Source organism: Salvia hispanica, chromosome 1, assembly GCF_029641045.1.
Source record: "Salvia hispanica isolate PSC_SH4W2 chromosome 1, Shi_PSC_v1, whole genome shotgun sequence".
In the NCBI taxonomy this organism is placed as follows: domain Eukaryota; kingdom Viridiplantae; phylum Streptophyta; class Magnoliopsida; order Lamiales; family Lamiaceae; genus Salvia; species Salvia hispanica.
Genome location: NC_142692.1, coordinates 9,669,549 through 9,741,637, shown reverse-complemented (window position 1 = coordinate 9,741,637; position 72,089 = coordinate 9,669,549). Strand labels below are relative to the sequence as shown.

The following is a 72,089-nucleotide window of genomic DNA, read 5'->3' as shown; positions in this document are numbered from 1 at the left end:
CTTGATCATTAATTAATTTCATCTTCATATGTGATTGCTTAGCTTAATAAACTCGTGTGTCCCTTGAGTTAGCCTTCACTAGAGTAATTAAATATAATACTCATAGGTATACTCAAACTTACGATTAAAGCTATTATGAAGATATTCCTAAGGTAAACACATATTCAGAGGATAACTTACTCGATCACTGATTAGTAATAAAACTAAGACAGTGTAACCTCAAGGACATCACATGAATGACTGGTAAACTAGAATATAGTTACTAGTCTTTCTCAAGCACTAGGGTATATTCATTACCTCAATCAAAATCCTTTGCCATGGTTATTATGATATATACTTGCTATGCAAAAGCACAACTAATATCAAACTTAGTACACACTATAGCATACATGAGACAACTATCTCCGAAACTAGTCTCATAATTCTTGATCTCACTAAGCGTCAAATGACACTTGACTAGAGACAAGACAATTCCACCTTGAAAGGTATAAACCTTTTCATGGAATTTCTAATGCTAAAATGTTCCAAGCAATGTGTAGATATATGATTCATAAGAAAATCTCAACATTCTTTCTAGCAATCGTAAAAGGACTTAAATGCTAAGAATGTAATTAGTTTCTCTTAAATCATTTATCTTAAACTGGGTAGACAACCAGTTTGCTACGCCAGATGCCAATCTTAGTTGTTTGAAACTTTTGTAGATTTCATCATCGTAGAGTACCAATAATACCATATTTAATGCACTTTCAACTTCCTTGTGCTTACAGCACTGCTATGGGCAAAAGTCAAATTCCAAATATTTGACAATTTTGATAAAACACATATACTCTGATTTAGATGCTTGCCTAAGACCACGAAGGTCTATATAAGCTTCCAATCATGCATTTCTTGCCCTTAATTACATATCTATTAGGACGTTCTAGTGGATGATTTCCTCAAGACTTCTATTTATAGAAGGCTGTCTTGACAATCATGATATATACATTCTAATTTATGTAAGTTCTAATAGACAATAGGATCAAACAAAACCTGGAACAACGACCGCGAGAAGATTGTTCTCTTTGGGCATAACCCATTGTCATTGTCTAGCCTTTTTGAGATCCACATTTACACTTGCAATGATACTTGCTCCCACTGACTGACACAACCTATAGGTAGTATTGCAAGTCTTGTAAAACATGTTGTCTATCTTAGATTGTAATATGGAATCTATCACCTGGTCAAAGATGATTATCCAAATTAACCAATACTACATTGTAGTTAAAGGGATTATGTTCAAGTTAATCTAAGACCGAGTCTTACGACACTCTTAGACCCAAGAACTTGTTGTGTTCCAGTGGAACGCTCGGTTCTTACAATCTTAGGTACTGAAGTTGATTTTATTAGTGCAAAAGTTTCTAATGGTATGACTTCTTGGTAATGTGGAAAATCCGATATCTCTCTCTTTATTTTGAGAGTTATCACGCTGTTAGGCTTGTAGTTCATCTCTTGATCTTCATACAAGAATTATATCTTTGAAGATTACAGAACTTATAACCTTACATCATTTGGGACAAACCTTAAAACATGCCTCAGTACTCAACTCCAATTTCTTGGACACGTTTCCAACACGTGTTGGAACAACATTACACCTTGAGATGTGCTAGACTAGAGACGCTCTAGTCCACAACTCGTGTTTTGTAGAAGGTACTGATGTTGGTAGTTTCTTTAATGTTTATCCCACCAATGATAAGATTTTAATGAGTACAACTTATCACTTAATCAAACTTGTCTTAGAAAGACTTCAATTCCTTCTTACATAACTATCCCATTCATTAGATGAATGCTTGGATTCGTTAATGGAGATTAGACTCCCACTACTGATCATAACCCTTTGCTCGTCTTCTTATGGTGTAAACCATTAAGACTCGCTAGTCTTTCTATATTGCACTTCTATAAGTATTCTGAATCTCTTGAAAAATCAAATGATTGTAACTCATAGTGCATCAAATAGACTTTCTCAACTCTCAAGCTATTTAACGAAATGTTAAAATCTTGATAGTCTAGATCAGTTCGAACAATTTCTAAGTATTTTCTTGGCCTTAAGGCTAAGAACCATAAATACTTTATCATTCAATGATTAAGAAGTTGATGTGTTGTTGAATACTCAACCTTGTCGCACTTATATTATTTTAATACTATGATGTCTTAAGCATCAACTATAAAACAATAGTTGAACATTAATAGCTCCCATTGCAACAAAAATCTAACTGGATCAAGATCTCTTACTTAGAAGTTGCATTGTCATGTAAGTCATTGTCCTTCTATAATATAGGTCAATCCAACTCACAAAGCATATTTTCTCGCTTTAAACAAACTTTGATGACAATTCAGGCTCTCCCATTTCCATATCTAGTCTTTTGTTCAAATGAACTGAGACTTAAGAAAAATGCAGCCTTTATGAATTTGTCATATATCATGTTACTTTTCTCTAACAGTAATATAACGACTATTATTCTGAAGATTTTCAACTTCTCAGTTAAACCTTCTTGTAGTCATTTCTTATTACTTTAGGCGATGACTTGTGTCAGAAACTATTTGAGTGATCAAAAAAATCCTCAAAACATTCTATCACTCTAGGATATTCCAATCGAATCATCTTGACAGATTCTATTGATATCCATCTTTCATCGTCATTAACCAAGATTTGTCGAGCTACTTAAAGGAAAATAGCTTGACCTTATTCCTCAAAGAACTTGTCAAGTACATGCATAATGCATTCTCGAACATTCTTCGTGGAATTATGTCGAGGAAATGGAGGACATGAATCATTGAGTATAAACTCCAAGCTTTCAGCGATGAGAATCTTATCCATTTTCGTTTCCGGTCTACATAATTTAGGCATTCGAGTTGTCTTTCTTTAAGGATCGCAGACAAATATTAAATGACATAATGAAGATTTGGCAAAGAAACTTATTATCACATACTCATGCTCAATACATAATCACAAATAACCACAAAACAATTATGTATCTTACAACTGCAAAATTAATAAATTGTATCCTCCTCTGGAGGTTAATACGCATTAAAATTTTGACAATTTTACTAGTCACAACACCGACGCATCAATTGCTTCCTCCTCTGGAGGTTGATACGCCTAATGTTGCCTAAGCACGACCATCAAATTTAGCATTACAGAATTTTATTTCTACAACACACTCCCATAACAATGTTCATGTGCTGACAACAAAACCAAGCTATCTCATAAATTCTGATTGAACCCTGAAACTCACAGTTCCTTAGGATTATTGTCCCCACTCTGCAGGTGGCAATTATGTGAGAAGTCCGCCCTTATGAACTTGCTGTTTTCGTAGGATTATTGTTCCTACTCTGTAGGTGGCGATAATATTAGAAAATCAGCTTCACAAAATTTGGCAGACCAACCGATGGAGACCGTATACAATGCACTTGTTGTAATCATCACTTAGACATTCTGTATGGTTTTTGCATAATTATCACATAAGCAGATAAAACAGATAATCCACTTAAAATAGATAAACACCAAATAAACAGGTAAATCTATTTAATGCATGACATTTTAAACACTCAGGATAATTAACGACAATTATTTAATCTAGTCAAGGGAGAATCAATTAAATAATTAAGTTTTATATTGGATAATAATTATCCAAATTTATTTAGGATTTATCAAGATAGAGTTGACTATCTAAACCCATTTAGGATTATTCTAGATTTTATTTCGATAAAATCAAATCCTACAATTCAAGATAACGTTGATCTATGATTATCATTATTTAAATCGTAATAGGATATTACTAGATAGAAACAATTCCACCATTATCCATAAGATAAAAATAAAATCCAATCAATAAAGATTTGTACAAATCTTAATTCTATTTAGAATAGACATCAAGAATATATCAAACATTTCTTAGGATTTCTTAGATAAATAAATTTATCTAAATCCAATTAAATAAGGATTTCTTATATATCATCTTTATCCTAATCTATCTAGGATATAAATCCATAAGATAAGGATAAATTGGATTAATACTTATTTTAATCCATCTAAGATTTGTCTTAATAGAATTAAATCTATTCAAATCTATAGGAATAAATAAATTAATATAAATGTTTATCCTAATTCATCTAGGATTTATCTTGGAATAAATCCATATAAATCCATAGAATTGGATAATATTATATTATCATTATTCAAATCTATCCAAGATTTATCTAGGAATAAATCCATATAAATCTATAAGATGAGAATAAAATATTATATTATCACTATCCAAATCCATCTAGAATTTATCTATAAATAAATTCATATAAACTCATAGGATAAGAATAAAATAATATTATCATTATCTAAATCCAACTAGGATTTGTCTAGGATAAATCCATATTAATCCATAGGATATAGATAAAAATTAGATTATTATTTTCCAAATATAACTAGGATTCATCTAGGAATAAAATCCATATAATTCCATTTAAATAAGGAAAGAATCTAATTAATGCATGATTTAATTCATAATTAAATCTCATATAATATATAAAATCACAAAAGATATATTCAAATCTTATTTCTAAATTTAATCTTGAATTATCTCCAAAATTAATTTCAAGGGTTAGGAAACCCTAATTCAATTTTGGAAAGCGAAATTGCGAGACGAGGCGCGTCGAGCGTCGCGCATAGGGTAAACCCCTAATTCAGTGCCGCTGCACTCCCACTGAGCCCGCAGCCGCTGCTGCTCGTCTCCGCCCATCGCTACTGCTGCCGCGCCGTCAAGACAACGCAACCCGCCATTGCTGCTGCTGCAACCGACAGCCGCTGCATCTCCGCACCCACTGCTGACTCCCGCTGATCTCTCGCTCGAAGGCGAACGGGAACCGCCGCAAACAGGTCGCGAACGCAGCCATGTTCGCCATGTTCAACTTTGGCGCTGCTGCTCGGACTGCCTGGGGAGTTTCTTGGGCGGCTCTTGGTTCCTTTTCCTGCCCCCAAACTGCCCTAGTCCGTAGCGTTTCCAAACGACCCCAAATCGCGAACATATATCATCAATCGAATAGTTCCGAGAAGATGAATTCAAAGAAACCAAATCACGATTGATTAAGACGTAATGGCAATATATAAACAAAAACTCATCCAATGCAAGTAATCATTACATAATTAAATCATGGCTTAATAATTACCTTTATTATGAGAATTAGTTTCCAGCGAATGATCACTAGTCCAGTAAAGGAAAAAATCATACATCGTATTACCATCACGTGACCTGACCTTCTTCGTTGCTTCGTGTTATTCGATTAAAACTAAACACAAAACACGCAGCGAAGAAAACATGCATTCAAGCAATTCACATAACATGAAATTAATCCACATAATCAGAGCAAAAAAATTGGCTCTGATACCAATTGCTGGTTTGGTGCCCCTTGCACAGCGGAAGACTTGTACAAAACAAATAAATCAGATACGAATCTATTTGACCGATTATACGATTAATCAATTCACATGTTAAACAGATAATTGCATGCTAGAATGCAAATAATTCATGCTCAAAGAAAATACATCCTAAACCTGAATTCTACGGTTTAGAGTTACCGATTTGATTCTCCAAAGAATCAACGATTGCTCGCGCCTTCTCCACATGATGATCTTCAATACTAGACCACAGATCTTCTCTCTGGTTCCCGAACTGTATCTCGATATCGGGGTGGACTGATCTTATCAAAATACTAGGACTCGAATAAAGAAGACAGAAGAAATCATTTTGGGAATCGGTGAAGAATTCAAAATCCTCCACAGCGGGAGAGTTCGAAATTTTCAAAAAAATGTGAGAATAAAAATTATGATAATTCTGTCTCCTTTATTCTCCTATTTATATTAAGTTCCTTTTGGGCCCAGACAGATATCTATGGAAGATTTTGGATATGGGCTCCCCCAATTAGCTTTTTACTAATTAAATTGAACCCACAATTTAATACAAGCTTATATTGAAATATTACGAGCAGCCACTACAGAAGTAATATTGAACTCTCCCCATCCAAATCCGAAATTACAAGTAATCCGGGTTTCCACTTTTATTATTTATTTCCCGCGCTTAAGATATAAATGTCCATTAATTAATTAATGTCTGCTATGGACTTAATTAATTAATATCTTATTAATTCTAAAAGTGGACTTAGCAAGAAACATTTATTTATTATTCATAGAGTAATAAAACTCCAACTGGCCAGTTTTCCGAATAATAAAACCTAGTTCGAGCTCCTCTTGAGGACATTATCAAACGAGACTCACCTCGCGCACGTTTCAACATAATAGCAATCCTAGCACTGCTAGATATTAATCACCACTACCCAATATATCAGGATTATTGGGTTGCGAAAAACCCGCACCATTTGATAAGTCAAAGTAGTGCATAATCAATACCGTATGCTCAATGCTAACATATATTGATTAAGAAATAGTATTTTATCAAGACCTAGTCTTTCAGTAGATAGCATAAAGACACGTCTTGCTGTTAGCTCCGTTCAGTGCTATACCACACCAATGTCATCTTATTTCAGTAAGGCTTAGAAATATGCGGACTGACATTGCAACCTTTCACGATAGGTAGCCAAAGCCTATCTAGGTTGTGAAATTCTTCTTTTTCTTTTGCAAAGCATTGCATAGATCTGACCGTGTTACCTTAAAGTGGACGACGCCCACAACCGGTCTACTAAGCAAAAGACTTAGACTTTGTTTGCTTCTTATACATTTAAATGTTTATAAAACATCTTATAAATGCACAAGCAAACACAATGTAAAAATAATAGTGATTCTATTCGTGCGAGACTGCTCGAATAATACTGAACCGGGTTAAAAGTGGATTGTAGAATTTTACGTATACAAGCAAGATTCTATTCGCGCAAAACTTGCTCGAAACATGCTTTTCAGTATACCAAACCTAACAATTGGTTGATGGCACCTATGGAGTTGTTTGGAGAAGTCAGCAGCGCGTTTGCAACCTTTATTTAGTAGATTTCCAGATTTGTTGTCCCATTGGCGCTGAATCCGCACTGCCAATCTTTATCCCTCCCGTCGAAATAAGTCTCCATATGCCGCATGAAGTAGACCCCCGTCTCCATAGAGGGGTCGTTTTTCCTCCAAGGCATTGTCACCACATGTGTCTTACATTTTCGGACCTGGGCTGCCTTTTGTTGAGCCTTCAACTTCACAAGTGCGTCAGCGAAAAACTTTTTCTACACCAAATACCAAAAAAGATGCGTGAGAACTCTAAATAATGCACAGGTTACTTAATGTAATGCATTGTAACTGAATACCCTTAAACACGTACCAGAAGGGAGAGTGTTTTCCCATACTTTGCGTTGAACGAGTTGTGGGACTCAGCCAAGGTGTGGTCGATGATGTTCATGTTGCCATCCGGCAGATCAAAACACACCACGTACTGATGGGTAGAACCCCAAACCGGGAAGAAGAACTGTACAATTGAAAGTACATTACATTACACATTGATGTGTATGTTGTTCATGTAAATTAGATACGTTAGCTTAATAACACTTACCATGTCATATGTATCCCATTTAAAGATTCCCGTTCCAAGTACATCATCGAACATCCGAGTCCAGAACGCCTCCCTCAACTGTTCCTCTGACCATTCCGCAGGGGTCTCGATCACGATGTGTCTCTACATTGTATTGTGGTAAACTAGTTAATAATTTGTAATTGCAATACTAAATATCAACCAAGTACATAAGGTTTTTCACTAACGCATGGTTTTGTCGAGAAGAAGACCCTAGAAACTGTCTCCAGAGCCTTGAGCTTCTCCATGTTATTCCAGTAAGTGCTCCAAGTGTCTACAATGGCTGGGCTCACTTACTTGAACGGCGCTAGCGACGCGAACTCAAGCTGCACAGTTTTGATACAGTTGTCTTCGTAGACAACTGTATCCCTGTCCAATAATAAACACTAAATCATAAGTAACCTTTTTTCCAGCACAGAGGCGAGCAACAATACAAAACTTACTTATATCTTTCCGTTGTGCTTAGTACCCAATAGTATATCTCCTTTTCCGGATGGTTTGGCTTCACTGTTAGTCTAACAGCCCGCTCATTGAATGGAGAACGGTCAGCCAGACTGGCTTTCTTGAAATGAGATGTTGCTTGTTTCGCAGCAGCCTGCACGAATGGAAGATACAGTTAAAACAAGTCAGCTACAACCATATATGTTAAATATGACAGACCACATGTCCAGCCATTTCTTGTTCGATCTCTTTGCATTTGCCCTCCCCTTCAAAATCTTCATCTGGAATATCCAAGCCTTTTCCCCTCCCACCCTTTCCAGCAACACCTTCAGATTGGTTTGGTGTTTTCACAACACCAATCTCAATACCCTTCTCACTAGTTGGAGCAGTTTTCTGCTTGGACAAAAGTAACGTTCCAACAGATGCTTGTAATGCATAATAAGTAATATATAATTCACACAAATAACTAAATAATGCGTATTACCTATTAGTTTTAATGCATAAAACCGAGAAGATTGCAATGCTTAATAATTAGTACTATATAATGCAAGCAATTAAGCACATAATGAACAAGACAACAATTGATTTTATGAATAACACCATAATAGTTTTAATGCATAATAACTTTTATAAAATGCACGCAACTTGGCAAATAATGAACAAGATAACATTAGATTTTAACCATAATAATTATTATATAATGCAAACAATTAAGCAAATAATAAAATTACTTTTGTAACGGCAGCCCGTTTTCCCTTCCCCTCCTTAGAAGCTACCTCCTTCATTGGCTTGTTTGTTTTATTAGCTGGAATCTCACCGCGTTCCACCTTGCTTGACCCTGTACTATTTTTTTCTGCTTTCTCGGCCTCGCCTTTGATTTTATGTCCGCTTCCACCTCTTATCTCAGACGGCTATACACAATTGCAGCACAGTTAAGTATGTAAAAAATGAATAACATGTACATATTTAACTTGTTATGTTCCTACCCTAGTCTTGATTGGCACACCACCCCCGGATGTCCCAGACGCTGTTCTAGATCCACCAACCGAATTATGAATGTTCGTTAGGTCTTCCGGTGTGGCCCCACCATCCTCGTTTGATCGGTTGTCGGACATCTCATCACCTGCTTGTTCCTGGATTGGGATCTCTCTTGACACAAGTAAATAATGAGGAAATAACGATTTAGTAATGCAACAACCTCTCTATATAATGCATTGTAAAGTTGACAAAATATTGCACCACCTTCTAGCGGGCGCATTGAGATGTTTCCTTGTTGATCATCACCAAGGCCATCATGTCCTGTCTCCTCAACATTATTGTTGTCCTCTCCACGACCACTACCCTCTGCCCGTTGTGGTTCCGGCGTAGCAAAAGGCTCAGGACACTCAAAGCCATCCAAGACGAACGATGGCCTGTCAAAGCCTCTAGTTATTGTCTTCTTTTTGTCGTAGGCCTGCATTATCTTCTCCATCTCAGTAATCTACTTAGGACTATACTCTTCCTCGTCTTCATTCGCTTGTGTTAGTGTTGTCACGATTTCCTCATCTTCCACAGTCTTTTCATCTTCCATACCTAACAACTTCATGCCAATCTGACTCCCTACCCGGAAGCACTCATCATCAAGGAGTTCATCAGGTATTTGCTTAAAATCGTCGACCCACCTCGAAATAGCGTGTCCCATCAACGCACTTGAAGCGACAAAACGATCTTTTATTCACTTCGCTATGTGCCTGCTGGGGGCTCCACCACCTCCCCTATTCACAGCTTCTACCCTCCTCGCTTCCTCGTCGATCAAATACTTTTGTTTGTCAATCCGGTCCTTTAACCTCCCAGTTCCGAACTGGTTAAGCTCCACCTCCTCCCTTTGCTTGAGGGTCTCCGCTGTCCAACCCTTTATAGACGGCCAGGCACGCACGACTCGCCTCGGAATGTGAACCACGCGGTCCACGTACGCACACTGACAATATCCACGCAATGCCAAAGATCAGTAATGCATCGCGACACAAAACTAATGCACAATTAACACTAATGTAATGCAATACATTAGTATTAGTAATTCAGTTAAAGTAATGTATGTACTAGGCCTGTCAAAATGGATATCGGGTATCCAATACCCGATATCCAAACCCAAAAAAGTCGGATAATTGGATATCCGAAACCCGATTTTTTGGATATCGGATTGGGATCGGGTAGTGAGAATTTTGGATGATCGGGTATCGGGTTACCCGATATCCAATCGGGTATACCCGAATTATCCAATTTATTTTCTAAAATTAATAAATTATATTTTTATTATAATTAAATGTAATTTAATTTATTAACTATAATTTAATTAATACTTAATAGTTAGTATATAAGATATGTAATTTAATTTTTTAATTACATTTTAATTTCATTGACTTGTGATATTTATAATTTTGAATTTTTTGATGATATTATTGTTAGATCTTGATTCTTGTGAATTATTGAATTGTGATATTTATAAAGGATGAATGTTTGAACTTATGAATTTTGATGGTTATTGACTTACTGTGGATGAATGAAAGATGTTAATATGTATAACTAATGAATTTTGTATTTTTCAAAGTTTTTAGTTATTTTCTTTTAAATTTGAACTACTACAAGAATTTTGTATTTCTAAAAGTTTGTAGTTATTTTCTCTTAAATTCGAGCTACTATAAGAATTTTGTATTTCTAAAAGTTTCTAGTTGTTTTTACTTGAATATTAGTACTTCAACTTTGTATTAAATTTGAATTAAATAATATGAAATAAATTCTAAAAGTTTGTTGTTAATTTTCAAAAAAATAATAATCAAAATCACAATTGGGACTGGATACCCGAGTCGGGTATTCGGGTACCCGAAATCAAATTCGGGTCGGGTATCGGGTATTGGATTTTGGGAATTTCGGGATCGGGTACCCGAAAATTTTGGATCGGGTATCCGTGGGTATCCAATTTGACAGGCCTAGTATGTACTATAACATATAATGCACTAATAACTTTCCTCACCAAAACAAAGTGGATTGGTCCAGTGAAATATGCACTTTCCCCTCTGTCCCACCTAGGATACGTGGCTTCCAGAACGGATAAGACGTAACTGCACCAATTCATGTTGCCGATCTCATCAACGTCGTCGATGAAATGTAGTATCTTTGGCTTGCAATTGCCGTCTGAAGGAGTCTCTATCAAGGCATTCTCAAGTAAGAACATGAATAGACGCTTGAAATCAGGACATCCATCAGTTTCCTCCTTAATCATTTTTGCAACGTCTGTCGCGTTCAGCTTGTACCGAGAGTTTCCACACCGCGCTGCAACAATATCGTTGAACTCGAAGTTTGTCTGATATTCTTCTTTGCGTGCTATGGGTGTCGGGCCTCTCGGAAAGCCCAACGTCAGGTGGACATCCTCCTCATCTAGTGTTAAGCGCTCACCCCCAGATAATGGAATCTTGCACCAAGCCAGATTAAACGACTTGAGCACCCGGTAAGCTAAGTACCCTGGGATCTCCCTAATGTTGAAGTCTAGGACAGTGCCGAAACCCAGTTCGTTCACGGCTTCCTTCTGCCGTGGAGTCAGACTTTGTATACATGAAATGAACTCGGTGGGGTTCTGTCGACAGTAGAGGTGGTCGGCTTTCTTTCCCCTCGGTTTCTTTTTCTCCGCATCTTCATTGGCTGAACTGGTTTTAACTTTTTCCTCGGCTAACCTTTATCGAAGCTTCTGAGCTAATGCTATTGGAATAACATCGTCAACCGCTTGTTTAAACTCAACCCGACGCTGTCCAGAATAGGAAAAAGATATGTATTAGAACAAATAATCTGTACGTTACAACAATTAATGCACAACATCTATTAACCAATGCACAGAACAAAAGATGTAATGTATAAACCAAATGATGCTAAACAATTACTTCTTATACTGAAACGTACACCACAGAGTGCAAAAAATAGCAATCTCTCGATGAACATAGTGTTCGAATCCAATGAAATAGACAATAATGTACAACAATGATCAAATAATGCATCACCTTCATTCGGTTCTGGTTGGCTTTTGTATGACCGACCTCTTTTAGACATTCTACATCTGTGCGACATATTGACGAAATCAGTGAGGTTGAACCATAAATCAGTGAGGTTTCAACCATAAAATGATGAAAACTGTAAATATTGGTCAGAAATCCACTATACACTTCCATAATGGTTACAACCCTAAATCAAATGCTCACAATTTCATCTTCTCCACAAAAAAGACAACTTTTGTGCATTATTCCAAATCGAGAGTTAATGGATGAAAACCCAAATACAACTCAGAAAATAACTTAATATATCAAGAATGAACATAACCCTTACTCTAATGCTCGCAATTTCATATTTTTCTAAAAAATCGAGCAAAATAATTTTGTGCATTATTTCGAATCGAAACTCAAAGGAAACCAAAAATTGTTAATCAACTACTGTTAGTGTTTGTAAACGTCGCCAATCGAGGTTTAGGAGTGTTTCCAACTAAAAAAAAAAAATACTTCAGAAGCACATCTTTTTTGCTTCCAGGAGATGAATTGACTACCAACGGCACGCGCGAACCAGAAAAGCTGCTTTTGTGAGATTCAATCGTCGACCGACGGCGCTTTCACGGCGGGAATCGTGACTGAAATTGATTTCGAGTGAAAAAGAGCGGCGGCTAGGGTGTCTGGTGGGTTTGGATTAGGGGAGAAATTGTATTGAGCGAATGTTGATGGGATGGAGTGAGATAGAGAGAGCAGATGAAAGGTCGATAAAAATATCGCGTATTTATCGGACCTTCCGTTTTGAAACGCCTTGGTTAGTATGTTATGTTACTGCTTTACCCTTATAATGCACGAAAATAAACTAATAATGCAACACGGGATCAGATATGTCCTTTTAGTCTAGTCCATTCATTCCATCAATCTAATGGTTGATATTATGAAGAGAAAAGATACTAAGGGTGTAATAGGACCCTAATCTATATGCATAGTTTTGGCGTGTAAACATAAAACTACTATATGTACAAAACTATAAGGTGTATATAATTTAAGTATAAAACTATAAATTCCTATATTATGGGAATATATAAGAGTACATATTTTGACTCCTGATTTTGTGGAACTATAGATTTATGCAATGTTTTAAAAATCGGATCGGCCGGCAAACCGACGTCTTCACTGGTTCACTGGTTCAACCGGTTCACTGGTCGAACCATTGGTTGAGCCGGAATACTGTTTATATGTGTATATATATATATAGGGATGTATATATATCCTTTTTCTATATATTGTTCAAACATTCAACTGAATCTCAGCCCCACGATTTTATCATCTAATATATATATATATATAGGGAGATGATCAAAATAAGTATGTGTTTAAATCCAGAAATGCAGCCCAAATCTTGGCCCTAGGATTAGATGATCTAATGGTCAATAATTAACCAAAAATACGGAAGGTCATAATTAAGTAGTTTTAGGTCATATTATAAGATTTGGGTTTATGTCATGTTAAGATCATTTTAGGTCATGCTTTGTTAACATGACCTAAAAATAAACTAACTATGACCTAAAAATGCCCTACGTATGACCGCATTCTGCGTTTCTGTATTTAAATCTGGTCTTCATAGATCAAAACCCTATATATATATATATATAGAGTTGTGATCAATGTCGAACCCTTCTTAAAGACCGAACTAGAGACCAAATCTGGGCCATTAGATCTAGTGTTTTTGATGAGATGTGTTGCTGTGTAAATTTTTTCTGCTTCATTACAAGCCCATTTTACTTCATTGTATAGGTTTATTACTTCATTCCGTACGTAATACCTTGAAACTACAACATGTTTTTATTTGCTTCCAGTAGGTTTTGAAACGATCCACCATATGCTTCATTCAAATTCATTGACTTGGGTTTTTACTTGATTAACATTTTAAAATGCAATTTATTCAAGTGGGTTTTGTACTTCATTCAGAAACATTATTACTTCATTGGATAAGATTTTTACTTCATTCAGTAGGATTTCAAATACTTCTACACATACTTCATTCCAATAATTTATTATATTATTCCATGTGTTTATTAAACCATATCATCGCCGTGGAGGTGGTGATAGATATTGTAGAGAGAAGAATGGCACGCGACGGCGAAACCGCATTTACGTACTGAAATGAAGTAATAATCCTATTGGAATGAAGTAATAATCCTATTGGAATGAAGTAAAAACCTTCAGGAATGAAGTAATATATTCTGGAATGAAGTTAAATCTTCGTAACATGTTAGTATGACTTATTTACCTTCGGATGAATTAAAATAGGCTCGTGATGAAGGCGAAAATAATTTATAAATTTGTGTATCTCATCCATAAAAAATTAGATCTAAAAACCCTAATTTGGTATGGTTCGGTGGTTTGGTCTTTAAGAGTGGATTTGTGGATAATGCAACTCTCTCTCTATATATATAGGGGTGTGTTATATTGCTAACTATTTAAATTGCTAACTCTGCTAACTCAACAATGTTGTGTATTAAAAATGTCAATACGGTAACATTAAAATGTCAACACATAATATCAACACATTATATTGAAGTTCAACAAAATTATGTGTTGACATTTTAATGTCACCGTATTGACATTTTTAATACACAACATTGATGAGTTAGCAAGTTAGCAACTTAAGAAAGTTAGCAATTGATCACACCCCTATATATATATATATATATATATATATATATATATATATAGGGTTTTTGGCTTTTTAACCAAAACCTTTCCCCGAATTCCGGTTTTTTCCATGAACTATGGGATTTGTTTTTAAAACCACGAACTTTCATTTCGTTAGGATTTTCCCAACCCGACCCGAATAGCACATTTCTGACCCGAATAGCATAATTCAAAATGTTAAAGTTGTGTTTTGTTTATTCAAAAGTTGTCATTTGTTATGTAATAATTGTGACTGTGTGTATTATTGTGCCAAATAGTATCCAAGTAATCAATTTAGTGACAAATAGGATTAAAATTGACATGTAGACAACCCGGGTTTCGTCTTTGACCCGCCAGGGGAAAATCCTAACGAAATGAAAGTTCGTGGTTTTAAAAACAAATCTCATAGTTCATGGGAAAAACCAGAATTCGGGGAAAGGTTTTGGTTTAAAAAGCCAAAAACCCATATATATATATATATATATATATATAGGGGTGTATTCAGATGAAAACCATAATGTATATTAAAACATCAAACCATGTAAATAATGTACATTATACACACCAATAATGTACATTTTATTCATGTATAATGTACTGTTCTAAATATTGTACACACTAATAATGTACATTTACATTATATGAATTCTGTACATTATGCTGACAGTACATTATACATGAATAAAATGTACATTATTAGTGTGTATAATGTACATTATTTTACATGGTTTGATGTTTTAATATACATTATGGTTTTAATCTGAATACACCCCTATATATATATATATATATATATATATATATATATATATAGGGGTGCATTATAATGATAACCCCAATTTGTGTGATAACCCTATAACTAAATCTCCACCACACATTTTTAAAATATGTGGTCTAGATTTAATCTAACAAAACTATCATTTTATCAAATAAAACTATCATTTTCGGATATATTAAGGGCAAAATTGTCATTTCAATTTTAAAATTGGTGGGAAAAAAGAAAACGCTCTGAATTCATCTCAGACTCAAACACTCTGAATCGAATTTCAAACCCTACGAATCGAAGGAAACACTCAAACACTCTGAATCGCATTTGAAACCCTACGAATCGAAGGAAAAATCATCACAATTCTGGAATATGTCGAAGGAAATCATAGTTTTTTCATCGAAGAAAGGTTGGATGAAGTTTATTACTTATTTCACTTTTGATTTTGATCGATTTATCATTTTGCTGATGATTTTCTCGATTATTTTTAGATTCTGTAGTTTTTTAGTGTAGATATTTCTTATATTTATACAATATCGTTCATGCATAACAATATATGCTGCTGGTGTGTGTTTTGCTTTGTTTATGTGTGTTTTGCTTTGTGTGTTGCTATGTGTTTGCATGATCTGTTTAAATGTAGATAAAATGATACTTTCTGATAAAATGATAGTTTCAGATTATAAAATGATAGTTTCATGGGATATATGGAATAAAATGATAGTTTCTGAATGAAAAAATGATAGTTTCATGGGATAAAATGATACTTTATGTTTGTTTGTGTGTGTGTCCTGATGCTACTGCTGCTGTGTTTTTGTGTGTGTTGTTGTGTGTGTCTCTGTGTTTTTGTATGTAGAAATTGTGCCTTTGCTTGATAAAATGATACTTTGGGTGCATAAAATGATAGTTTCTGAAAATGATAAAATGATACTTTGTAAATAGTGTTTTGTTCTACTTAAGTGACAAGTTATTCCCTCTCTGCTTTTTTTAACTCATTGAAATATAGAAAATGATAGTTTCAGAAGAAAAAATGATAATTGCCCTTGATAAAATGATAGTTTCAGATTATAAAATGATAGTTTCATGGGATATGGAATAAAATGATAGTTTCATGGGATAAAATGATAGTTTCTGAATGAAATAATGATAGTTTCATGAGATAAAATGATACTTTATGTTTGTTTGTGTGTGTGTTGTTGTGTGTATCTCTGTGTTTTTGTATGTAGAAATTGTGCCTTTGCTTGATAAAATGATACTTTGGGTGCATAAAATGATAGTTTCTGAAAATGATAAAATGATACTTTGTAAATAGTGTTTTGTTCTACTTAAGTGACAAGTTATTCCTTCTCTGCTATTCCCTCTCTGCTTTTTTAAACTCATTGAAATATAGAAAATGATAGTTTCAGAAGATAAAATGATAATACCCTTGATAAAATGATAGTTTCAGATTATAAAATGATACTTGGACTTTATATAATGACATAAACTGTTTAACACACTGAAATCTTTTGTTTATTAGGAAAGAACATTCGTGATGATGATGATGATCAACGTAGAACATTAGCAGAAGAAGTAGAACATATAAGAAATAAGAAGAAAAGAAAGAATGACGATACAACTGATGGTAAGACAGCATCAAAGAAGAGCAAGAAAAAAGTTGTTCAAGATATTACAGTCATTAGGATAGCAACTTTGGCAGGAAGAAGGAATACTGACTTCTTCGTTGACATGCTTGAATCTCTAAACGAGAATCAAAGAAGAGCTGTTAGAGAGATTGGGTTTGGCGCACTCCTAAACTTCAATATAAGAAGTTTCCCAAGAGCATTAGCGTATTATCTAATCAACAACTTTAACAGTAAAACTTCATCAATTGAGTTGAACAGTGGGGAATCACTGTTTTTAGATGATGAAGATGTTCACATAACTCTTGGGTTCCCGATTGGATCTTTACCTATCAATAAAAGCAAATTTCAGAAAAATACCCACATCAAAACTGAAATTGCTAAATTCTGTAAAGGTGGAGAGAAAAAAATGGTGCCAAAGTATGTTGTAGAGCAGATGGAGAGAGACAAAGAAGGTGGTGAGTTCTTTAAATGGACTTTTATGGTTCTCATGGAGTATGCCTTGATTAACACTCCTGCTGATGGAAATTTGAGGCCAAAAATTTTAGATTACATAGCTGATGTTGAGAAGATCAAAGAATACAATTGGTGTGGCTATGTCATATCCAGATTGCATGAAACACAAAAGAGGTGGAAAAAAGACACAGCAAAGATATTTACCGGGCCAGTTATCTTTGTAGTGGTAAGAATATATTTGTTTTCCATTGTCTATGAATCTATTTACAGAAAAACTAATATTTAGTTTTTGTTTAATGTAGGCTTGTTACGTGGACAGGATTCTCTTTGAAAAAAAAATGGTGCCAAGATGTTACCCAACAGTAAAAGGATGGACTGCGGAACTGTTGAAAGATAGACAAAGAGCAGAAATGGAGAATTCAACATTTGGTCTGGGTCATATGTATGACCGATATAAAAAGCAGCCACATGAAGAAAATGATAAAGATGACGAAGAAGATGAATCTCAAGATGTAGAAGTTTTGAAGACAAATGATCATCATGATCATGATGAAGTGGGGACAACCAATGAATGGGAGAATTTCATAAATGAATGGAAGGGAGCTGCAAAGGATGTTAAAGCCTCAATGTTGAAGATGGTTGATGTCCTTGAAGCAGCGCCGGATAAACTCAGGAATCTCAATAGCTTTAAGATAATCTGTGATACAACGAGAAATGCAATGGGATTGAGAGAGGAAGGTGTGAAGCATGTTATAGAAAGTCAGGATACAATGACACAGGCTATAAACAATGATGAAACTGATGATCCTGAATGGATTGATATCATGATTGAGTTAACTAAAGCTGCTGAGAGGACATATATATTGAAAAATAAGAATGAGTTCCCTACCTTCACTCTGATACCTGAATGTGATGACAGTCCTAATGAGAATCAAGAATTTAATCGGGAAAAGGATGTGGAGAAGGAAAAAGATGATGAGGTGGAAAACAAGCAAGAGAAACAGAATGAAAGCGAAAAGGAAAAGGCTAATAAAGCAGCTGTAAAAGAAAAGGAAAAAGTTTCAGAGAAAGAAGTTCAGAATGAAGAATATGAGGTAACTTTTAAAAATGATAGTTTAAGTACATAAAATGATTGTTTATATGTTTAAAATGATATATGTTTGATGATGTTTTTTGGTAGTTCTGTTTTATTTGAAAACTGATACTTTTGAATCATAAAATGATAGTTTAAGCGGATAAAATGATACTTTTGCATGATAAAATGATAAAATGATACTTTTGCCTGATAAAATGATAGAAATTGTGCTTTTGCATGATAAAATGATACTTTTGCCTGAAAAAAATAATAGAAATTGTGCTTTTGCATAATAAAATGATAAAATGATACTTTTGCATCATAAAATAGTATCCCTTCTGTCAATAACAATTTATATTTTTTTTAAATGAAAGCATGACAGAGTTGATAACATAATATCCACTGTCATCAAGGATATAAATGTTGAAAAAGGAGATGATGATGTTTTAAAACAGAGAGAAGAAAATTTGAATAAGGACAAAGGGAAGAAGATGGTTTCTCAAGATCAAGATCCTCCAGTCGAAAAGGAGAAGGAGAAAGTGGTCAGAACAACAAAGAAAATTGTTGAAGCAATGTGCTCTCCCTACAATGTCAGAGCAGTAAATCTGAAAGGAAAGCTGAATAAAGAAGAGAGAGAAATAATGTACTGGTTGATGAAAGATGAAGAAAGTGAACAGTAAGTTTTGAATTACATAATTATATTCTTATTCAGTTCTTTTAACTAACATTAAATATGAATTTGAAATCAGTTATGAGGTAGTTTATGAGAACGACAAGATCACATTGTTCAAGATTGACTTCCACAGCCTTGCTCCACATTCATACGTCAGGATCAACATCATAGATGCATGGGTTGTGTTCCTCAACTACAATGAAAAATTCAAATCAAAGGCATCACCGAGTCGTCTTTTCATCAACACCACACCTACGGTACAGTAAACGAGTAAATAAATAATAGTATTACATTAAAAGTTAAAATATATTTACAAAAATGTAAACATGACAGATTTACAACATTACTGCAAGGAGATCTGGTTGGACTGAAGCAGAGAGTCGAGAAAGATTTTGCTCAAACTTGAATGAATTTGTGTCACAGATTGAAAATTTCAAATGGGAAAATTATGACCTGGTAAGTCATAATTAGATATACATTACAGAACAAGGGTGCGTTATAATGGTAACCCATATTTATGTGATAAGCTAATAACCCTATCATTTTATGGGTCAAAAGTATCATTTTTACTAAAAATGATATTTTTCGTCCATAAAATGATATTCTGTTCTACAAAATGATACTTTTCATCCATAAAATGAGGGTTATTAGGTTATCACAATAAATATGGGTTATGATATGATCACATCCCTTACAGAACAACATACCTATATTTTTGAAAATGATATTTATATATAATGTTTTGAAAATTAGATATTCTTTCCAATCTGGGCGTACGAACATTATTATATCATCTGCTTCAATCTCAAAATGCAAATGATGGATGTGATTGACAATTCTCTGGTTAGTCAAGATTTACTTGAGAAGAAATATGAAGATGCACCAAGTACTCTGGTATGTTTAGTTAAATGCATTCAGTATTTATTAGTTAAAATGCATTGACTATAATTCAGTATGGAACATAATATAATTTTTAATCAACCTCATGTATGTTTTGTGTTATTTGAATAGAGAAATTTCTTCCGAACTTATCTTGGAAATGGACTCAATCCATCAATGGGAGGAACTGTCAAACTTTCAAAAACCAGATACATGCATATGCCATGGCAGAACGATACAAATAAAGTTGACTGTGGAATTTATGTGATGCGCCATTTGGAGACTTACATGGGTGGTCCTGTTCGTAACTGGAATTCGGGTTTAACGAAGAAGGGAACAGAGTCTTTCATAAAACTCCGTGCCAGATATACTGAAGCATTGCTTATTGGAGATACTAACAAGAAGGCTTTTGAGACACTTACAATGATAAAGAAGAAGTTTGAGAATGACAGCAAAAAAGAAGAAATTGATGTTGAAAAGATGATTAGAGAATTTAAACCCCCTGTATACTAACTTCTATGACTTGATAATAGCGTTTTGTAATAGTGGTTTCGAATATAATCACCCAAATTATCATTTTATCTGCTACAAGTATGATTTTGTCATTATATCGTTTTATCAGTCAGAAGTATCATTTTATCATTTTATCTGCTGAAAGTATCATTTTATCAACTGCGAGTATCATTTTATAATTTTATAAGTCAGAAGTATCATTTTATCAGCTTATATATCATTTTGTGAGATTAAAACATCATTTTATCCGTTGATAGTATCATTTTATCAGCTTATATGTCATTTTTTCCAGCTTATACATCATTTTATAAGGTTATTGTCATTTTATTTGCTGCGAGTATCATTTTTTTAGGTTAAAGTATCATTTTATCAGTTTATAAACAAAAGAATGATGTTATCAGCCAAAGTATCATTTTATCAGTTAGAAGTATCATTTTATCATTTTATCTGCTGAAAGTATCATTTTATCAACTGCGAGTATCATTTTATAATTTTATAAGCCAAAAGTATCATTTTATCAGCTTATATATCATTTTTTATGTCATTTTTTCAGGTTAAAGTATCATTTTATCAGTTTATAAACAAAAGAATGATGTTATCAGCTAAAGTATCATTTTATCAGTCAGAAGTATCATTTTATCAACTGCGAGTATCATTTTATCAACTGCGAGTATCATTTTATCAGCTTATATATCATTTTTGATGTCATTTTTTCAGGTTAAAGTATCATTTTATCAGTTTATAAACAAAAGAATGAGTTTATCAGCCAAAATGTCATTTTATACACCTAAAATACCTAAACTATATCAAATGGCTTCAATCTGACTTCTCATTGACTCTACCACAATTTCTTGAATCATGACGACCCATCTCATGACATTTACCACACCGTCGTAGAGGCTTATTTGCTTTCCTTATTGCACTCTGCCTCTTTGCTACTTTGCCACTAGCTGATCCTTTAGTACTAACAACGTCTGGAGGATGTACATCAATTACATCAGGTACTGCCATTCCATAAAAATCCTCAACCATCTTCTTCTTTTCAATGACTGAAGGTGCTGCACAATTTCCAAACATATGCTGTTCCAAATCATCAAGACCAGCACTTAACAAAGACAAATGATCCATACTTCCTTCAGACTTTTGGACTAATCGATAAAAGTTGGAGAACAACTTTTTCTTAACTTCCTGCTTTTCATCCAAATCTGCAAGATAAAAGATAACATTATTACAATAAGTACTATCATTTCTCTGACTGAAAAATAGAATTTTTACAAATAAAGGTTAAAAATGGAACACACGTTCAAATGGTTGTTGTTCCTCAGATGGTAGACCATGTGCTGCCTTTAGTAAAGAGCTCTTCAACCACCTTCGACCAAAATATTTCTCAGGAATGAGATTAGCAGACTTATTCTTCAACAAACAAAATATATGACAACATAACAAACCAATTCTGGAAAACTTCTTGCAACTACAGTCGAATGTGTCTTGCTTACAATCATACATAACATCCAATGTTCTACCATATTGGTCCTTGACCTGATGCTTCTTGATGTTATCCTCAACAGTAGTTATAGAAACAATCTCACATACAATACTTATTTCCTGTTGTACATGTTTGAAAATAGAATCAGTGTAGATTGTAGATGCATGCTTCTCAATAGGCAATTGGGTTGACAAATCAGGAATAGTTGAGTAATCCAAGTAGTTCAATCGTGAATTGGCATTCCTTTGATCTCCCACAGCATAATTAAAGAAATTGATGAACTGTACAAGATTTGCACGTGGCTTTGTGTAGTTTTTAAAAAAGCTATTCTCCGATTCAGACATCGATGTAGTCCTAAGAAGCGACCCCATGGGAAAATCTCGAAAATAAGCAGGAACCCAGAATTCTCTATCTTCAAACATTGATCCAAACCAGTGCACGTCTTCTAATCCATAACGTTCCATTATATCATTCCATATTATATCAAACTCATCAGGCTCTAACAAATCAGACCAAACACATGCATTCAACTCTTTTTTGAAATCTTCATTACCAAGTAAAGATTTGGGCAACTTATCTGACACCTTAACCATGATATGCCACATACACCATCGGTGCCTTGTTTGTAAAAGTACTTGTTGAACAGCAAGTTTGATCCCCCAATCTTGATCAGTGATAATCAATTTGGGTGCTACCCCCATGCATCGAACAAAACAGCCAAACAACCAAGAATAGGATTCTCTACCTTCACTTGATAACAAGCCAGCTCCAAATGTAACTGGTCTAGAATGGTTATCTTTTCCAGTGAATGGAGCAAAAATCATGCAATACCTTCAGAATATAACATAAAAATGAATTATATTTATCAGCTATGAGTATCATTTTATCAGCTATGAGTATCATTTTATCAGCCAGAAGTATCATTTTATCAGCAATGAGTATCATTTTATCAGCCAAAAGTATCATTTTATCAGCAATGAGTATCATTTTATCATTTTATTAGTAAGAAGTATCATTTTATCTACTGCAAGTATCATTTTATCAGCTATGAGTATCATTTTATCAGCCAAAAGTATCATTTTATTAGTAAGAAGTATCATTTTATCAGCAATGAGTATCATTTTATCAGCCAAAAGTATCATTTTATCTGCAATGAGTATCATTTTATCAGCCAAAAGTATCATTTTATCAGCAATGAGTATCATTTTATCAGCTATTGACAGAAGGGATACTATTTTATGATGCAAAAGTATCATTTTATCATTTTATTATGCAAAAGCACAATTTCTATCATTTTATCATGCAAAAGTATCATTTTATTAGTAAGAACTATCATTTTATCTACTGCAAGTATCATTTTATCAGCAATGAGTATCATATTATCAGATATGAGTATCATTTTATCAGATATGAGTATCATTTTATCAGCAAAAAGTATCATTTTATGTCTATTAGCAACAAAAGTAATATACCTGTTAGTGTTGTATGTTGAATCAAATGAAATTACATCTCCAAACATATGATAATTTCGTCTTGAAATAGCATCAGCCCAAAAGAGTCTAGTTAACTTTCCATGAGATCCTATCTCAATTTCATAATAGAAGGCATCAGATGATTCCTTTTGAGAACGCATATAATCAAAAATCATTTGAGCATCTGAACCATCAATATTGGACATAATATCACGATAACCATTTCTAATATCAATAATATCACATCCAACATTTTCAGGTCCACCCATTATCTCCTTCAAAAGTTTGAATGTGAGAGTGGGACCAATATTACACCTGCCACAATCCTCCATAAACCTCCGATGAATAGGATCCAGATTGCGATTGGCCATCATAAAATGCCTATGCTCATCCGCAACCATTAAGTGATTATGATACTCAACAAACTGATAAACCTCATATCCTCTGCTCTTGCCATCTGAATAATATCTCAAATTGAGCTTAGCAAGACATTCACACCTAAATGACCGACACCTACGCTTCTTAAAAGACACTTCAGTTGATTGGGATGCATGACCAGGTATAAAATTCTTAGAGCCTTGTCTGTTGCAAGCCAAATACTGCCACTTAGTAATACCTTGAACTGATTTGTTACCCATTTTACGAATGCCAAAACCAACTGAACGAGCATAATGTTCATAGAAACCAACTGCTTCTACTAATGTATTGAATTTCATACCAATCATTGGCTTCAAAGCATCATCACAAACAGGAATGTACATACCTACAAATCAGTAAAAGTATCATTTTATCATAGTATCATTTTATCATAATATCATTTTATGCACTAAAAGTATCATTTTATGCAGTAAAAATATCATGTTATGCAATAAACCTATCATCACAAACAGGAATGTAAATACCTACAAATCAGTAATAGAATCATTTTATCATAGTATCATTTTATCATAGTATCATTTTATCCGACAAAACTATCATGTTATGCAGTAAACCTATCATCACAAACAGGAATGTACATACCTACAAATCAGTAATAGTATCATTTTATCATAGTATCATTTTATCATAATATCATTTTATCCGACAAAACTATCATGTTATGCAGTAAACCTAACATTTATAAGCCAAAAGTATCATTTTAACACATAATCGACAATACATAATATAATCAAATAAGAATTTCAGTACATCAGAAACATAAACCAATCAACAACTAATATTAATCTAAAATCAAATTCAATACATGAATATGAACACAATCAATAAGCTAAATAATAGATAATGATTGTTACCTTCGTTATTTGCTACAGATTCCATCGAAGCAAATTTTCACAGCAATTGAAGAGGTAATCAATGAAAATAAGAACGCAAAATTGAAAACATCTTCCCGATCACAATTATGGAAACAAAATCTGAAGACTATGGAAAATGAATCAAATCTGGAGCCTATGGAAACAAAATAAGCGAGAAGTATGGAAACAAAATCGCAGAGAAGAGGAGAGAATCAAATTGAGTGATCTGGATCAAAATGGAAACAAAATCACAGAGAAGAGGAGAGAATCGAAAATCGCTGAGAAGAAACCGATGAGAAGAGCGTGAAATCTGGAGTGAATCTGGAGCGAAATTCAAAAATTAAATTAGCGAAATGACATATTTACCCTCTGCGCCTATTTTTATTAAGTAAATCTAAGTTTGAATCTCAACCACAAGATTATAAAATATGTGTGGTCCAGATTTAGTTATAGAGTTATCATGTGATTTGAGGGTTATGATATGATCGCATCTCTATATATATATATATATATATATATATATATATATATATATATATAAACATAAAACAGTTCATACTCCATTAGATTTTGTCATCCAACGGTCCCTTGTTTGACACATGGAATTTAATTAAATACTTAAAAAAATAAAAAAGGGTAGATATGGGAGTTCAATTCATGGACGGTTATTTGCTTCCATGATTCTCTCCTTTAATAGTTGGAAGTTATATTATTTAATTTATTTTCCTTAATTAAATCTACATAACGCAGAATTTGATTCTCTCTTTAACGGAGAACGATTTTTCTTCAATTCACATTATGTTTTTTGTCTAAAGAATTGTATTTGTAGATTCAATATTACCATCAGTTTTCTTGGAAATTAGTGTTAATTTCTTTATATCCTCTGGCGTTGTCAATGATGGAAGAAGGAAATTCATTTTATTTTTAGGATCTGTGAATCGAAATAAATTTCATAGGATTGTTGTGAGTTGAACGTCAGAAAGTTGCAAGTACGCAATGTACGAATTTATGTGTGTAATGTAATTTACGTCATATGTGTAATGCAACAAACAAGTCTTCATATAACAAATTATAGTAATGTACGAAAGGATCTAATCCGAAATGAATTATTTATTACTATCTACTGAAAGAATATATTTCAGAAAGTTTAGTATTTTCGAGTCTATGATATTAATATCAATATTGTTTATTCAATCAAACGCCACTTTGACTTATCAATACGTGAGAGTTTGTACGTAACTCAAGTTCATGATATCTTGGGTGGTAGTAATTGAATAACATGAATGTATTGGAATATTATTTCATAGAATTCGCGTGCCCAGTGTGGTATGATTAAATCCCTAAGGGGTGATCCCCAAGAGGTGTTTGAAAAAGGAATTTATTATTCAGAAAACTGCGCAGTTGGAATTTATTCCACGAATAATAAATAAAGTTTCAAACTAGAAAAACTCTTTGGAGAATTAATTTAATTCTAGTCACATAGCAGACAAAAGAATTAAATTGACGGATCAAGATAATCTTAAAATATTATAAAATAAAATGGACCCAAGTTATTTGTAATTTGGTGATTTAAGTGGGAGTGCAATATTATTCTTTAGTGGAACAAAATAATATTCCATTGATAATATATTAAATCATGTGTCATTTGATTTAATTAGTTAATTATCTAATGGGTGAGCCCAACACTTAAGTCATTCCATGGATCCCCATCCTAGCCCAACAAGTCCATTATAAATAGTGATGAGATATGGAAACCCTAGCACACCATTCATTCACAACACTCCTCCCCTAAACCCTAGTAGCCGTCGCCGGCTCTCTCTCTCTCTCTCTCTGCCTAGGTTTTCGTGCCTTGGCACGTGGGAGAATTAGGGTTTTGTTTTGTTCTTGTTCTATCCTAATTCATAGGATTAGATCAAGACAATATCGAGTTTGTGGTTGGGTTTCCCTAGATCTCTTCAAGACTATTATTGATTATTCAAGATCCGCCCACACGGATGGATGATCAAGGACAAGGGAATAGGTTGGAAGATTCACGGTCGATAAACCAAGGATCTCCGGGTGGTGCAGTTAGCAACTTCGATCCTATGATGGATCAAGATGAGGTAACAATCGAATCTACATCGAATATGCATGATTATGTGTTTATTTGATGTTATATCTATAGATCTATGTTTATTGCATGAAATTGGAGTCGAATGCATAATCACCTAAATAGATCCGTTAAGGACCTGTTTGTTTTCCGTGTCTTCCGTTGCGGTAGTCCCAACAATATTACCAACACATGCATAAAATTTCGATTTCTAATGTGTAGTTTGGATTTTATACAGGAAATAATGTACGAATATAGTCTTATAATGTACATGTCTAACATTATTAATGAGTTTTAGTACATTATTCACTAGGAATGAGTACATTAGTTATGTATTTTATGTACTTCATTCGTTTAGGCAGTGAATGACTACATTATTTACTATTGAATGGTTATATTATTTATGAGTTTTGCGTACATTATTTATAAGTGAATGACTACATTAGTTATGACTTGTATATACCTCTTCCAATTACTCTATTACAATCGTATATTACCATGTCATGGTGCGCTAACATTATTATTCCCTATATGTACATTACCAACATACTTAATAATAATGTACGTTTTACATTAAGTAATGTAATGTTGGAATCCTCTCTGTCCACATTATTGAATCCTAAATGTACATTATTTGATATATTCATGTTACACTATTTAGATGTAAATGTACATTGTTTTCAAAAACTAAGTTACAAAACATCCATCATTTTCTGTTTTCATCATGTTACAACAAACCAAAGAAAAAAAAAAGAAATCCAACACAATCTGACTTCTCACTGTCATCGAATTCGACTCGCGCCCTCTTTGTACCTATTCACAAACAATTACATTGATTAGATAAAATGTTAGTATATTACTGGTTACTACATATTTACATTACCACCAATAACAAATACTCCCCCCGTCCCGCTTAAGATGACACGTTTTCCTTTTTAGTTTGTCCCAACTAAGATGACACATTTCCTTTTTTGGAATATTTCTCTCTCCAATTAATACACCCAACCACTTTTTCTCACTCCTATTAAAATATTCATCTTTCTTTCTCTCTCTATTTTAATACTTATACCCACCTCTTCTCTCTCCAATTAAACACTTTAACTAATAACTCCTAAAATCCCGTGCCGGCTAAGGAATGTGTCATCTTAGCCGGGACGGAGGGAGTAATAATGTAACACATCAGTGCGAAAGAATATAAATATCTGATGTCACAATGTGTAAATATTGGGTAAATAATGTAACATACAATAATGTAGCATATTAGTATGGATTAATGTAACTCAAACTAGCAAAACACATATTAATGTAACAGATAACAATGAATAATTTAATATATGTTGCATCAATGGACTTCTGTAATCCATACCACAATTAAATTTTCAATTTCAGAGGTAAATAATGTACATCCGGGATTATATAATGTATCACTTCTAGCAACACAATGAACACCTATGTTTCATACTGAAATAATGTATTAACAGAACACCTTAATGTAGCATTTTTCAATGTACTAATAGAACCCCTTAATGTAACACTTCTCGGCAACATAAAAAAACCCCTTAATTACTAACAATACTAACAAAACCACCTTAACTGAACAGAAAAAATGTACAATCACAACAGCAATTAATATACAGATTTGGTCTAAAATAATGTACATATATAAATGAATAATGTAATAAAATATGATGTATCATAATCCAATAATGTACTAATCTATCTAAATGGTGTAACAGAAAATGATGTTCTTAAATCCTGTACAAATATGCATGCATAATGTAGCAATAGTTTATAAAGTACTCCCTCCGTTCCGCTTTAGGAGTCCCGGTTGAGTCGGGCACATGTTTTAAGAAAAAAGTGTTTGTATGTAATAAATAAATATTGTAATGGATGTTGGGACCCACTTTTAATTGAGTGTCCAATAAATAAATATTTTAGTAGATGTTGGGACCCACTTTTAACACTTTTTTATTAGTTGTAGTGGATGTTGGGACCCACTTTTAACACTTTGTAGGCATTTTTTATTAGTTTATCTCAACCGGGACTCCTAAAGTGGGACGTCCAAAATTGATCAACCGTGACTCCTAAAGCGGGACAGAGGGAGTAATGTACAGAACTGTATGGACAATGTACGAGCACAAATGTAAACAACAAAATCAATTACTTTTCGATTGGCTAGCCTTCCTCCTTGAAGTGGCTTGTCAATAATATTAAAAAAAAATCCAAAAATTGGAATCGATAAAGAACATAAAACTAAAATATCAATAATGAACATAAATATAAACAATTGGAATCGTTAATTACCAAAAACCAAAAAACCAAACAAGAAACCCAAACAATTTCCCCCTAAACACAAACCCAGAATTGGAATCGATAATCAACATAAAACCAAATATCAGTAATGAACAGAAACATAAATAATTGGAACTAGTAATCACCAAAAACCAAAACATAAACCCATTTCAAAAACCAAACAAATTATTTTCGAAAATTACATGAAATCGAGAGTCTATTGTTCACTGATGCGAAAATCACCGAAATTGATCGTCTAATGCTGAAAAGTTTGTCGCACGTTGGAATAATATACAATTTATGTCTTGTTGATTGCGAAAAACGGGAGTGATTTTGATTTCTGGTGAGCTTTTGCGGTGGCTAGGGTTTAGGAAGAGGATTGAATTGGGGGGAAGAGAGAGTAAATGAAAGTTGAATTGACGGAGAGAGAGTGGGTTGTATATTATCGCTGAAATCTCGGACATTCAGTTTTGAAACTGCTACAGATTTTTTTCTGATACCAATTTTGCCCCGATAATGTACGAAAATGGCCAAATAATGTAGCTCGGCTGCTTTAAATCACATCCATCCAATCCAACTATCCTATGGTTGTGATTTGTTTTGTGTATAAGGCTAAAGGGGGTGTAAGGACCTTAATGCACCCCTATATATATATATATATATATATATATATATATATAGTCTCATTATCCACAAACCCACTCTTAAAGATCGAACCATCGAACCATACCAAATTAGGGCTTTTAGATCTAGTTTTTTATGGATGAGATTCACAAATTTATAAATTATTTTCTCCTTCATCACCAGTCTATTTTAGTTCATCCGAAGGTAAATAAGTCATACTAACATGTTACGAAGATTTAACTTCATTCCAGAATATATTACTTCATTCCAGTACGTTTTTACTTCATTCTAATAGGATTATTACTTCATTCTAGTACGTAAATGCAGTTTCGCCGTCGCGTGCCGTTCTTTCTCTCTACAATATCTATCACCACCGCTACGGCGCTGATATGGTGTAATAAACACATGGAATAATATAATAAATTATTTGAATGAAGTATGTGTAGAAGGATTTGAAGTCCTACTGGAATGAAGTAAAAACCTTATCCAATGAAGTAATAACATTTCTGAATGAAGTAATAAACTCACTTGAATAAATTGCATTTTTTAATGTGAATAAAGTAAAAACTCATTCAATGAATTCGAATGAAGCATATGCTGAATCATTTCAAAACCTACTTGAAGCAAGTAAAAACATGTTGTAGTTTCAATGTATTACGTACGTAATGAAGTAATAAACCTATACAATGAAGTAAAATTGGCTTATAATGAAGAGCGAAAAAAATTTACACAGCAGCATATCTCATCAAAAAACTAGATCTAATGGCCCAATTTTGGTCTCTAGTTCGGTCTTTAAGAATGGTTCGACATTGATCACAACTCTATATATATATATATATATATATATAGGATGTATTCACATCCTTTTTGCATCTTTTGTTCTTTTTCCTTCTCAATCTTGGTCATTCAATTTAAAGATCTAATGGCCCAAAATAGAGCCACTTGTATTTAATTAAAATATTAAAAAATTCGAAAAAGGGTAGAAAATGAAGTTGACATGTTGACCATTTATTTTCATTCCATAATTCACGCCTCCCATCCATAATTCACACCTCCCATGATTTGGTAGTTATATTGCATTAATTTATTTTCCTTTTTTAATCTTGAATATAATAGTTGATTAACTTAATTGTTTTTGCAGCATCTTTATATCAACTGGACAACTCGTAATTTTGCAGAAAGTAATGTAAGATTTTAGTTATTTAATGTACCAATAGTATCTAATAATGTGCACGGATCAGTGAATAATGCACAAATTGAAGAGAATAATGTTGAAAGAAAATTGAATTCATGTCCTTTGGGTTTAGCAATCCATGGGGTTAGATTGTAGTACCCACTCACAGAGGGCATAGAGTTTGAATTATTCCCATTGGGTTTGACAACCCATGGGGCTTGGTCATATCACCACAACATGAATTAAATTTTATTTTTTAATGCATTTAAGATTTGATATAGTAAATAATGTACCAATAGTATCTAATAATGTGCACGGATCAGTGAATAATGCACAGATTAAAGAGAATAATGCTGAAAGGAAATTAAATTCATGCCCTTTGGGTTTAGCAATCCATGGGGCTAGATTGTAGTACCCTCATTAGAAAACAAAGGGCATTATTCGAAACCATAATTACAGTAATGTAAAAAATCATGCATTGTTCAAATGTTAATATCCATTATCATTGGAGAAGTTGTACATTATTGTTCATACGCAGTTAACTCACTGTGCATTATTATTCGAGTAAAGTTCATTACTACACATACTAATTACATTATTTATTGACTTACATACATTAATTTTTTCAAGACCACGATGACATAGCTCCCGGCACAAAATATATTGAGTTTTTTGTACAATATTATGATATTCACTACTGTTGTTCTACATTAATTGTACATAATTTACATTATTAAGTTTTGGTGCTATTGACAACATAATATATATTGTTCCAAATATTTAAAGGCTTGCAACAGTTGCATCATAATATATATTCTTCCCCCGCCACAAATCGTCTAATCCCCATTCCACCATGAGTTATCAAAAAAACCATCAAGTTCATAACAAAATAAAAATCGTTTCCAAACACCCTTCAGCCGATCACTCGATCCCATAATTCTCGACTCACTTCTCGAAGCTGAAGTTTTGTGTAATTGCAAGTGGAAGAACATCATCCACTACTCGTCTATAGCCATCCTTGGCTGCTTCGATGTTGGAAAAAAATAACAGTAACTTATTGCATTAATGCATAAACATAACTATATAATGTACAAAGCTGTTGTTATAATAATGTACATACAGTTCACAGTAATGCATAAAATCAACACTAATAATGTGCATCTATGATATCTTAACAAACCTGAAAGTAGCCATTACCAAAGACATGACTAATGTTCACCACAGTCCCAATAAAGCAACAATTGAACAGAAACAAAAATGTGCTAATGTCAAGACCTTCCTCACAGACATCCAACAAAAAATTTCCAATGATACACAATCAAATGCAATAATGTGGACAATAATGTACAACAAAGCATACATAATGCATCATATACCAGTGGTTACTGCAGGAAATGCATCAAAGAGAGTAATATTCGCTTCAGCTTACACGCACACTACCGCATACGTCAACACACAGCCAACAATCAATAATGTCACACAGCCAACAAATAACGCTTCCTCTAATAGTGACCCAATCGTTTCATAGTCAAAACAATTCATGAAACACACAACAGTGCCAATAATGCATAATTAATCCATGAATAAATGGCACAAATGCAACACTACTAATCAATAATGTGGTAAAGACAACGAATAATGCATCAAAACAGGGGAAATAATTACAAAACCTTCAGCCGGTGTTGGTTGACTGCTGCTGGTGACATGCTTGGATTTTACATGGTTTTAGAGGGTGGTTATGTATGAATTTGATCATATTTTGTCTATTATTGGACATGTTTATATCTACTTCTCTATTATGTTGGTATGTTGACCATTTTGTTAAGAATGTATAGAAAAAGGTACAAAATATGTGAATGTGCAGCAGCCTTGCTTTGAGACAATATTTACTGAAGATTTTGAAGTCCAATCAGTCCATAATGCATATCAATCTCTTCGTCTTCGAAAGAGCTTCGCGTGGGTATCTTGCACGCCTCAATCGGAGTTCGGTAGAAGAAGTTATGGCCGTTACAAGAACACTGCGCTATCCAGACACTTACACGCGACCGGGTGAATTATTACACTATAAATTCACCCGGCCGGGTACTGCAATTCTGCTCGAAAATGGACAGAAAGGGGTCGAAAATGACCACCCGGCCGGGTGAATTTTGCTCTTTATAATTCCACCCGGCCAGGTACGCTATTTTGGCGTATTCTTTTGCCAAAAACGCGATTTTTGATGGGAGATTAAAGGGAAAACGCCTAGGGTTCACATTCATTCAACACCTACCGCCTCCAACACACACACACACCCCTAAGAATACCTTTGAGAGAGAGAATTGAAGATTGAAGACTTCCAATTGGAAGATTGAAGTTGCAAATCCATAGATTCATTCTCACATGAGAATCTTAATATTTTCTCCATGTATTTCATTGAATCTTGTGTTTTAAACATAGTTTTTGTGAAAACATGAGTAGCTAAACACCTTTTTGTAGAATTCTTGGTGAAGATGCACTAATTTCATAGTTTTTATCCAATTAATTTTGTTCTTGCTTTGCTCTTGTAGTTTTTTTATTATTCTTGGGTTTATTCCTTTCAATTGCTTGATCACCATTTGATTGTGTAGGATTAATTAGATTAATCGGGAGATGAAATAATTAATCTGGAAATAAGAATAATTCACACCTTAATGCAATAAAACTCTTGAGAGTTGAGGTTTTGAGTGAGGTCTTTGACCTAATCGAGCTTTTGGGAGTTAGGGGTTTTAGGATTAGAAGGGGACTTCAATCCTAGCACCTAATCTACAGGTTTCTCACCTCGGGAGGGGGTTTAATCTATAATTGTGGTCGACTTAGTAATTCTAGAGACACCAAAAGGTAAGGCAATTTGGTTGGTTAAGAGCTTGGAGTTGTGCATCGGATCCTTGAGTTCTACAATTTTCTCCATATATCTTTCCACTCCGTGTTTACTTGCTTTTATTTATTTACTTGTTCATTTTATGCTTTTCGTGTGTTAGAACAAAACCAAACTTTTCCTGATTCTCTAGATAGTAGTCAACATTTGTTCGTGGTAGTTAAGTTGATATAAATTAGTCTCTGTGGGATACGATACTCTTGCTTGCTAATTGTTACACTAGCCCCGTACACTTGCGGGTATCACTTGTGTTAAAATAAGTTGAGTCAGCTGGGTCTGCCTCTCTTCGTCATTGATGCTTTGTAATACACACCAACCAGTTCAATGATATTTGTTCATCCACATCGACCAAAATCAGAGACATAACTCAACAATCAGCCAAAAAAACAGAAATCGACAGTATCGACAACACAAATAAACACACAATCGAAACTTTCCAGAAACCAAAAACAAACCACAAAAATCGAACATATAATCCCAAGCATAATCGAACATAAACCAAATATAACTCAGGAAAAAACTAAAAACAATAAATAATGAAAAGAACCCTAGTTCAAAAGTTACTAATTTCAATTTTTTCATCAAAATTAACCCACACAAATTTGTGCAATACTCTAGAAAATGACCAAAAACCACTTTTACAAGTTTTTTATACCCACCGTTGACTGTGTTAATCGGCGACCAACGTTGAATACTGCGGGGAGAATCGACTTCACACGGATCGAGCGAACAGACCCCTGACTTCTGTGACTCCGAATTGCCGAACGGAGCCTCTTTCGACGGAGATTAATGCTTGTCGCGGTGGTTTCTATCGCTTTTTGGGAGGTGGCTAGGGTTTTAAGCGGTTTGAATGAGGGGAGAGATTGTTTGATCGTGGTTTGATGGGATGGAGTGAGAGAGAGAGTGAGAAGATGGAAGGACTAAGAAAATCCCGCTTAATTATCGGACCTTCCATTTTGAAACGTTTTTCAGCCATTATATGATTACTATTATGCCCTTATAATGCACAAAATAGTCCCAATAATGCAAAACGCGATGAATTAAACAAGATTGATCTTGACCGTCCACTACTCTAATTTAATGGATGAGATTAAGAAGTAAATAGACACTTAAGGGGAAAAAGGACCCTAATGCTCCCCTATATATATATATATATATAGAGGAGTGATCAATTGCTAACTAATTAGCAATTCCAAACTAAGACTAAATCTTAGCCATTAGATTAGAAGATCTAGTGGTTGAAATAATGTCACATGGATTATATTTTTAATTAAGAAAATTAATAAATAAAATTAAAGGGTACTAATGTCAATTCTCTCTCATTAAAATCATCTTAAAACTTTAAATTTACGTAACTCTCTCGATTTATATTATTTTTTCGCAAAAAATATATCAAATTAAAGATAATTTTATAAGGATTCCAACGAGATCTCAATTGCATATGTTCTAACGACGTTCATATGATGAAATTTGATATTTTTTATTTTAGTTTTCGTAAATGTTGATAACCAGATTTTTATCAACAAATTCATCAAAAAATCTCAATAAAACCATGTAAAAATCTCAATAAATATGTGTTGATATTTTCTTGTACTAGTGTTGATATTCTTATGTCATATTGTTGATATTTGTAATATACTATGTTGATATAAAAAAACATTCACGAAAATTATCATATGATAACATAATGACGATATTACCCTTTTGTTGATATTTTGTCTACTATTTATTGAGATTCGTAAGATTTAATCTCATCCACTCATTTTAAAATCTAAGGGTGGGGATTTGGTCTTGATTTTGGATTAGGGTGCTATAAGCATTAGAATATGACACTAGATAATTCGAGACACTTTGACCCGACACGGGTTTTAAGAAATCTAATGGAAAGTGAGTTGAAAAAGTTGGTGAGATGTGGGTCCTACTTTTAAAGTATTAGTTTTATAATAAAATGTGAGTAGGAATGAGTTAGTGGAATATGAGGTCCACTACCAAAAATGGTAAAAGTGAAGTGGGACAAATTATGTGGGACGACCCGGAATGGAATATTGGGTCGAATTATCTGGAACGGAGGGAGTAGTAAATAATAAGATTTAATTAAATATTTTATCAATAAATATTATAGTGTTATACATTTAATAGTATTATTATAGAAAACAAGTCTTGTATTAGTATATTATAATATTTAATGACGTTAAGTTTAAATACAATAATAAATTATAATACACAATATTAAAAACTAGTATTAAACTCTATGTATAATTATAAATTCCTATATTGTAAAATATTAGTGATTGTAAAAGTATAATTAAAATATAGGAAATATATTATAATTAACAATTTCTTAAAATAATACTAATAAAATTAAAATGAATTATTAATTTCGGTGGAAAAAGAATTTTAGATTTAATGTATAAGAATAATTAATGTTCATAATATTACAAAATGATCATGTGGTGGAGTGGTATAGGAAATGGTATTTAGAGATGAGGTCATGTGTTCAAGTTCTAGCAACAATATATTTTAAAAAAATATTTTGAAAAAGTGAAAAAACAGGTTTCCGGTTCACGGTCGGACCGGTTCACAGCGATTTAATGTGCTAATGGTTTTTAGAGGTGAACCGGATCGAACTGTCTGCCAGTTCACGGATGAACCGGTCGAACCGGCCGGTCCGGTCGGTTTTTAAAACACTAGAGTTACGCGTGTATATATTTGGTTTAGGCGTTTTTCATAATTCCAATTAACATATTCATTACTTTAGCCGTTTTTCTATAATACTCTATTAATACACATAATTACTTAGTCATCTCCCTATAATACTCTATTATTAAACATAATTACTTGTCATTTCAACAGTGCTTTGGTATCAAGGATGTCATTTATTCTCTGCGGGAGAAATGATTAAAGTGTGTGACAAACTGACAATAGTGCTTCATTAGGATCGTAGAAGATGCTTGATCAGCCTATCTATGCTGTTTGTTTTTGTAGTTGATGGTGCTCTATATAACATCAGCCACTCTTTGCGAGCTTGAATTTTGTTTGGGAAAATGCTTTCAGCAGCTTCTGAGAATTTTCTCAAAAGAGAGCCTAAAAAATACACTGCTTTAATTACGACCCATATTTACAATATATCAATCAAAGATTTCAATCAGAAGGCTCAACAATTGCTTTGAGGATGAATGTAATAATTCAACTTCACCAGACCTCCTTGACTTACATTTATTGATGGATCACTCATTGTGAGTTTGGCACCTTAAGGTTTTCTTTACATTCTCGCCTAGAATTGATAAATTCCAAACATTACGAGCCTTTCAAAACTCCAAACATTGACAAGCTGCTTTGAACTTTGCGTCTTAGTTTCTTACTGAAGCTCAATCTTAATTGTAGAACAGCGATATTATGTTTATGGACTTGAGGTTGTACTCATCTCGAATGTGAAGTCATATAATTTAACTAGATGATATCCTATGGTTTCCTATCTTGGGTTCTGTTTCTGTTGTAATTTGACATTGATGAACTTGATTGGATGTCATGTCAGACCTCTCATAGTATGCTGATAAAATTCATTCGAAGCTACTGAATTGACATTTGGTTTTAATGCATTAATACTGAAATATACTTAAGAATTTTCTATTTTTTAAGAGATTCTTTGTTTATTTGGTTTTTGCAAAAAACTTTACCTTTGCAGTTCGGGATTCACTGCTTAATATTGGTCCACTAAAGGATTTCTCTTATGGTTTAAGAATTAATGGTGATCCAAATGCTACAGGAGTTGCGAAGCAAAGTAATTATGAACTGGTTAGTTGTAGTTTCATTCTTCAGTTTAAGTTGGCTTATCAGTTGATAACCAGTGCATTGCTAAAAAAGTGTTGTCCTTATTTATTAAATTGTCCTTCATTGTTCAGACATTTACACTCCTTTGTTATCTGATATACAAAGCATGTATGCATCCCCTGTCTAGGTATGCTGTTCTCACCATGGAAAAAATGGTGCTCTCACGGTACTTCAAAAATCAATCAGCCCAGATACAATAACTCAAGTGTGTACACCTCCTTTTACTCACTACATGGGCTTGTATATATCTGGTTATTGCTGTGCTTCTTGTTAATTCTTACATTATTCTGGAAGATGTTATACCCTACATGTGATTTTTTTCCAATGTCTAGTAGTAATATGAATGGATCATCTGTGAATAAGTCGGTGTGTTCTTAGAAAAGAAAATGAAAGGTTAAAAATCATGTAGGTTGTGGTTATTCTTGCATTGTTTAGCTTGTCAAGACTCATGCTATGCTTCAATTTTATACACTTAGTTTTCTATTGGTAAAACTATTAGAATACACACTTGTGGCAATTTATATCATATATGAAATTCAATGCAATTCTTTTGAAAAACTGTCAAGTTAAGATAAAATAACATAAGAATATCTCTTCTTAGAATCTGTGAATGTCAATTTTCTCTTTCGACATGGGAACTTAGTAGTTGGGATGTCAATCAGACCAAGCCCGTTTGGTTTTGAGCTAGATTAATACTATCCCTTATCTTCACAGAAAACATATACTAAAGAAAATGCAAAATAACTTAATAAAATGTCTTTTATTTAATGTCTTATGTATGAGAAAAGTTATATAATTAAATTAAGGCTAAAGTAGTAATTGAGATGAGAGCCTTTTATTTTCTTCGTAGAATGTAAAGTTTTAAGAGAATTTTAGATTCTCCTTGATTGTTTCATGAGTTTGTTTTATACCTTGTTTCTGCAGGAATCATTACCTGGTTGCAAAGGAATTTGGACTGTCTACCACAAGAATTTGCGCAGTGACTCCTCTAAAGGAGTAGCGGATGAGGATGAATATCATGCATACTTGATTATTAGTTTGGAAAATCGTACAATGGTATGCCGTTGTTCACCTTTTCCTTTCGAAGAAGATAACATTTGGAAATTAATCACTATCTTGTTGGAGGTATGTCTGAACAAAGTTTATAGAGTTGCAATTACTTGGCTGTGTTCACTGTATGTACTTTGCTTTCAAGAATCTTTATTTCTATTTAAATATACAAAATGCAAGTACATTTGTATCCCTTGGAGATCAGTCTTGCAAACCTAACATTGTAGTCTACAACCTATATACATGCATGCTCTGTATTTCAGAGACACATTTATGGATACAACCAGATATTTTTACTTATTTCCAAGCATCGTATGGTATACTTAACCTTTCTTGACATGCTGGTTGATGATTCTTTTGTTCAGATCCATCCACCTGCTCTGTTTCAGTCATCAATCCACCAGTATCTGAAAACTCTGATAAGTTGGCATTAGCTTGCACTCTCTATCATGATAAAGGTCCCGAACCATGGATTTGTAAGACAAGTACTGATGCCTGGCTTTCTACTGGGGTTGGTGAGGCTATTGATGGGGCTGATGGTTCAACACATGACCATGGTGACGTGTACTGCGTTCCATGCTATGACAATGTAGATTTGAAGATATTTGATGTACCTAACTTTAACAGTGTTTTCTTCTTGGTCGATAAATTTGTATCTGGAAGGAGCCACATCTTAGATACATTTTTCCATGGCACAGCGAATAATCATATAAACCTCACAAACAAACATTCTGAAGATATTGGACAAGTCAGAAAAGAGGCCACTCACAATATAAAGGTGGTTGAGCTGTCTATGCAGAGATGGGATACATAACCGGCCATTCCTTTTAGGAATATTGTCTGATGGGACCATTCTTTGTTATCATGCTTACATTTACGAAGTTTCAGATAATGCTTCCAAGACTGAGGGTGTCATTTCTTCTCAGAACTCTGTTAATCTTAGCAATACAAATGCATCTAGGCTTAGAAATTTACGATTTGTTCGTGTCCCCTTGGACACATATGCAAATGAAGAGACACCATCTGAAGCCTGCTCGCAACGCATCACTGTTTTCATGAATGTTGGTGGTCTACAAGGTTTTTTTCTTTCTGGCTCAAGGCCAATGTGGTTTATGATGTTTCGAGAGCGGCTTCGGATGCACCCACAGGTTAGTTTGATTCAATTACTAAGCAACTATTCTTATAGCATTTTGTTGTAATACTAGAATATTCGTATTCCAGTTTTCCAGTAATTAATGAGCTCATTAATCACTATTGTCATTTTCTATTTAAGGGGTGTGATGGACCTATAGTAGCCTTCACCGTTCTTCACAATGTTAACTGCAACCATGGGTTTATATGTATAACTTCAGAGGTTAGCTTGCTGATTATGTAATTCTGCTAGAACCTTGTTTGCTATGTCAACGAGCAATATATATTTTTCCTTTTTTCAGGGTGCTCTGAAAATATGCCAGCTTCCAGCTTTATCATATGACAACTATTGGCCTGTACAAAAGGTGCATGCCCACCAGTTCTCGATTTTCTCTTCTCCACAAGTCAATTTGTATGCTATTAGTAATATATGCCTAATTTGCTCATGTGAGTTGCTTTTCTTTGTCTTTTGTATGGTTGCTTTTGCTCTCTCTCCATTTGCTATTGGGAGCGCTGGCAGATTAGTTACCTATTTTGCAGAGAAGAACTTATACCCTTTTGTAGTTTCTGTTCCAGTAAGGGCAATCTCTATCATGCAGTCTTTTTCTTTAGTGCATCAGCAATCAGTTTCGTATTTAGTTTCCATCAGCGCACAAACTTATTGAATATTGAAGACTGTTTCCATGAGTACTTACGTGACCCAATTCTGCCTCCCCATGTTGCGATTACCGATGATAATAAGATATAAAGTTAAAGCTGGGTTAACTAACCGTTCTTTTTAATTTTCATGTAGGTGCTCAAGCCACTTAATCAAGTGCTCTCATCTCTTGTTGATCAAGAAGTCGGAAATCAGTTTGAGCATGATAATATTAATATGGAGGGGACATATCCCATGGAAGAATTTGAGGTTCGGATTATGGAACCAAAGAAAATAAATGGCCCCTTGGCAGACTAGGGCTACTATTCCTATGCAAAGTTCTGAACACGCTCTTACTGTGCGAGTGGTGAGTCATCTGTAAGCTCAACTTCACATATTTTGCTGCTTGACATTGTTGTTTTCTCTATTTTTTCCCCTGTGCTATTTGGTTTTTCCATTTTCTTTATGAAGATGTCAAATATCTGTGGAATTTTCATAGTCACTAAATAAAGAAATGAGACACTTTTGGCAATTGGAACTGCTTATGTACAAGGAGAGGATGTTGAAAGAAAGCAGACAATATACAGGTGAAGGTAGCTTGCTGTTTTACTTTGAACTCTCTCTTGACTAATAGTAGGAGGTTGTACTTGTATGAAACTTATTCCAGATAAAGAAGTGTATTCCAAACAAAGTCAAGTATAATCAAATAAATAGGGATAAGAAAACATTACTAGAATCAAGTAAGTGTTGGGGTAAACCAAATGGGTGCGGGGACAGTATTAGTAGTATTAGTATCGGTATTGGTAGTGATGCGATGCAAGGGATAGTAGCAATTGGAGAGAGTAGGGTGGTCGTAATGGTGGTAGATTCCGACATCTGGTTGATGATGGTGTTGTTTATGGTGGGTGAAGTAAATAGAATTGGGGTTGAAATGGGAGATGGTAAAGGCGTGGTTGGTTCCAAGAAACAAGGCGAAGGCGAGATCCGGAGATCGGCATTTCCTATAGCTCATCCATCCATCCTCCTCCTTTATAATTTTAAGTGTACAGAAAAAGTGAGTTTTGTGTCGGTGTTTGTGGATAAAACGTGACACCAGGAACAGCTCATCCGTCTGCTCCACATACGCCAGGTGATCCTCTTTCAAGTGCTCATCATCAATCGGCCCCAACGGACTATCGTTGTTTCTCTGAATCCAAGCTAATTTGGGAGAATCCATGTCCGTCAGGTCCCATTCCTCCACCCCCGATTCGTGGAGCTCCGATTTGGTCAAGCAACTCAACATATTGCTCTTGCTTGAATACACAAAGTCATCGTAGGACTTGGGATAGACCACGTTCAAAGTCTTGTTCTCTCGATCCATGTATCCTGGCTGTGCCCCGGGCAGCAGAAGGCCAGCCGGTCGTCCTGCCCGTACGACACCATGGCGCGGCACTCCTCGGACCCGGGGGAGGCTGCAGACAGGATTAGCTTCGACACCGTGGCTTTGCCGCTGCGGTGGTCGAGGTTGAGCACGGGGTCAGGAAGGGACTGGATTGGGGGGAGCCTGATGTGGCGGCGGGTGATGGGGTTGGAGAGGAACAGCTCGTCGTTGCGGTAGTTCATCAATGCTAGCCACCCGTGGGATGACCCCACCACCCGGGCGTTGTCGTCGGGGATCTCCGCTCCCGGTCCCAGGCCGTACTTGTTGATCAGCACAACCTCCTCGTCGGCCAGGCTGTAGAAGTTGTACACCATGCCGCCTAATGTGGGCGGCAGCATCAGCCATGGATTTGGATTAGTGCTCATCATCCTACGCCCACGCCCATGTAATATGGCTCTGGCGGCCGCACCTCCAAATACTAGTAGCATTTTCATTATTTGCGTAATTGGTTGATTATTAGCATTGTAGGGTATATATATACATACTATTATTAATTCGTATCTTCAAAAAATTATTTTATAAGATTGGGATAAATCTTTGAAATTAATCCTCCTATATATTAATATTAATTGATTATGCATGTCTCAAATAGTAAATCTTGAGGCGCAAGTTTTATAAGATTGAATTATATACTATATCTCAAATAAAATCTTAGCCCTAATTACATAATCTCAAATAAAATCTTGGAATTCAATTTATTCTTCCTAAACCCTAAATTTAATCTGGCCGCACCTCCAAATACTAGTAGCCTTTTCATTTGCGTAATAGTTGATTATAGAGTTAGGGCATATCTTATTATACGGGAGTATTAAATAAGTAAGAGGTGATATATGATCTTCAACTTGGAGCGCAAGTTATAATAAGATTGGGTGAATCTTAAATTCAAACTATTAATTAGCGTACGAATGTCTAAAATACAATTAATTAATCCTCCTATATTATAATGTGTATATGTGGAATATTCACATTAATATGAACATATTAATCATCCTATATTAATTACAATAAAATCTTAAGACTTGAAGCACAAGTTATGTAAGAGAGAATTACAACAAAATCTTGGGTTGTGTATAAGAGTGAATCCCGAGAAATTTCAGAATAAAGATTTAAATTCGTTGACCATACGTATTCTTCTTAATAAGGGATTTCTAATATTTTATCTGTTCTTTTTTTTTATTCTTTCCCTTTAGTCATTTATCTATTGCCTAAATAAGTACTACTACTAATAGATTGGAGCGCAAGTTATAATAAGACAGGGTGAATTTTAAATCTTAAATTCAAATTAATCCGTATGTCTGAAATAAAATCTTCCTACTATAAATTAAGAGATATCTTCGAGCGCAAGTTATAATAATTTTGAATTCAATTCACCTATGTTAATATTAATTACAGTAAAATCGTAAGACTTGCAGCGCAAGTTGTAATGTTGTATAAGAGTGAATTCAATTTAATCTTCCTATATTAATTGGAGAGAGGGATATTATTATAGTATACACCGATGAGTCTCCAATTTATATTCCGTATGAATAGGAATAGGAATTATTGGACAAGCAGCAAAATATCAATATCCCCTTGGCTGATGCTACAATCATATGATGATTGGAGTAGTAGTAAGTTGTACAGCCATGCGGAGAAGAAAGTGGTGAGCATCAAGAAGGAGACGCCACCGCCGGCGTGGGCACAAGGCCAAGTAATACATGACTTGGGATGTAACCACGGCTGGATGGCATTATTCAATCAAGACAACCAACAGGCTTTCCTCTCCAATCCCATCATCGGTCGCCATATAAAGCTTCCCAAACTTAGTTGGCCTTTTCCCAAGAATATTATCCTAACCTCCTCCTCTCCCGATGCCCACGACTGCCGCGCCATCGTCACCTACAATTGCCAAAGCAGCCGCATTGAGCTCTGCTTCCCCAGCCACAACAGCAGCACCTGGCTCCCCGTGTGCAACCCAGTCAGCTACCTTGATATCGCCTACTCCACCCGCCAGAAACGCCTCTTCTGCTTATCGGCTAACTCGGTCGAGTGCTGGGACCTCGAATCTCCCTCCTTTCTGTGGGAGCATCCCTTGTATTCCGAGGGTGACTTCAAGGTTGACGACACCTTCTTCGGAAGATTATCTGATCACCACGACTATCTGGTGATGGACGAGCATTCCGACCGCCTATTTCTAGTGGAGCGTGGTATCCACAGGCGTGTCGGGCCCGACGGATCCCACATGAAATACGCCTCAACTGTTCGTATGGACTACCCAAGCAAAACCTTTAATTTCAAAGTCTATGAAATCGATGCCAACAACGGGACACTCACCAAAATGGAGGGTTCATTGGATGGTTTGGCAATGTTTGTCAGATGCAACAACTCATTCGCGCTTCCGGCGGCTGACTTCAACTTGACACCCGACTCCATATATTTCGCTGATTATTTGACACTAAGAGGCAGCCAAGATATTGGCATCTTTAATTATGTGGATACAAAGATATCTTCCATCTATTATCCCTCTCATCCCTCTCATATATGCAGGAGGCTAGCAAAAACCTTTTGGTTCACTCCAAATCCACAACACTAGCTACCAATTATTTTCTGCACTAGTTTTGATTTTTTATTGTGTACGTTTTGCACTATGATTTTATTGAGTACTCCATTTCACTATTGTTAGTATTTCTATGGATACCATTCATTGGGAATTACAATGTTGCATTACTACATCTTTCAAATACTCAAGAAGTGGAGTGGCAACAAATAAATCTCTATTTGGACAAGTTGGAGAGAGTTGGTCGAGCACAGCCATAGTGACAACACAAACCACAGAGTGGCCTTATCAATTATATATTATCAATTATTGTTGGAATGGATAAATCAATTGATTGGAGACCAAGAAATCAAAAGAAGATACACGTGGAATTAGAATATCCTTATCAATTATTGTTGGAATGGAGAAATCAATTAATTGGAGAACAAAGAATCAAAGAAAATACACGTGGAATTAGAATATTTTTCATATTTCATATAGCTAGAATTAGAGTATATAAAAGGTTGTATCACTATTAGGAGAGAATCATTCAAGTTTAATAACTTATAGTCAACAACGCAAAAACAATTCACCGCTTGTCAATAACCTGCACATCAAATGCCAACAACTTATAGCAAAATGTCAACAACATGTCAATAGCTTTGTCAACGACTTGTATAAAGTGTCAACAACTCAAAAAAAATTCTTGTAATTAAAAAATAACAACTATTTTATCTTAATTTTTTTATTTGACACAAGTTCTGCATCATGATCATACAACACATGTCAACAACTTATAGCAAAATGTCAACAGCTTGTATATCAAATGTCAACAACAGCCAGAAGAACCACGTCAGCGCCGCCAACGTGGTGTCTCTTCCTATGAGGATGAAGCAGATCACGCCGTGGAGGAAGAATTTCTCGTCGGATTGACCAGATCTGAGAATATCACCAAACACCTAGAGTGCTTTTCTGCAGGATTCAGAGAATCACGAGCCTTTTCCGATTCGTGGAGCTCTTCGTTTTTCTGATCCTCGTCTCACGGTTCTTCGCTCAATTCGCGGTTTTTCTCAAGCTTTCCTGCGAGTATCTCCTCGGAATCTCCGTCATCGCGCTGATCTGCCCTGGATCCGTGTTCGTAATCGAAAATGCGGTCGTGATCGCGCTCTTCCTCATATCGCAGCGGTTCTCCGGCGAGAGGAGCACCGATTTCTACGACGAGTACGTGGAGAAATGCCAGAGTAACAGCAATCCGATCCAACCGTTGATTTTGAGCAAATCGGTGGAGAAATGTCAGAGAAACAACAGCAATCAGATCCAGCAGCCGATTTAGAGCAAACCGGCAGAGAAATCAGCTCACACCAAGAGAGAGGCGATCAGCAGGACTAGATCGGCGAATCTGGAGCGGGTGCGGGATGTGGAGGAACGCCGCCACGATTTGAGGCGGAGCATGAGTGAGAAGTGCTGGAAGAGAGCGGAGGAGGAGATGAGCAGCGGAGAGTTCCGGCAAAAGGTGGAGGCTTTCATCGCTCGGCAGTAACCTTAGAGGCTGTTGAGGGAAGAAGAATGGGAGGGGAGAAGTTGCTGCTCTTTGTTTTCAATTGGAGTTCGTTTTCATTTGTTTTCAACTGAAATTACCATTATGTCATTTCATAATTAATTAATCCCAAAATAAATTTCATATGGCAAATACTGGACCATTTTAATAAAAATGAGTGGACGATAATACATTTCAATTACTGAAAAATCTCAATTGATCACGATACCTAAAGTATATAAGTATTTGTAATTTTGAAAAGACCAATAATAGTTGCACAGTCCGAATCCATATATAAATAAAACTAAATAAGTATTAATAGAGTTAATCCTACGGCCACGCCCATGTAATCTGGCTCAGGCGGCCGCAGCTCCAAATAAAATTAGTTGATTATAGAGCTGGCATAGCTTATTTATATAGATACTATTAATCTGTATCTCAAATAAAATCTTCCGCAAATTTTAAGATTGGAATGAATCTTGAATTCAAGTTAATCCTCGTATATTACTACTATAACGTATGTCTCAAATAAAATATTAAGCGGAATTCAAATTAGTCTTCCTATATTGTAAGATTGGGATGAATCTCTCCTATTCTTCAATTTAATCTTCTTCCTATATAAATTAGAGCTTGAGCAATATTATTGAAATGCCGATGTTGATGAAAATGAGTCTTCAATTTATACTCCGTGGTGGCAGCCGGAATATAAATTGGAATTGGAATTGGAATTGGAATTGGAATTAGTCGCATAGGATGATGAGCACCACCACCACCCGAGCCATGGCTGATGCTAGCACCACCCAAATTCTCGGCCGAGGCATATGTATCATAAGTTGTACAGCCTTGGAGAGAAGAAAGTGATTAGCATCAAGAAGGACGCGCCGGCACAAGGCCAGGTAATACACTTGGGATGTACCCACGACTGCCGCGCCATCAATACCTACAACACCCGCATTGCGCTCTACTTCCCCGGCCCCGGCCACAACAGCAGCACCTGGCTCCCCGTGTGCAACCACCTCCAATACCTGGATATAGCCTACTCCACCAGCCACAAACGCCTCTTCTGCTTAAACTTTGACTCGACTGCTGGGACCTCCAATCTAATAATCCCTTGTATGGTGATGAGGATGAGAAGAAGGCGGTTGACTACACTGGATTCTATTGCCCCCAGTATCTGGTCATGGACGACCATTCCGACCGCCTATTTCTAGTGATACGTCATGCCTTGGAAAGGGGTGTCGGCCGCGACGGATCCTACATGAAACCTATCGGATCCTACTTGAAATCTATCGACTACCCACACAAAACCCTTAGTTTCAACGTCTATGAAGTCGATGATACTCACCAAAATGGAGGGTTCATTGGATGGTTTGGCAATGTTTGTCGGATGCAACAACTCTTTTGCGCTTCCCGCGGCGGACTTCAACTTGACACCCGATTCCATATATTTCGTCGACTATTTGACAGGAGACGAATGCCATGATATTGGCATCTTTAATCATGTGGATACCAAACTATCTTCCATCTACTATCCTTCTCAGATATCCAGGGGGCTTGCACCAACCTTATGGTTCATTCCAACTCCACATTAACACTAGATATGCACTATGATTTTATGGAGTATAATGTCATTAATATTTCTTTAATTGCTTATTATTTTTTACTAAGTATTTCTTATCTGTCTTGGCCCTTGGTTGTCGGTGGGTTGAAACGTCATACGTATGAGGACCGGTCTTCTCAATTATCAACTATTGCTAGAATGGAAAGATCAATTAATTGGAGAACAAGAAATGAAGAGATAATTTAATGAAAGATTAATTAATTGGAGAACAAGAAATGAAGAGATAATTCAATTAAGATTAAATGTCAAAATTGGTCCTGAACATATGGTCATTTTACGTTTTTGGGCATAAACATTATCTTTTGGATTTTGTGGTCCTGAACATATGAAAATTTGATCATTTTAGTCCTCCGTCAACATTTCCGTTAAAAACTAACGGTCAACAAATTTAATTCCGATTTTGACCAAATTTATGTTTTAATACTGTTTTTTATTCCTTAATTAAAAACCCTAACTATTATTAAAAATATTCTTTTAAATATAATTAGAAATTACAATTAGGGTTCTTATTTTTCACATTGCGATCTTTTCTTCCTTCTCTTCGCGACCAGGAGCAAGAAATGGGGGCTTCTGGAAAATGGGTCAAAGCCTTGATAGGGATTAAGAAACAAAATAAAGATGACAATGTAAGATCCAAATTTCAGTTTATAATATAAAAATTCGATCTTTTCACGTGCATTCCCTGCTCAAATTTTGGTCCCATTTTCTGCTAAAAGAAAAAGATGAAACCTTTTTTTCATTTTGTTTAGATTTGTAACTTGTTTATTTATCTAATTGTGTGAGTGTTGCAGTTCTTTAATTTATCTAAAAAAGATGAAACCTTTTGCAATCTTGAAAAAAACAGGAAAAGATTAGTGGAAAAAGCAAAAAATGGAAGATCTGGAAAAGTGTGAAAAGGCCCGATGGAATGAATGCTGGCCCGGATTACTCCTTCGAGTCTTCATCATTCACCGCCGCCGTCGCCGCCGTGGTCAGAGCGCCGCCGAAAGACTTCCGCGCCGTGCGCCAAGAATGGGCCGCCATCAGAAGGATTCCTGGTCAGCATTTTCATCAGCTTAATAATTAATTAGTAATCCTCAAAAATTGATAATGTGGATTTGCAACAAAGAATGATTTTTGAAATGAATCCATCTTCTTCCTTCCTCTAATTTCTAATTATATTTAAAAGAATATTTTTAATAATAGTGAGAGTTTTTAATTAAGGAATAAAAAACCAGAATTAAAACTTAAATTTGGACAAAATCGTAATTAAATCCGTTGTCAGTTAATTTTTAACGGAAATGGACCAAAATGATCAAATTTTCATATGTTAAGGACCACAAAATCCAAAAGATAATGTTTATGGCCAAAAATGTAAAATGATCATATGTTCATGATCAATTTTGACCTTTACTCTTCAATTAAAGATCATGGAAAATCAAATCAAAGAAGATACTTGAGGAATTAGAATATTTTTCATATATAATTAGACTTACAGCGTATAAAAGGTTGGGTAACCGTTAATAGAGAATCATTCAAGTTTAATCGATAAAGCTTAGTATCTTTTATTTTCCGCAATTTACTTTTCAACAATTATCATATGGAGTAAGTTATACTAGCTACATATAAGCAGTGGCGGATCCAGAATTTTTGGTATGGAGGTACGATAAATAATTATACCGACTTGGAGATTCATAACCGATCTTCTATCTTCTTTTTAATGTACGTCATAATTTTTTTCAATAAAGAATTTCATTATCTATAAAAACAGATTATATTTTAGTATTACTACTTGAATGACTTCCGTTGTCTAAAATGAAATTTATTTAATTTATAAAATATGTATTAGAAACAAAAAGATAAAAATATTACTAATGATTTAGAAAAGAATTAAAATCCTTTACAAAATAATTGAGAATTGATAAAAATCAAATAAATATAAGCATTAAAAAAGAAGAAAGCAATTTTAGAAAAATAAATGCATTAGAAAATAAAAAAGTAGTACAGTATATAAAGTTAAATATATAAAAAAATTAAGCTTTATAAGAAAGAAATTATAGGCATTGCATTATAGTAGTAGTACATTGAATTAAATAGTACCGATAAAAAGTAGTAGTAAAACCATTTGAAATTGTAAGGGAGCAGGAAATGAAAACGCTTTTGAGGAATCTCAAGACCGCAGCAACAATGAGAAATTTAAACAGTTCACCGCTGTGCCAATAAGTTTACATATTTGATATTTCTAAGTGGATCATATAAGTTAATAAAGACGTGCCGTTTATATACGAAAATTTTATAAACTAAGATAATTTAAATTTAGGTAGTCAAGATTGTTGCTTATACACATGGGTTTGTGTTAAAATGACAATCCTTCTTAAAGTGACACCGTGACACCACTTATATAGCAATATTATAAACGCTACACAGCAATATTACAAACACTGCACAACAATCTATAGATTGCTGTATAGTGTGTCGGATATTGCTGGACAAGAAAAATTGCTGGATAAGGCCATCCGCATCTCTGTCTCTTATCCGTCTCTTAACCGTCTCATCTCTTAACTATTCATGGGTCCCACTGTACTTTTCAGCTCATCTCTTAACTAAAAAACAGCACCTGCATCCTTCCATCTCTTAACCATCTCTTAACTATTCATTCAATTTCATTTTTTATTTTTATTTCCAACAAATTCAATTAATAAAAACACACTTCATTAAATAAAATAAATATTACAATTTAAAAGCCTAAAAAATAAAAAAATACATAATTTAAAATCTTAAAAAATAAAAAAAATACATAATTAAAATACACTAAATTAAACTATAAAAACTACTCCGTCGGCGAATCATCATCCCTCAGAAGTCGGCGGTGCACCCAAGTTAGATCGATTCCTTATACCAAGTTGAGCTTTCATATACTCAATTCCGTCCATATGGGCTGAAACTTGGACAGGAGTCATTTTTGAAAGGTCAGCCATCGTGGCGATCAGGTACATGGATATTAGGGTGTTCCCGTGCCTGTGCCGGAGCCCGAGCCCTCGCCCGCCTGGCTTGATTCGCCGCGGCCCTTCCCCCTCCCTCTCCCTCTCGCTCTCGCCGCCTTCGCCGCCTTGGTCCCTTGCGGCCGAACCCGTGAACCGGAAGAAGACCCCCCTCATCATCGGTTGGCGTGCCCTCAAGTGAGGTGTTGCCTTCCCCACCATCACTAGACGAGTAGTGGCCACGCGCCGTGTGCTTCGTGCGTTTCGAGCCCGACTCGACACCTCCAGCCCACCTTTCAAGGTGGTGGACTTACGACCAAACATCGACAAACTTGAAATCTTTACCGCCGTCGTTTTTGAAGACCCGCAACGCCGCTCTTAGAATGTCGGCTCCACTGGCTCCGCTTTGATAATTCGCCGCCTCTGCCCTATATATCGCGCAAAATTTTTTGACATCTTTGTGGCATCGGTTCCAATGACCGCGGAGCATCTTCAAGTTGCGGGCAAAGGTGTTCTTCGGCCTTCGTGCGTTGTAAACTTCGGTGACTTTTTTCCAAAAAGACTTGTTGGTTTGTTGATTCCCGACGACAGGATCGTACGAGACGCTAATCCAACCGCCGTACAGAGCCAACGTCTCTTTTTGGCTGAATGGATGACGGGTGTCGTCCCCCACAACCTCGTGGTTGCCCTCTTCCTCCTCGGCATTGATGCCGATCCTGAGGCCGATCCTGCCGGAGCCGGAGCCGGAGCCTCCACCTATTGGCCAGTCGGGCAAAGTGCGTTCAGGCGGCAAAAAATTCTCCGAAATTTGGGATAATCCCGGCGATTGCCCGTACCTCTGGGGGGAGGGACGATAGTAAGCATCCACATCAAAATGTGGTGTTTGGTACACCGGCGGAGTGGTCGAGGCTTGGGTGCCCGGCGACGAACCGGGAGTACCCAAAAAGTTGTACATGCTCGCCCAATCGTCGAACCCGGCGGAGCGCCGTCTGCCGGAGCCGCCGGAGCCGCCGGAGTTTCCATCGCCGGATATTTTTTCAACAATTTGAGAGAAAGGAATAGATGAGTGTAGTGAATGGAAGAGGAATGAGAGTAGTGTTTGTGTGTAAAATGGTGAATGGAGTATGGAGTATATTTATAGAATAATAAAACAAAATTAAAAAAAAAAATTTAAAAATTGACCGTTTGATTCAACGGTCTTCTGACCGTTTAATTTTTTTTTTTTATTAAATTCGAATTTTTTGAATTTATAAAAAAAAATTAATTACGTCATAATTCCGACGCCCACTCGCGGGCCGGCGATTGGGCGTCACGCCATACTCCAGCGCGCGTCGTCTCGCCAGCTCGAGGCCGGCCTTGCCAGCACGCGCCGCGCGACGAGATGCCTAGTCTCGTCGAGATGAGACGAGCGTCGCAACGCTGTCTCGATGCCGTCTCGACTGTCGAGACGAGACCGAGACAGCATCGCGTCTGCGATGCGGATGCCCTAAAGATCAACAAATTGCTGATCGTCTTTTTTCAGATTTTTTTTTACCACGTGGCAGCTTATTATTCGTCCATGTGTATAAATGATTGACTAGGAATGCTGATATGGTGTTATTTTAAGGGGTGATGGCACCCTAACATGCCCCTATGCATATGTTTTAAATAAATGAATATACTACTAATATTTAGCACTAAATTATCGTTAAATTCAAATTTAGTTACATATCTTAAAACAAAAAAAGTTACTTTACAATTTTGAAGTAATGTCACATAGTACAAATTTAAGAAAAATACCAAAAATTTAAAAGGACCAAGCGCCAACATATCTTTAGTTATTGCTAGGGGTGTCGAAACGGGTACCCGCACCCGACGAGTCGGGTACTCGCACCCGATTTCAGCCGAAATTGTTGTCCCGATACCCGCCCCGCATTGTGTCGGGTATTACCCGATACCCGAGTCGGGTATCCCGCATCCGACACGGCGGGTACCCGACCCGACCCGATTTTTTTGTAAATCATTTTTTTATTATTTGTATATTCCAAACTTGTTGATCGCCATCCATGATAATGTAAGTATTTTTATGCATCCTAAAAACACATAAAATAAATCCACAAATCATTAAACATTGAAAATTTATAATTTAATAAGTATTTGTATAGGCTACTGTATATATATTGAATATGTGTGTGTAGCACATGCTACTGTTTACATTAATAAAATACTTATGCTAATGTATAGTAGTATATAATATTGGTAATTGTATGTTGAAAAACACGATTTATTCTTTATAGAGGAAAAAAGACAAAAAAAAGTCATATGTTGAATGTGAGTCACTGATCGAGATAATTTAAAAATTATACTATTAATATTAAAAATTACAAATATCAAACTAATCGGGTAATTTTCGGGATTATCGGGTATCCCGAGCGGGTATCGGGTATACCCGATACCCGCAAAATCCAAAATATGATTACCCGATCCCGACCCGTTACCCGTTTCCATCGGGTAGCGGGTACCCAATACCCGACGGGTATCGGGTCGGGTGTGCGGGTACCCAATACCCGCTACCCGTTTCGACACCCCTAGTTATTGCATTACTAGGGTCATATTCTAATCCTTATAGCACCCTAATCCAAAATCAAGACCAAATCTTCATCCTTAGATTATAAATTGAGTGAATGAGATTAAATCTTACGAATCTCAATAAATAGTAGACAAAATATCAACAAAAGGGTAATATCGTCATTACGTTATCATATGATAATTTTTGTGAATGTTTTTTTATATCAACATAGTGTATTATAAATATCAACAATATGACATAAGAATATCAACACTAGTACAAGAAAATATCAACACATATTTATTGAGATTTTTACATGGTTTTATTGAGATTTTTTGATGTATTTGTTGATAAAAATCTGGTTATCAACATTTACGAAAAATAAAATAAAAAATATCAAATTTCATCATCCGAACGTCGTCGAAACATATGCAATTGAGATCTCGTTGGAATTCTTATAAAATTATCTTTAATTTGATATATTTTTTGCGAAAAAATAATTTAAATCGAGAGAGTTACGTAAATTTAAAGTTTTAAGATGATTTTAATGAGAGAGAATTGACATTAATTCCCTCTAATTTTATTTATTAATTTTCTTTGTTAAAAATATAATCCATGTGGCATTATTTCAACCACTAGATCTTCTAATCTAATGGCTAAGATTTAGTCTTAGTTTGAGATTGTTAATTAGTTAGCAATTGATCACTCCCCTGCGTTACTATATGTCAATTTTAAACATATAGGAGTATAATAAAGACTAAAAAGTAACTTAGAATATTATTTTATTGAATGATCGTATTAGAAAATTAAGAGTATATACTTGTAGTCGTTTATATAACTTAAAATTTTAGTTATAATTTAATAACAAAATAATTGGATGTGAATAATTATTATTCTCTCCGTCCAATTAAATACTAACCGTCACGGGATTTTATGTAGTACTATTATTGTTTTTTGTGAATTAAATAATGAAAGAATAAAGTAAAAGAGAAAAATATAGAGATGATGTTATTTTTATTATAGGAAATGTGTCATTTTCAGTGGGATAATTAAAAAAAAAATTTATTTTTAATGGGATATGGAATAGTAGTATTATTTTGTTAGATGATAACACTAAGAAATTAAGTATATATACATATAGTCGTTTATATAACTTTGAATTTTAAGAATTATTTAAAAATAAAATGATTGATTGCGAATGACTATTATTATTTCATTTGATGACAATACTATATGATATTAAAACAATTGGATGAGAACGACTGTTATTATTTCGTTGAATGATACTCCCTCTGTTCTACGGTAGTTGAGTCATTTCATTTTCTACACTCATTTTGGAAAAATAATAAATAGTTAAAGTGTAAAAATAGTAAAGTAAGAAAGAGAATATTACCAAAATAAAAAAGTAAGAAAGAGAATAATTTAGATAACACTCTTATTTACATTATTCTCTTTTTTACTTTACATTCTATTCACTTTAATTATTTATTATCATTTTTACAAGATGAGTGCACAAAAGGAACGGAGGGAGTACCACTTAGAAATAAAGTATATGCACATGTAGTTGTTTTTATTAACTTAGAATTTTAAAGATTATTTAAAATAAGCCAATAACCAAATGATTTACCAACAAACGAATAGAATTAGCTAGTGAGCGGCAGCCTGGGAAAAATAAGCCAATAACCCAACAAGCGGCGACAAGATATAAGTGGTGGGCTCTGATTTGGAGGAGTTGGCACGAGCATTGGCAAAGGAGTCGTCTATCTCCTGGCCTCCGACTACGGCCCCTATGAGAGCGTTAGGGTTGGGGGCTGATAAGGCTAATTTCATGCATTGGTTATGGGGTTAAATTCAGCAATTTCTTGGGTCTAACACGGTTTGTAAGCCAGGTGTGTAGAGGAAAATGCCAATCCAGGAAGAAGGAAAGAAGTTACCAGGAGAAGGAGTCAGGCAGGGAAAGTGACCAAAAGGAAGGAAAAGATTCCAGACGGAGGAGATTCTAGAATTCAAAGAAGAATCTAGAAGCTCAACTTCGCACTTATAAATAAGAGCACGCGACACGCCTGAGGGCATCCATCATCCACATTTTTAGCTCTTAGCTCACTTCTCACACTCTACACACACATTAGGGGTACCATATCGGAGTTGGCATCATCGTTGTGTACCACTGTCTCTACGAGAGGCGAAGAAACAATTTATCGCTTTCTGTTTTTAATTTCTGTCGTGAATTGTGTTGGATTGTAGTTGATCGGTTGATTTCGGTTGGATCGGTGTGATTGGAGATGGGAATTGTTGTGGTTTGTGGTGGATGGCTTGGATCCGGAGTGGATGAAGTGTCCGATGCTTAGATCTGTAAAATTTTGCATGGGTTTTGAAGTTTAGCTTCTGTTTTCTCATTTACCTTGTCTAATGGTAGTAGATTTGCTTTATTTTCTTAGTTGATCGTGATTTGATAGTTTAATTCGACATGCTCTGTTTCGATTTGTTGTTTACTCTGTTTTCTACATTTTGTGATCGGGAATCGTTGTTGAAGATGAAGCTAGTTGTTAGTTAAATCCTTAGTTAGTTATTTGCAGCTTTTCATTCGTACCTTTTCATTCGTACCTTTGCTATTTTAGGAAATGGTCTGTTCTTCATCTGTCTAGGCATTTTAAGGAAAAGTAATTCACTAGGTCTGTTAATTTTCGTCGCTGGAGTGTTGTTCTGTTTGCATCTCTGTTTTCGTCATGCATGCTTTCGTTATGTTTTCCTAGGTCTAGCTGGTAGAATAGATCATTTACATTTCCCAAGTCTAGTAGTTAAGTTCTCAACCCAAAGTTGCGTGGCAGCAGCCAAAAACCTTTTCCAAAGTCTCTCAATGCTTCTTACGTTTCCATCTCTGTGGGATTCGATCCCTACTTCCTTATACTAGCCTTAGTATTGTGGGTTGAGGGTTTTGAAGTAGAAAAGGATTGTGTGCCCAACGACCGAGGATTTCAAGGATTCCCTAAGTTCCTACACCCTGTGATCTAACGAATTCTCTGGATATGAGAAGTTTGACCTTTACTTAAAAGTGCACGCATACACAACACTATCTGGACATTACTTCAGGGGTTGTGCTAGCGAATTAGGACGTCCCTTCCTAGCATGCTATGTGGTCGGGATGCTATGTGTCTATTGGTTTAATTATAAAGAAAGAATATTAGGTATTTATTTGGGGGTTACTGTAAGGATAATATTCTTATATGACCTATGTGTCTATTGATTTAATTATAAGGATCAAGTTTATATTAAATATTAAGGATTCTAATATAAAAGACGATACTGTGATGGATTGATTTCGATAAAGAATTAGAATCGGGGTGTATTGATAACCCTCTGCTCTTACCTCGTAATTATTTTATATAGAAATATGTATGATATGCTTTATTATATAGTATATGTATATTTATGTACATATATTAAATGATCAATCATGTTTAATGTGTGTGCCGTAAACTTGGGATGTATTCATATCTTTTTTTGGTTTAATGTTCTATTCTCCTTTTTAATCTTGGCCATTCAATTTAAAGATCTAATGGCCCAAAATAGAACCTGATTAATTAAATTTTATTCATATAAAAAACGAAAAGGGTGTAATTGTCATACACATTTGATTCAGTTATGGTAAGTAGCTTGATTTTCTCAATCTTAGGATTTCAACGTTTATTTCTACGATACAATTAATCTTTCTTCTCATCCATCTTTTATTCTCCTAATATTCTCCATTGAAGAACATACGATTTTCTACTTCTTCTTAAATCCAGATTTTGGTTTTTATCCTCTTACAAATTCGGTTTTATTGTAGAAGTCGCGATTCCTTCACGTTTTCTTCAACAATGGAATAAGGTAATTTACATACTTGACATGTTCATTATTAATCTCATATGTTTTGTTCTATACGTTTTGTTCTACACTTAGTGTTTAAACTATTTTTGTTTATTTGTTATACAATCTTAGGGTTTTGTGCAATACTTGTCTTTGAATACATGTATTAGTTTAATTTAATCCACTAGGGTTTAGCAGTCATTGGTGGATGTGGTTTAGTATTTTTCTTAGGCGACAAGTCTCATGTATTAGGGTTTAGTGTTTTTTTTTTTCTCGGCTGTTGTGTTGTAGTTCTCGACTTATTTAATGTATGAATAGTAGTTTGTTCATTCTTTCTTATCTGTAATGTATGGTTTATATGATTTAATGAAATTAAATTCTGATATGCTTGTTGTTTTGATTTTATGTATAGTGTTCGTTATCTGTATAAACCAAATGATACTAAACAATTACTTCATATACTTTTGTTTGAATACATGTATTAGTTTAATTTAATCCTCTAGGGTTTAGTATTTTGCTTAGGCGACAAGTCTCATGTATTAGAGTTTAGTGATTAGTTTATTTATCGGCTGCTGTGTTGTAGTTCTCGAGTTATATAATGTACGAATAGTAGTGTATAATGCATTCTTTCTTATCTGTAATGTATGGTTTATATGATGTAATGAAAATAAATTCTGATATGCTTGTTGTTTTGGTTTTATGTATAGTGTTCGTTATACCTGAATGTTCTCCACAATTGAAGCCTGTGGTTGGTCAGAAGTTCCAATCCCTAGATTTTGCTTTTGTGTTTTACGATGTATATGCCCGCGCTGTTGGTTTTGATACGCGCAGATGGTGTTGAACGACATGGCGAAGAAGAAGGAAATGTCTGATGCGTTCACATATCACTACGAAGTTAATGCTGCTAACCAGTTGGTTGCCCTCTTTTGGTGCGATGGTTTGATGAAGAAGAACTACCATATGTTTGGTGATATCGTGGCGTTTGACTCCACGTACAACACAAACAGGTATACATTACAATTATCTGTATTGTTCATTATATTTCATCTTTTGTACATTACTAAGTGCATTATACAGCCATACATTTACATTATTCTTACTTGTTTATGCATTATTCAGAATTAATGATGTTAATGCTGCATACATGTGTGCAACGCAGGTATTGCATGATCTTCACACCTTTCACGGGAAAGGACAATCATGGGAAACCTGTAACATTCACTGCCGGGTTGGTGTGCAACAAGAAAACAGGGGCCTTTGGTTGGTTGTTCAAACATTTCGTCGAAGGTATGGGTGTAGCACCCAAAATGATCGTAACCGATCAAGACTTGGGCATGAAATTAGCTATTCAAGAGGTTCTTGTAGGCACTCGACACCGATGGTGTATGTGGCATATAATGCACAAGTTGGCTGCCAAGGTTCCAAGCAGGTTGCTGAGGGACGAAGATTTCAAAAAGGAATTCAATGCCTCCGTTTAGTCGGACTTGCTTGAACCAGACGAATTCGAAGAGGAGTGGAATGGAGTGGTTGAGCGTTATGAGCTAGAAGACGTTAATTGGCTCAACACATTGTACGAGTATAGACAGATGTGGATACCGGCGTACTTCAGAGATTTCCCACTCGGTTCGATGATTAGGACTACGTCCATATCTGAATTGGAGAACAGCTTCTACAAAAATTTTATGAAGCCCCGAGCGAACCTTGCCGAATTATACTTGAATTTCAACAATGCTCTGGAATTTCAGCGGAACGCTAGAACAAAGCTGGACTACAACAATGCTACTGTCGTGCCAATACTGGCCACTAAGTTGGCATTCGAGAAACATGCTTCGACGATTTACACAGACAGTATGTTCAGGAAAATACAAGAAGAAATTGTTGATGGTAATGACAGATGCCGTGTACTTGGTTTTTCATCAACAGATATGGTTGACACCTACAAGCTTGGGGATAGCCGACGCAATTCGTATTCTGTGAGACACGATAAGAGTGACGATTCATACTCTTGTGACTGCAAATTGTTCGGTAGGCAGGGATATTTGTGCTACCACATTTTTTTTTCTGTTCAGGAACAATGAAGTGGAAAAAATTCCAGAGAATACTGCGACAGCCGATGGATGAAGACTCCTTTAGCCAAGACTGTACATGGACAGTTTGATGCCACCGTAGATACAAGGTCCACCGTTGACGATTGGCAGACTGTTTCAAATCAAGGGATATCGCTTTTCTACGATTTTCTTCGACGGTTTGAGACGGACATTGACGTGCTTCGTGCATTCGTAGGTGGTTTGGAAGAACTTGGACATTCTCTTCAAGCTGGAACTCCTCCAACGTCGGCCTTTGAAAAGAGGCGCATGATTGAAGAGTTTTATGGAATGCTAAGGCCTGAAGTATTAGAGGTCCATCATCCGGATGTTGTAAAGACCAAGGGTCATGCTAGCAACTCCGCGAGCCGACTGATTTCAAAGAGAGAAAAGGCTATAAAGGAGGCTACTAGGCCTCTTAGACGTTGTAAGGCGTGCGATGAGTTGGGCCATCACGACTCTAGAAACTGTCCAATGCTTAAAGAGATTGCGAAGGAGAAAGAGCTTCGTAAAGGCAAGAGGAAATGTTGAGGTGTTTTGTACCTAATAAATTAGTTTTCGTTTTGTGTTCAGTCTTATTATTTGTTTTGTTGTCTTAGTTTTATTATTTCCACCGCTATCGACATTTTATGCATAATAAATTTGCATTTTTCGATAGTTAATGTGCATTATAAGTTCAAAACTTGTACATTTTTGTTTAACAATCGTTAACTTTGTTCGGACACAGTTCAGTTACAAACATTTCTTGCATATCGAATAATAGCCTTGCATTACTAACCTGTTAACGTACATTATCATTCATGAATATGTACAGTACACCACACAATGACTTAACTTGGTGTAGATTACATCGACGGATCAGTGCATTAATAATGAAATTCTGTGCATTACTCCATTTATTTATTCCATTATTCCATAGCAGGCCAAGCAACAAGTCGTCCTTACTTTGTTCATTATATTATTCTATAACATGCCAAGCAACAGTTCATCAAAATCTAGTTAATATTTTAACCTTTATTACTTTACGACATCACACACTAGTAGCAAAATATGCTTCAGTTATCAAGTGATATGTATGGTTCAAAACAAGTCGTCTTTTGACCAAATCAAAATAAGTTATCCAAAAACAACAGTCTTAAAGTAAACGTCAATAGCGTTTCTAATGATTACTCTTGCAATTAATCTGGCCCGTACTCTTCGACCCACTTCTCGAAGTTGAACCTAGGCGGCCTCTGTTTCCAAAACATTGTGACATTAGATTGGTTGGTGGCACCTATGGAGTTGTTTGGAGAAGTCAGCAGCGCGTTTGCAATCTTTATTCTGTAGATTTCCAGATTTTTTGTCTCATTGGCGATGAATCCGCACTGCCAATCTTTATCCTTCGCGCCGAAATAAGTCTCCATATGCTGCATGACGTAGACCCCCGTCTCTATAGAGAGGGTCGTTTTTCCTCCAAGGCATTGTCACCACATGTGTCTTACATTTTCGGACCTGAAGTTGCCTTTTGTTGAGCCTTCAACTTCACAAGTGCGTCAGCGAAAAACTTTTTCTACACCAAATACCAAAAAAGATGCGTGAGAACTCTAAATAATGCACAGGTTACTGAATGTAATGCATCGTAACTGAATACCCTCAAACACGTACCAGAAGGGAGGGTGTTTTCCCATACTTTGCGTTGAACGAGTTGTGGGACTCAGCCAAGGTGTGGTCGATAATGTTCATGTTGTCATCCGGCAGATCAAAACACACCACGTACTGATGGGTAGAACCCCAAACCGGGAAGAAGAACTGTACAATTGAAAGTACATTACATTACACATTGATGTGTATGTTGTTCATGTAAATCAGATATGTTAGCTTAATAACACTAACCATATCATATGTATTCCATTTAAAGATTCTCGTTCCAGGTACATCATCGAACATCTGAGTCCAGAACGTCTCCCTCAACTGTTCCTCTGACCATTAAGCAGGGGTCTCACGGTGTGTCTCTACAGTGTATTGTGGTAAACTAGTTAATAATTTGTAATTGCAATACTAAATAGCAACCAAGTACATAAGGTTTTTCACTAACGCATGGTATTGTCGAGAAGAAGACCCTAGAAACTGTCTCCGGGGCCTTGAGCTTCTCCATGTTATTCAAGTAAGCGCTCCTAGTGTCTACAATCATTGGGCTCACTGACTTGAATGGCTCTAGCGATGCTAACTCAAGCTGCACAGTTTTGATACAGTCGTCTTCGTAGATAACTGTATCCCTGCACAATAATAAACATTAAATCATAAGTAACCTTTTTCCCAGCACAGAGGCGAGCAACAATACAAAACTTACTTATATCTTTCCGTTGTGCTTAGTACCCAATAGTATAGCTCCTTGTCCGGATGGTTTGGCTTCGCTGTTAGTCTAACAGCCCGCTCATTGAATGGAGAACGGGCAGCCAGACTGGCTTTCTTGAAACGAGATGTTGCTAGTTTCGCAGCAGCCTGCACGAATGGAAGATACGGTCAAAACAAGTCAACTACAACCATACATGTTAAATATGACAGACCACATGTCCAGCCACTTCTTGTTCGATCTCTTTGCATTTGCCCTCCCCTTCAAAATCCTCATCTAGAATGTCCAAGCCTTTTCCCCTCCCACCCTTTCCAGCAACACCTTCAGATTGGTTTGGTGTTTTCACAACACCAATCTCAATACCCTACTCACTAGCTGGAGCAGTTTTCTGCTTGGACAAAAGTGACGTTCCAACATATGCTTGTAATGCATAATAAGTAATATATAATTCACACAAATAACTAAATAATGTGTATTACCTATTGGTTTTAATGCATAAAACCGAGAAGATTGTAATGCTTAATAATTACTATATAATGCAAGCAATTAAGCAAATAATGAACAAGACAACAATTGGTTTTATGAATAACACCACAATAGTTTTATTGCATAATAATTTTTATAAAATGCACGCAACTTGGCAAATAATGAACAAGATAACATTAGGTGTAATGCATAATAATTATTATATAATTCAAGCAATTAAGAAAATAATAAAATTACTTTTGTAACGACAGCCCGTTTTCCCTTCCCCTCCTTAGGAGCTACCTCCTTCATTGGCTTGTTTGTTTTATCAGCTGGAATCTCACCGCGTTCCACCTTGCTTGACCGTGTACTATTTTTTGTTGTTTTCTCGGCCTTGCCTTTGATTTTATGTCCGCTTCCACCTTCACTTTCACCTCTTATCTCAGACGGCTATACACAATTGCAGCACAGTTAAGTATGTAAAAAAAATGAATAACATGTACATATTTAACTTGTTATGTTCTTACCCAAGTCTTGATTAGCACACCACCCCCGGATGTCCCATACGCTATTCCAGATCCACCAACCGAATTATGCATGTTCGATAGGTCTTCCGGTGTGGCCCCACCATCCTCGTTTGATCGGTTGTCGGGCATCTCATCACCTGCTTGTTCCTAAATTGGGATCTCTCCTGACACAAGTAAATAATGAGGAAATAACGATTTAGTAATGCAACAACCTCTCTATATAATGCATTGTAAAGTTGACAAAATATTGCATCACCTTCTGGCGGGCGCATTGAGATGTTTCATTGATGATCATCACCAAGGCCATCATGTCATGTCTCCTCAACATTATTGTTGTCCTCTCCACGACCACTACTCTCTGCCCATTATGGTTCCGGCGTAGCAAAAGGCTCAGGACACTCAAAGCCATCCAAGACGAACGATGGCCTATCAAAGCCTCTAGGTATTGTCTTCTTTTTGTCGTAGGCCTGCATCATCTTCTCCATCTCAGCAATCCACTCAGGACTATACTCTTACTCGTCTTCCCTCTCTTATGTTAGTGTTGTCACGATTTCCTCATCTTTCACAGTCTTTTCATCTTCCATACCTAACAACTTCATGTCAATCTGACTCTCCACTCGGAAGCACTCGTCATCAAGGAGTTCAACAGGTATTTGCATAAAATCGTTGACCCACCTCGAAATAGCGTGTCCCATCAACACACTTGAAGCGACAAAACAATCTCTTATTCGCTTCGCTCGGTGCCTGCTGGGGGCTCCACCACCTCCCCTATTTACAGCTTCTACCCTCCTCGCTTCCTCGTCGATCGAATACTTTTGTTTGTCAATCCGGTCCTCTAACCTCCCAGTTCCGAACTGGTTAAGCTCCCCCTCATCCCTTTGCTTGAAGGTCTCCGCTGTCCAACCCTTTATAGTCAGCCAGGCACGCACGACTCGCCTTCGTATGTGAACCACGGGGTCCACGTACGCACACTGACAATATCCACGCAATGCCAAAGATCAGTAATGCATCGCGACACAAAACTAATGCACAATTAACACTAATGTAATGCAATACATGAATATTAGTAATTCAGTTAAAGTAATGTATATACTATATCATATAATGCACTAATAATTTTCCTCACCAAAACAAAGTGGATTGGTCTAGTGAAATATGCACTTTCCCCCTCTGTCCCAGCTAGGATACGTGGCTTCCAGAACGGATAAGACGTAACCGCACCAATTCATGTTACCGATCTTATCAACGTCGTCGATGAAATGTACTCCCTCCGTCCCAAGATAAGTGACCTAAAACTTTTCGGCACGTGATTTAAGAAAATGGGGTTTTGTTAGTAAAGTGGAAAGTGAATAAAGTAAGAGAGTTAATAAAGTAGAGAGAAAAATTAAAAGAGAGAATGCTAAAAAAGGAAATAGGTCACTTATCTTGGGACGTCCTAAAAAGGAATGTGAGTCACTTATCTTGGGACGGACGGAGTAGTATCTTTGGCTTGCAATTGCCGTCTGAAGGAGTCTCTATCAAGGCATTCTCAAGTAAGAACATAAATAGACGTTTGAAATCAGGACCCCCATCAGTTTCCTCCTTAATCATTTTTGCAACGTTTGTCGCGTTCAGCTTGTACCGAGTCTTTCCACACCGCGCTGCAACAATATCGTTGAACTCGAAGTTTGTCTGATATTCTTCTTTGCGTGCTATGGGTGTCGGGCCTCTCGGAAAGCCCAACGTCAGGTGGACATCCTCCTCATCTAGTGTTAAGCACTCACCCCCAGATAATGGAATCTCGCACCGAGCCAGATTAAACGACTTGAGCACCTGATAAGCTAAATACCCTGGGATCTCCCTAATGTTGAAGTCTAGGTCAGCGCCGAAACCCAGTTAGTTCACGGCTTCCTTCTGCCGTGGAGTCAGGCTTTGTATACATGAAATGAACTCGGTGGGGTTCTGTCGACATTAGAGGTGGTCGGCTTTCTTTCCTCTCGGTTTCTTTTTCTCCACGTCTTCATTGGCTGAACTGGTTTCAGCTTTTTCCTCGGCTAACCTTTGCCGAAGCTTCGGAGCTAATGCTATTGGAGTAATGAAAGCGCAGGTTTTTCTCGGTCAACGTATGTAACTGCAAGTGTATCTAACTGATCAGGATGAGATTCCCGACCCAGCTGAGTCGTTGGCATGATAACCGGGACCTGGTATCAAACAAATATTCCTCAACCCACGTTTACTGATTAGTATAATGGAGGTAAGGGTCGAATCCCACAAGGATGGACACGTTCGGATACTGTGGTGACATTCCTAGGTGTTTTTTGGTTAGCTACCACGCTTGGGTTGAGATTTTACCTAGGCAAGAAATAAAGGTGGTACTCTACTGACTAGTAGGCGTGAAATTAACAGGCATGTGGTTGTGTTCGTGAAAATAGGGGACAATGTGTATCAGAGGTATATGAAAAGTAGACAGTTACTAAAAGAGGAAATTTAGACAACAAGGTATATCTGGTGGCTGGTTGGCTTTCTGACAGGTCTGGAAGGTACAACTGAAAAGTAGGGAACAAAAGCAAAAGTAACTTAAAAGTAAAGTGGTCCAAACTAAAGTTGATTTTGACGTTTTCTTCTTCACCAAGCATTAACAAAAATCATATGAACACAAACACCATAACTAAACTCAGATTCATGACTTCAAACTCAAGATCTATAAAATTAAAATACTCAAACTTAAAATTGGACGGCGGACTGCAGTTTTACCTCTACTGACTGACATGCAAGGTGGTGATCACAGTATGGATCGAAAAGACTCATGCACGAAAACTCAGACTGAAACATAACTATAAAATTCGATCGACAATCACAAATCTAGCTTACTCAAAAGAAAAATACATGCACGCACTTAAAAGTTAAAGGCGATAACTAAATCTAACTTTCCTAGGCAAACTGAAGCAAACTCAAACCAAAGAGACATTCGGAATAGAAATTTCATAACTAAAACGTTTGGATCTTCACCAAGTACTTCAAAAGGCAACAAAGATAAATGTTTGCACAGATCCAACGGAGAAAGCAAGTAAAGATTAAACTAGAAATCGAGTAACTATTGTTTTTGCCACTCCGGGCGGTGAAACTGCTATACTACTACGACGAACTGGCTGGAACGGTGGGATGATGACTACTCCGGTAGACTTTTGGACATCAAGTGACCATAGCTCTGGCGAGGAACGAGAAAGTGGATGATGCTGAAGGACTAATCTTCTAGAGAGAATTCTACTAAGTGTGTATGAGAGCCGAACTTCGAACCGAACCGCTTTTCTCTCTCCAAGTGGCTTCTTTTATAGGGAGGCTTGCCCTTGCTTTTAGGGTAGACTTCCTTCTCTGGCATGCATCCTGGTCAGTATTGCACCCTTCTGGCGCTCTTTACACTTGCGTCACCTGAATCGTCTTCTACTGACTTGGATCCTTTAATCCTGCACACTTTAGCAACTGTTTTGCAGATAATACATGCATTTCACGACATACTGATCAGTAACCAAGGCTTAGAATACGACTTATCAAATAACATCGTCAACCGCTTCTTCAAACTCAACCCGACGCTTGACTCAACTTTATTTTACCCAAATAATACCCGCAAGTGTACGGGGTTATCATAGCAAATAGCAAGCAAGAGTATATCGTATCCCACAGAGACAATTAAGTGTAAACCTAAGTACCACGAACAAATTTCAACTACTATCCAGAGATTAAAATAAACACTTAAACAAGAGAATAAAGAAGCAAGTTGTAAAAATGATAGAGAAATATGCAGTATTCAAGGATCTGATGCACAACTCATAGCCTAACCCAATTGAAACCGATTTACCATTTAAAGTCTCCAGAATTGTTGAATACAATCACAAATATAGATTAAACCCCCTCACGAGGTGAGAAATCCGTAGATTAGGTCTAATAATTGAAGTCCCCTTCTAATTCTTAGACCTAACTCCTAATAGTTCGATTAGATTAAAGATCCCACTCAAAACCTCAACTCTCCCGAGTTTTATTGAATTAAGGTGTGAATAATTCTTCTTTCAAGGTTAAATATTTCATCTCCCGATTATTCTAAGAAACCCTACACTCCCAATTGGTGATCAAGTAATTGTTAGGAAAAAGCACAAGAATAATTCAAACAATTGCAAGAGCAAGATAAAAACGAAGTCAATTGGATTAAAACTATAAATCAATGCATCTTCACCAAGAATTCTACATAAAAGATGTTTAGCTACTCATGTTCATGGTAGAAAACAAATAGAAACAAGGAAAAATAGTGGAAATCATGATGCGAATTTCAATTGGCGGAGGAATTGAAGCTGGAATCTTCAATCTTCTTCCAAGAGTTCTTCACAAAGAGAGAGCGTGTGTTTTGTCGCTTCTAGAGAATGAAGAGAATTGACCTCATTCTTCCTTCTTATTTTCTCTTCAAAAAATTGCGTTTCAGCTCTAAAATACACCAAACTGACGGACCCGGCCGGGTGGGACTTCTTTGGTACTCTCTGGAATCTCGCAGGCATAATTACGCCACCCGGCCGGGTGGAATTATAGGGTAATAATTCACCCGGCCGCGTGAGATTTTCTGGACAGCGCAGTGTTCGTATAACAGCCATAACTTCTTCTACCGAACTCCGATTGAGGCGTGCGAGATACCCACGCGAAGCTCTTTCGAAGACGAAGAGATTGGTATGCATTAGGAGCTGATTGGACTTCAAAATATCCAGTAAATATTGTCTCAAACCAAGGCTTCTGCACATCCACATATTTTGTACCTTTTTCTACACATTCTTAACAAAATGGTCAACATACCAACATAATAGAGAAGTAGATATAAACACGCCTAATAATAGACAAAATATGCTCAAATTTATACAAAACCACCCTCTAAAACCATGTAAAAATCCAAGTATGTCAACGCTGCTTAGACACTGTCCAGAATAGGAAAAAGATATGTATTAGAACAAATAATCTATACGGTACAACAATTAATGCACGACATCTATTAACCAGTGCACAGAACAAAAGATGTAATGTATAAACCAAATGATGCTAAACAATTACTTCTTATACTGAAACGTACACCACAGAGTGCAAAAAATAGCAATCTCTCAATGAACACAGAGTTCGAATCCAATGAAATAGACAATAATGTACAACAATGATCAAATAATGCATCACCTTCATTCGGTTCTGGTTGGCTTTTGTACAGCCGACCTCTTTTAGTCATTCTATATCTGTGCGACAATATTGACGAAATCAGTGAGGTTTCAACCATAAATCGGTGAGGTTTCAACCATAAAATGCCGAAAACTGTAAATATTGGTCAGAAATCCACTATACACTTACATAATGGTTACAACCCTAAATCAAATGCTCACAATTTCATCTTCTCCACAAAAAAAGACAACTTTTGTGCATTATTCCAAATTGAGAGTTAATGGATGAAAACTCAAATACAACTCAGAAAATAACTTAATATATCAAGAATGAACATAACCCTTACTCTAATGCTCGCGATTTCATATGTTTCTAAAAAATCGAGCAAAACAATTTTGTGCATTATTTCGAATCGAAACTCAAAGGACACCAAAAATTGTTAATCAACTAATGGTAGAGTTTGTCAACGTCGCCAATCGAGGTTTAGGAGTGTTTCCAACTAAAAAAAGACTTCAGAAGCACACCTTTTTTGCTTCCTGGAGATGAATCGACTACCAACGGCGCGCGTGAACCAAAAAAGCTGCTTTTGTGAGATTCAATCGTCGATCGACGGTGCTTTCACGGTGGGAATCGTGACTGAAATTGATTTCGAGTGAAAAAGAACGGCGGCTAGGGTTTCTGGTGGGTTTGAATTAGGGGAGAAATTGTATTGAGCGAATGTTGATGGGATTGAGTGAGAGAGAGAGAGAGCAGATGAAAGGTCGATGAAAATGCCGCGTAATTATCGGACCTTCCGTTTTGAAACGCCTTGGTTAGTATGTTATTTTACTGCTTTACCCTTATAATACACGAAAATGAACTAATAATGCAACACGGGATCAAATTTGTCCTTTTAATCTAGTCTATCCATTCCATCAATCTAATGGTTGATATTAAGAAGAGAAAAGACACTAAGGGTGTAATAGGACCCTAATGCTCCCCTATACATCATTGGATTAAGTTGGCAGTTATATGTACAAGGATGTATTCATATCATTTTTCCATCTTTTGTTCTATTGTCCTTCTCAATCTCAGCCCCACGATTTGAGGATCTAATGGCCGAAAATTGTGCCACATGTATTTAATTAAAATATTAAAAAAATTCAAAAAGGTCATTTTGGGAAGCCACAATATGATCGGTTATTTCATTCCCATAAATCTCTCCCTCTAATATCAGCACATGATTAAGGAACATTGATTCTAATTTTTTTTCCTAAATTAAACTAGATTTTCTCTCTCATCTCTCTCTATTCATTGTAGACGTCTGGTGCTCTACTCTGTAAATCGAATTCCATTGTTTTTTTTTGTTGTTGTTGTCTTGATTAATCACAATCCTTGATAAAAAAAATATTCACGCAATTTTTCAATTTGTCAGAGATTCACCACCTACGAAGAGTTTTTTTTATTGGATTTCGTTCAATCCTAAACTAGTATCATCGATGGAAGAAGGTAATTTTGTTGTAGTATATCAGTTTGCAATCGTGATGAATTCCCTATTGTTATCATCATTTTGAACATGTTATTCAACATCTTTTTTATTCAAATTGCATCTAGTTTTTTTATGTATTTCGAAGTTGTTATTTTTTTCTATTACAACTAATTTGCGGTATTAATGTATGATTCCAGTAGGGTTTACTGGAAGTTTTAGAACACGGTACATGTAATGGACGATTTATGATATGTAATTGTTGTGTTTATATGTGTTATACAATCTCATGGTTTTGTTTAAGATTTGCCGTGTTTGATTGTTCGGCGCATGTTTTATGTATTCCCCAAGGGTTTAGCAATCCTTGGGGCTAGGGTCTAGTATGTAGGAAATAAAACAATCGTCGCCAAAGTGAACGAGTTTCAGTCATTCCTCTAGGGTTTAAATATCATCTCATATATGGAGTAGTTTTAACTGATAAACATAATGTACATATATTACTGTGTAATGGTTTTTATTCATTCAGTATTGGACGATTATATGATCCGTAATGTATATGGTTGTTGTGTTTATATGTGTTATAAAATCTCATGGTTTTGTTTAAGATTTGCCGTGTTTGATTGTTCGGCGTGTGTTTCATGTATTCACCAAGGGTTTAGCAATCCTTGGGGCTAGGGTCTAGTATGTAGTAAATAAAACATTCGTCGCCAAAGTGAACGAGTTTTAGTAATTTCTCTAAGGTTTAGATATCATCTCGGTTAGAGAGTAGTTTTAACTGGTAAACATAATGTACATATATTACTGTGTAATGGTTTTTATTGACTCTGTATTGGACGATTTCTAATCTGTAATGTATATGTTTGCGGAGCCGTTTTTTGTGATTTTCCAAGAGGGAAAAGGCTATAAAGGAGGCTAACAAGCCTCTTAGACGGTGTAAGGCGTGCGATGAGATGAGACACCACGACTCTAGAAACTATCCAATGCTTAAAGAGATGGCGAATGAGACAGAGCTTCGTAAGGGCCAGAGGAAATCTTGATGTATATTGTTTTTCGGTTTAGTCTTATTATTCAATTCGTTGTCTTAGTCTTATTAGTCCTACCACTGTCAAAATTTTATGCATAACAATTTTACATTTTTACTTTGTTAATGTACATTATTATTAATGAAGTTGTACATTATTGTTTACAACCACTTAACTTACTGTACACAATTGTTCGAGTATAGTTCATTATTAGACACATTATGTACATTATACATGATAACATTGCATTATTAAACTGTTAACGTACATTATTATTCATGAAGTTGTACATTATTATTTACACGGACTCAACTTACTGTACATTATTATTCCAGTTCAGTTCATTACTAAGTCCATTCTGTACATTATTCGGTTAATTACATCCATTATACAATTTTTATTCATTTTTTTGTACATTAATATTAAAATCCAGTTAACTTGTTCTACATCATTTTCTTCATTTTTTACATTATTAAGCAGTAACGTGACATTATTCGATACTTACAGCCATTATATGTTTTGTATTAACGACACCATACACTAGTACCAAAATATGATTCTGTTTGCAAGTAAACATGCCCACTAGAATTTGTTCAAAACAGACCAAACCACAAGTGGCTATTTTCCCTTCCAACATCAATTGTAAAAAAAAAACAGAGAGTTCAAAGTAATATAAATATCGTATCCGATCATTATCTGTGGAGTCAGGGTTTTTAAACATTTCAGGAATTCGGATGGGGTCTGTTGACAGTAGAGATGGTCGACTTCTTCCCCTCGACTTCATTTTCTTTGCGTCTTCATGAGAGGTAATAGTCTCGGCCCTTTGCTCAGCCAATCTATGCCTGAACTTTTGCGCAATCGCAATTGGAAGAACATCATCCACCTCTTCCTCAATGTCCAACCTTGGCTGCTTCGCTGCTGTCCAAAAATCAATAATGTATCGCATTACTATTACATAATGCACACTACTAACTTTATAATGTTCAAATGGAAGCACATAATGAACCAACGAATAATGCACCTATGCATATTACATTCTCTCAACCATTAGCCTTTTATAAAAATGATTGATTTAAATTAAAATAAAAAAACATAATGTACACCACTCCCTACAATAATGTACAAATGGCAGCAAATAATGCACAAATGAATACAACATTCACTCAATTACAGACATTTTACGAAACCAACTGATGTAACTTCAAACAAAAAAACATAATGTACGCCATTCCCTACAATAATGTATGAATTGCATCATATAATGCACGAATGTATATAACATTCACTCAATTACATGCATTTTCGGAAACCGAGTGATGTAACTTCAAACAAAAAACATAGTGTACACCACTCCGTACAATAATGTACAAATACACCAAGAAATATAAAGGCAAATGCAAGAGATTGCGCACTTGCAGTCTGGGTAGGTTGGCTTTTGCAGGGCCTGCCTCTTTTTGTCATCTGGATCTGTGAGACGAGCCAAAAATCAAAACCGGATACGATTTTCTCTACCAAATTCCCCAAATACACTTTGTAAACCAGTCATAACTACAAACTTCAAAAACGGACAGAACCCTAACAAAAATGAACACGATTTGATGATTTACGAAAATCTAGAACAAAACAAGTTTGCAAAACCGTGATATTGCTTTGGAGAAAACATTAAATCGACGACTAAGTGGTGTTTCGGTGGTGACAATCGGGGATTAACAGTGTGTAATACCAAAAATTGAACCTTTTAAACCCTACCTTGTTGTCGACTTGATGGTCGCAGGGGAAGGGAGTAAGGTTTCGACTGTGAAACGCCGTGGGTGGTTGATTTATCAACAGAGAGAAACGAGTTTTCCGGCGGCTAGAGAAACCGAGTGATGTAACTTCAAACAAAAAACATAGTGTACACCACT

The 72,089-nt window shown here is 35.7% G+C and overlaps 2 protein-coding genes and 2 pseudogenes across 3 annotated transcripts; 1 reads left to right on the top strand and 3 right to left on the bottom strand.

Annotated features, from left to right (window-relative positions):
• Positions 1–9,510: 9,510 nt before the first annotated feature.
• Positions 9,511–12,064, bottom strand: LOC148933209 (uncharacterized; annotated as a pseudogene).
• Positions 12,065–21,367: 9,303 nt separating this feature from the next.
• On the bottom strand, positions 21,368–25,153 carry LOC148933208 (protein FAR1-RELATED SEQUENCE 5-like). The gene is made up of 3 exons (XM_089056344.1): positions 23,671–25,153; positions 22,014–23,029; positions 21,368–21,917 (listed from the first exon to the last, which is right to left on the bottom strand). The coding sequence occupies exons 1-3, from the start codon at positions 24,429–24,431 to the stop codon at positions 21,529–21,531; spliced, it is 2,166 nt and encodes a 721-aa protein (XP_088912470.1). The 5' UTR covers positions 24,432–25,153; the 3' UTR covers positions 21,368–21,528.
• Positions 25,154–39,042: 13,889 nt separating this feature from the next.
• On the top strand, positions 39,043–41,001 carry LOC125221301 (cleavage and polyadenylation specificity factor subunit 1-like; annotated as a pseudogene). Its single transcript, XR_016130873.1, has 4 exons — positions 39,043–40,063; positions 40,189–40,269; positions 40,349–40,411; positions 40,840–41,001. The product of XR_016130873.1 is annotated as a cleavage and polyadenylation specificity factor subunit 1-like (transcript).
• A 1,017-nt stretch (positions 41,002–42,018) lies between these two features.
• Positions 42,019–42,537, bottom strand: LOC125221302 (uncharacterized). The gene has a single exon (XM_048123423.1). It carries the CDS (start codon positions 42,535–42,537, stop codon positions 42,019–42,021), a length of 519 nt encoding a protein of 172 aa, XP_047979380.1.
• Positions 42,538–72,089: the final 29,552 nt, after the last annotated feature.

Bases quoted from the DNA above. Each gene is read 5' to 3' on its own strand.
- LOC148933208 (XM_089056344.1), bottom strand. From the start codon at position 24,431: ATGTACATTCCTGTTTGTGATGATGCTTTGAAGCCAATGATTGGTATG. The intron at 23,030-23,670 runs GTATATTACTTT...TATATTCTGAAG, and splicing joins TCAACATACAACACTAACAG to GTATTGCATGATTTTTGCTC. The intron at 21,918-22,013 runs GTGTGTTCCATT...TTTATCTTGCAG, and splicing joins GGAACAACAACCATTTGAAC to ATTTGGATGAAAAGCAGGAA.
- LOC125221302 (XM_048123423.1), bottom strand. From the start codon at position 42,537: ATGAAAATGCTACTAGTATTTGGAGGTGCGGCCGCCAGAGCCATATTA.